Source organism: Trachinotus anak, unplaced genomic scaffold (genome assembly GCF_046630095.1).
Source record: "Trachinotus anak isolate AG129_WGS33_773 ecotype Australia unplaced genomic scaffold, CSIRO_AGI_Tana_v1 ptg000010l, whole genome shotgun sequence".
Lineage (NCBI taxonomy): Eukaryota > Metazoa > Chordata > Actinopteri > Carangiformes > Carangidae > Trachinotus > Trachinotus anak.
Window position 1 is genome coordinate 28,181,049 of NW_027273861.1, and position 69,774 is coordinate 28,250,822.

Genomic DNA, 69,774 nt, shown 5'->3' on the forward strand with positions numbered 1-69,774 from the left:
TTACCCAGTTAGCATTTTCTTTTCTACATACTCATGTGGGCGCTCTGTGACCATATTAAAATGAAAATTGAAAATCTGTTTGACAATTAGTTTTCACCTGCCCTACAGTGGAAATATTCAAATACAATCAGCAAACTGCAGCCTCAGTCCATTCACTTACATTCACACATCACTCCGCTCTTTAGGGGCAACATGAAAATGAAAATGCATCTGTCAGTCCTCTCATCAAGGCAGGTGATCAGAGAGGATGCGGCGTCGTCACTTGTCATTTTGTCTGTGTATGAAACTGTGTTTTATATCAGTGCAACTCAATGGAAAGAGCCAGAGGTCAGATTTAAAGAATTTTAAATGTGCCACAATAAGTGATAAGATGCTGAGAGACATGAGTCTGGTGGTTATTCTGACCCCAGTTCACAGCAGAGATGAAACCAGCTGTGGGGGGAGGACTGACCGTGCAAAAATGGGTTAGGGCTAGGGTCATAGGTTAGGGTTAGGGTCAGGCTGCCCTCTTGTGGCCGCAGGGGGCTATTACCTCTGGAAGCATTGTCAAGCAGAGGAGAGAGAGAGAGAGAGAGAGAGAGAGAGAGAGAGAGAGAGAGAGAGAGAGAGAGAGAGAGAGAGAGAGAGAGAGAGAGAGAGAGAGAGACGCTTTTTAAAAAAATGTTTGCGCATGTGCATTGTGGATTATCCTGTGATCAACTGTATTGTGATGTATTTTAGCTTCAGTGTGTTATTCTGTGTTACGGGGGGTGAGGGCAACAACGTGTAGCTGCTGTCAGGTGCTTGTGCTGAGGCTCCAGATATGTTTGTACTGAACATACAGACAACAGAGCAGCAGAGACTTACCTGGCGCTGCTGGTGTTAATCGTTTGGCCAAAGCTTGAGTGTAAAGGACCTTTATATAAATGTGAAAGTTACTGCATGCCACTGATTTGGTCTATGATTTTCTTCAGTGAAAACTGAAGTAGATCAAACACACATTAAACATAATTCATCATAAGTGGGTGAAAAACCCTGCACCTAATCTTTGACTTTAAGTAAAACTACTATGACAAAAATGTAATGAATGAGTGTAAAGTATTAGAGGTAAAAGCATCCATTATGCAGGAGAATGGCTCCTATCATTATATTTTGTCTTGTGCAACAGTTTTGTTTTGTTTTTTACCAAATGAAAGAAGCATTTTAAAGTTGTAGATAGCTGAGGTGGAGCTAATTATAACCAGGACTAGTACTGATATTATGTATGTTTATTCACTGGCAAGAATTAAAAGAGATGAAATTGCAACAAGTAAACTAATTGTAATGACATGTTAAGGTTGGTCAGTATTTTAGCCTACTGTGCTGTCTTATGTGCCATAAAATGTTTTCTTTTTAGACTGGTTTTTACATCAGTGCATTATCTTATTTTTGCAGGCCGGGGTTGTAACATTACTCTGACGGAAGTATAATTATCAGGCTCAGATTCGACTGTGACAGATTTTGTCGTTGTCTTTTAAACCACGTTTTAGTTTCAGGTCAGTCAGGTGTATCTAAAAGAAGATAAGCAAAGGATTGTTCTTTAGACAGAGCTGTGCTGGTGACGCTCTGTGGTGACACTGCCACACCTGTTGTTGTTGTTCAATTGATGCCAGCCACTCTTTATTTATACATTAATAATAGGCCTTTGAAAATCAAATGTACAGTATGTTGTTTATCAGGTAGGTTGTTTCTCATACACACACACGCACAAACATACCTTGCATATGTGACATTCTTTTTTTCTTGGTCAGTACTGTTTCTCATGGTGCATTGTCAAAGGTAAAACAATGGAGTCTGTGTTTCATAGATTATTTATTTTCAGTTTTGGTCACTGTACTCATTTCATGTGTCAACTGATTTTTGTATGTTCTATGTGTTTTCTCATGTTTAAATAATATTACAGCAGGTTAAACAACAATTTAGATTCCCAGTTTTACAGCATGACCATTCAGACTGTCAAAAGTTCAAAAATCATCACGTCAACACACATTAACCTCAAACATTCGCAGGATTGAAAACAAAGGCAGAAGATACAAATGTTTCATCTTGAACTTTAAATTTAAATGTGAATGATCACTCGTAAAATATCTCTTCTTTCATTTAATTTATGAAATATTATATTATTATATAGATCAATGTAATTTGTGATTTAGTTTGATGCATCAGTTCACCTAACAAAAAATTTAAAAAAACAGATTGTCACTGATGCAAAAGCCAATGATCACAGTATATTCAACAGTGAGGAAACAGTCTGACATTATTTTAAAAGGAGTGTCCTTACAATTATCACATGACATATTCTTCCTGTTCTTCCTCATCTGGAATGTTCTCTATTCAGTGACGGCATTAATTACTTCTTCCAGTATACCATCTGGTGTGGCAGCTCTGTCACCTTGAGTGACTTTAGGTTCAAGGTCAGAACTCACACTCACCAATGATGTAAAGTAATTGAATAGTTGCATTGAGTTTTCGTTTACATGTTGTCAACAGTTTTGTCTCACAGCGTATTAACTTTAAAAATGTAAAATATTCGTTAAAAATCAGAGAAAATTTGTTTTTGTTGACACAGACTCTTTATGTGCTTATACAAAAAAAGTGTCTTAATCAAAGATAAATTCAAACATATACCCTTGTTACATTTGTACAATTTTCTACAAACTTAACTATTATATAATGTTATAGCATTAAATCCACTAATCCCCAGTCAGTATGTACCAAGTGAATTACGTCTGTAAAAGAAGGTTGTTTTCTCTCTGTTGTGTGTTCATGTGTGTGTCTGTTGCATCTGTGCTTTCTTATCCCTCCTCAGCTTCACCCTTTTTTTCTTTTTCCTAAATTTGGATTTTCTAGCTCCTGTAACTTCCAACTAACAATGGCAATGAACAATAAACCCAAGTCCAGGCTTCAAAAGGTTCTTTCAGAGTCCGTCTGATGGCTTCAAAGGTGCTTCAACCCTTTTCTTCTGTGTTCTAATAGAGGGTAAAGACAAGGAGTCCAAGCAGCAGAGGGATCATACCCAGTCGGATACAACAGGTGTCACTGGCAGCAGTTGCAGAGGCTGTTGTTAACGGGGTAGTTGTGACAGTATTACACAAATTGGTCTCACAGCAGGTTGTTTTAACGGTGAGGTTACCAACATTTGACAGGAAGGGGAGGCTTCCCATGTTGTTAGCAGCTGCACACATGTTCCTAGATATGCAGCCGAAGTGTGAAGTCATGTTGGAGCCAATCATCACTGTAGATCAGGGATATTCAATAAAAATCAGTTAAATTAGAGTTAGTTCCAGGATGTTCATTTAATACTAAACTTGGGGGCAGCAGAAGAGATTAGGAGACAATTCATGTTAAACTGTATAACATAAAGACTCACCATTGTATTGAAAGCAGCGGTCCTCCACTCCCCTACACTGTATTGGAGTGGTGCATTCAGTGTCGACAGCTGAGTTGCAGGATAAACACTGTAGGCTGTTATTTGACTGAGGGCCCAGGACTGAAAGTGTCACAAAATGAAAACAGAAGATGTCAGAAAAAGGATTCCAATATTCTCTTATATATGTATGATCTTGTCTTCAATAAGATAGTCACCCATCTGTACTTACAAGCTAGAGTTTTTGAGTTGCAGTTATCTGTGTTGCAGCACTCAACAGATATAACTGTACTTGTAAAACCAAAGTTCATTGAAAATGTCTGAGAGCCTGTGGCTGGACACACAGAGGATGATGCACACGCCTTGAAGATTAACTGTGCTGCAGCTCCAGATGAAACAGCTGCAGAGACAAAGTGCAGTTAGTTCATGTTGATGGAAAACACACATAACTTTGCAGCACATGTATTTGACTGAAAAGTAATAGACAACATGAAGAAAAGATTACCGTTAATGGAGGCTGTTACACACGCCGTCTCTGAGGAACATGGAACTGGTGCTGTGCTTGAACATTGATCATCTGTGCAAGTTTGACACACAAGTGCTGCAGCTGCAATGAGGAGAAAAATAGGAAAAAAGGTCATATTAAATATTAGAGGTCTTTAGGGTTACAGGGTCAAAAATGTTCTCATAATTGTGGCTGTTGATCACAGATATTTAAAGACATAATGGTTCTGCTAGACTCTTGTTGTTTAGTTCTTTATATCTTTCCTGTTTAGACTCTTTCTTGTACTGCTGTACTGTAGCATGTGAATTTTCCCTCTGGGGATCAATATAATCTTATATTATATTTTCAATCATATGAAAGTAATTCTGGTTAATAAATATTACTTAGTTTACTTTTTTAATTTCTTCCTAAAATGTTTTTGGTAAGATTGAGAACTTCTTAACTGTTTTAAATTAGGTGGTGTATCACCTGCAGAAACTCTCATGTAAGAATCAGTGATGTTACCTGTGCTGCAGAGCGCCCAGATGAGAGTGAGAGAGAGGATCAGCTTCATCATGATGAACAGGTGAGTTCTGCAGATCAGTTTTCCTGGATGGTGACACTGCACCTTATCAGCACCGCTACACTTTATATACTCTACAGGTGTTGAATAACCCTATGACAGATCCATGTGTATAAACGTCAGGGAATGGGTGTTTTCCCATTTCTGGGATTTTAATCACAACATGTCACAACATGAAAAAAATGTCAACACACCTTTTCAGTTAAGTGTTAACTTGTCTTGGATTTAGAACCAACACCACATCATGACAACCATGTCAGATCAGCGGAGACAAACAGCCCCTGCATGTAGTTTGTGTGAAACCCTGAAAAAGTAGAATGAAGTCCAATGCACAGTCATGGTTACAGCCCCAATCAGTGACAGCCATGGCTGACGCTATATCATCTAATTTATACAGTCATTTACACTGTATTTAGCTGCGGCAATACGGATGTGGTGTGCACCCAAACACTTCAGACAGTTTGATAATCTTGTTTTGTGATGGACATTGTGTTACCGGGGAGGACACTGTCTGACTAACACTGCCCTTCTTCAATTCATCCCACAGCTTGCTTTACCTGTTCAGTTTACAAAACCAGGCAGGCTACACGACTGCTGCACCACCCAATATAGCAACAGTCTCACCTTGAGTGTCAGGTCAGTGGTGTTGTGACTTGACTACACTGTAATGTAGTGGATAAGAAATTTAAAACCATAGAGAGTAGGAAAAGGTAGTAAAGGGTTTTGTCTTTCTGATTGATCTCTTGGTAACGTCTTAGGGCTCCAGAAGGGGAACCGCGCTCCTTTTTCCTCACTCAATACAGACGAGTGAAGGCGAGAGCAGCAAGTTGATTCTCTTCATTCATCTCCCCTCACTATTTCCCTTGTTTAAGGGCACAACATTAACACATTAAACTGGAATTGAGTAAAATCAACTCATCTTTTCTTGTTAATTTAATGTAAATATGTTAATATGAACCTAACTTTAAATTAGAATTAATCTAGTTTTAATTTTCGGACTTTGGAACTTATAAACATGAGTTGAATTAATGAACTCCTGAAAATTCACTCAACTCATCTAATAAATGAATAATGCTTTCTTTGCGATGACAGCTTAGATTGGCTTCGTTCTAACAGCCAGAATCTAGGCGTAATGTGCTGTGGGTTTTTTGATGTTTGAGACGTTTCCAAATGTCTGTGAAGTTAAACTGGTTTGCAAGCACTTCTGAATAAATAACATGCTGGTTTTGGTGATGTAAATTTCTGAAGCTTGGGGCTCTTTTGGAACCAGCACTGGCGCCTTGCGTTGAGTTGATGGTGCCGCTGTGGGACTTTCAGGTGATCCACCTTGAGATGCTTCTTGTTGGACTGAGTATAGATCTTAAATATTGTTTCTGAGAAACCATCTCTTCATATTTTTTTTTTTGTGACCAATCCCAAACACATGTATATGCACACTTTGACTCTCAAAAACACATGTAAAAACCATTCTCCATTCCAAAAGATGTCATTTTATTTTTAATATACTGATTTCTTTTTTTCTTTACAACCATCAGACAACCCCTGGAAACCATCTTGCAACCTGCCTGGGGGTCTGGACCCCCAGGTTTAGAATCATTGATTTAGAGAATTAGACTGGTTCTTATCACGGCTGACACTTCGATACTTCCAGTTCATTTCACTCAGTAAGGAACCTTCCTAAGAAAAAAAGACTTTCGGACCATAGCCATAGTTTTTTTATGAAGTGGATGTGCAGGTGAGGTAAGAACCCAGTCGAAGGCTTATGTAAAAAACCTCACCTGAACTTAATGATTTAAAGAATAAAACATGACCAAAGAAAAAGAAATAATACATATACATGTACAGTTCGTCAACTCTATTTCCCATATGCTTGGTGCTTATTAATGCCTCTTTTAATGTAATCTTTTGAAAACAGGCAGTGAGGTTGAGGTGTCCTCCAGTGTAGGTTGGGGCTCCACAGTTGTACACCTCTATATTTAACTGAATACTGTCCCTGCTGGTGAGACACAGGGAGATGCAGATGATTTGATTGTCTTGTTTGATAAGAACATATGAAGGAATTTTTACAGGAATATGGTTGGAAACATTCTGGTAAATTTCTAAATAAAAATACACATTTGTAGAATGTTTATATCAGTTATTTAGACAAAAGATGGACGTTTTCATTCATTTCACTCTAAAGTATTATTAAGTATTATATTACTGTACTTGTAATGTTATAGCATTCAACCCACTAATCCCCAGCAAGCTTGTACCAAGTAATTAAATCTGAAAAAAAGGTTGTTTTTTCCCTCTGTCTCTCTATCTATGGCATCTGTGCCTTCTCATCCCACCTCAGCTTCACCCAGACTCCATCCCCTTTTTCCCTAAATTTGGATTTCCTGCGACCTCCAACTAACAATGGTAGTGAACAATAAACCCAAGTCCAGGCTTCAAAAGGTTCTTTCAGAGTCCGTCTGATGGCTTCAAATGTGCTTCGTCCATGTCTTTGTGTCCTAATAGAGGCTAAAGACAAGGAGTCCAAGCAGCAGATGGATCACACCAAGTCGGATACAACAGGCGTCACTGGCAGCAGTTGTAGTTGTTGTTGGGGCAGTGGTTGTTGTTGTTGTTGGGGCAGTGGTTGTTGTTGTTGTTGGGGCAGTTGTTGTTGTTGGTGGGGCAGTTGTTGTTGCTACAGTGTTACACAAACTGGTCCCACAGCAGTTTAGTCCACTGGTGATGTTCCCAATATTTTGCAGGAATGGGAGGCTTGCCAGGGCTCCAGCAGCTGAACACAGGTTTCTAGATGTGCAGCCAAAGGCCGCAATATTGCCGGACCCAATCATCACTGCAGATGAAAATTCACTGTGTTATTGTACAAATTCAATTCAATTATTGTCAGATAGTTAATTCCAGGGAGAAATCTTCAGATCTTTCCTTTTTCAAGTAACAACATCAAGTGGAAAATCTTGTTTTTGCTGACATCAAGTGGTTGAATGTCTCATTTTGTTGCAGTGATGTACAAGTGTTCTCCAGGACCTCGTGACTGTTAAGGGTGGTGCAACAGAGCTCGTCTGATCACATCCAGTCACACCCAACATGTTCTCTGAGAGTTTTCACAGGTGAAACAGGCTTGAAACTTTCAACCAGCACAGGGCAGCAAAACCCTGTTTTTCAGTCTGGTGTTAAATTACTCTCTAAATGACAGAAGCAGAACCACAATGTAGAAATACTCTGTTACAAGTTAAAGTCTTGCATTAGGCAACTTACTCAAGTAAAGGTACTATCTGAACTAATGTGGTTATCATGTCAAAAGAAAAAGTAGCGACTCTTTCTGAAGAAAGGTTCCTCTCAGTGTTACATGATTTACAACTGCACCAATTAGTCAATTACTTGATTAGTCTATCAAAAGTTTTAGTTTCTCAGTTTCTCAGATGTTTTTAACCTTCAATGTCTGTTCGTGGACAGATTTAGCCACCGTGATAGCGTCACAACTCTTTAAGATACAATCACGAAACTACAGGTGTGTGTTTGAGACATCAAGGCCAAAGATGGGTGTGTTCCAACCCATGAGTACTGGGTTCTGCGAGTATTCATGCAGTAATAACTACTGAGAACATCAACATGTTGATTGGTGTTACAGCTCGTGTCCCTTAACAGACAAAAGAACAACCAGATTAACTGATACTGAACATAATCGGTTACCTCAGCCCTCACAGAATCACTCACTTTGATTTGTAACTGGTTGAGATGAAGTTTTATTTATTTCTTTATTTTTAATTACTCTTACTCTTTAAACCTGTCACACTAAAACGATGTTATAATCTTAATCTGTAGTCACAATAGCTGTCATACAAATATTGTGTAGTAAAAAGTAAAATACTGACCTCTGAAAAGAAATGGATTAGAAGGAAGGTTAATAATTGATAAATGTATTTCATCACTTACATCCTAGTAGAAGAGATTAGGAGACAATCTTTGTCAGAGTAAACAACATGAAGACTCACAACTTGCTTGAAAGCACTGGTCCTCCGCTCCACTACACTGTAATGTATTGGTGCACTGAGAGGTGGCGGGGTCACAAGTCAAACACGACAGGGTGTTAGTTGACTGAGGAGCAGGGACTGAAACAGAACAGACACAACATCATTTATATGAGGACGACAGAACATTGAAGTATCACAAAATAAAAACAGAACATGTTGGAAGAAGGATTCCAATATTCTTCCCTTATGTATATCAGCTTGTCTGAGATAAGATCATAAAGAAGTCATTCATCTGTACTTACAAGGTAGAGTTGCAGAGTTGCAGTTATCTGCGGTGCAGCACTCAGCAGATGCAACTGCCTGTAGACCACCAAAGTTCACTGAAAATGTCCGAGAGCCTGGAGTTGGACACAAGGAGGGCGGTGCACATCCCTTGAAGATTAACTGTGCCGGATGGATGAATAGAAAAGCTACAGAGACAAAGTGCAGTTAGTTCATGTTGATGGAAAACACACATAACTTTGCAGCACATGTATTTGACTGAAAAGTAATAGACAACATGAAGAAAAGATTACCGTTAATGGACGCTGATATACACGCCGTCTCTGAGGAACAATTAACTGATGTTGTATTTGAACATTGCAGATCTGTGCAAGTTTGACACATAAGTGCTGCAGCTGCAATGAGGAGAAAACAGTGAAACATGTCACATTAAATGTGAGAGGTCTTTAGGGTTACAGGGTTTTGATGGTTTATAAAGGCTCAAAAATCTTGTGATAATTGTAGCTGTTGTTCACAAAGATTTTAAGTCATAACGGTTGTATTGGTTAAAAATGATTTAACCCATGAAGTTAGGAAGGTTCCTGGTTGAGTGAAATTCCCTGGAAGTATCTCAGCATCAGCCATGATAAGAGCATGTTAATCCTCTAAATAAATATGAAATACCTAAGGAAAGGAGCTTCAGTGCTTCCTATGTTATCTCCTTGAGCATAGGAAACACTGGAGCAAATACCATTGTAGTTTCACCCTGGTGTAAATGTAGAAACAGCACTTGTGTATTCCTGCTATGTTGTCTAATTTCAACATTTCAGTCCTGTTTGTTTTGTGGTTAGGAAATGAGGATTTATCCTCCATGTACTATTAATAAAAAAATAAACCATGACGTTTTTCATCGAGGCCGAGGAAAAGTGGTTAGGAAAAAGTTTTTTTTTTATTTTTTTTTTATATCATTTCGTCGGTGTTAAGACATGTGGCCGGTGAAGCGCATTTGTGATTCGCTGAAATTCCAGGAAGGCGAAATCCATTATGGGAAATGTATTTCGTTTGTTTTTTGGCCGCAAAAAAGTTTTTGAAGTCGCGACTCGGACACTGAAGCAGATTACGGCAGTTACCGGGGTAACGGCCAGCGTCACCGCTACTCAGAGGTAAAGATTCACCTGACGCAACACTTTCACTAAACCTTCATTCCTCAGCCTCTGAAGAAAATAGAAACATGAAATAAAAACCAGTTGAAACCTTATTGGCTTTTATTGTGGACTATTGTCTTCACTCTAATATTCATCATCATGATGAAAATATATAATAAACGTGATCAAGAGTTTGACTGAACTGAGGTGTTAACAAATGTGCTTGTTTTTCCAGCAGTAATTTACAATAAAAGTGAGAGGTGTAAGCTGTCAAATGGTTTTTATTTTATGTTTCTATTTGCCTCAGTCTGACTGATAAAGGTTCTAGTTAATGTAAAGTTTTTCCAAGTTAAGTAAAGTTTGAAGTTTTTTTGTTTGTTTGTTTGTTTGTTTTCAAACAAGGCTTAGGTTTTAGAAAGTTTTTTCGAGGTCACCTTATGTTTTAATGAGTTAAACTGTCTAATATACACTGATGGATTCTTATTATTTAGTTTTTCCTGTTCCACTTGTTTCGACTTTTTCTTGTACTGTTGTACTGTTTCAATGGTAATTTCCCCAGTGGGCATCAACATATATAATATTTGCAATTATATGAAACTAGTTCCTGTTCATTTAAATAAATAATCCATTAGTTCTGCATTAGTTTTTTTTTTTATCTGTTTCCTATTTAGACTGTTTGCACTGTAAAATGTGAATTTTCCCTCTGGGGATCCATGTAGTGCTATATAATATTTATAAGTTGTGAAATTAGTTCTGGTTAATTGACATAAATAATCCATTATTTAGTCTATTTTTGTAATTTCTTCTTTAAAAAATGTTTTTGGTAAGATTGAGAACTTGTTAACTGTTTTAAATTAGGTGGTGTATCACCTGCAGAAACTCTCATGTAAGAATCAGTGATGTTACCTGTGCTGCAGAGCGCCCAGATGAGAGTGAGAGAGAGGATCAGCTTCATCATGATGAACAGGTGAGTTCTGCAGATCAGTTTTCCTGGATGGTGACACTGCACCTTATCAGCACCGCTACACTTTATATACTCTACAGGTGTTGAATAAATCTATGACAGATGCATGCATACATACACATCAGGGAATAGGTGTGTTCTAATTTTTCCAGCATGAGTATTCAGACTGTCAACCACTGGGGAAAAAAAAAACATCACACCCCTTTCAGTTTCATTATTGTTCAGGATTGTGAGCCAAAACCAAAATTATAAAGTATGAATTCCACATTTAAATGGGGATGATTTAATTATTGTGGTTTGTTGATGCTTCTTTCTTTCTACTGCTAAATGCTTCATGTCACACATTGAATGCCTTTCTCCATTTTGCTCCTGATCCATAGTAACAGTGTCTGAGTCCAGTCCAGGTAAAATAAATGGTCAGTTTAGAGAGACGTGAAAGAAGAGATGAGATAACACTTTAAATGATGCATTTACTGGTTATTACTCAAAAAGGACAACTGCAGCAGTAGGAGTTCAGGAATACAGTCGCTTCATTGCAACCTCAACAGCCCACTACAAACAGCCAATCCCTGAATGTGGTTGTGCTACACCCTTAATTGACTTAGTGACGGCATTAATTACTTCTTCCAGTATACCATCTGGTGTGGCAGCTCTGTCACCTTGAGTGACTTTAGGTTCAAGGTCAGAACTCACACTCACCAGTGATGTAAAGTAATTGAATAGTTGCATTGAGTTTTCGTTTACATGTTGTCTACAGTTTTGTCTCACAGCGTATTAACTTTAAAAATGTAAAATATTCGTTAAAAATCGGAGAAAATTTGTTTTTGTCGACACAGACTCTTTATGTGCTTATACAAAAAAAGTGTCTTAATCAAAGTTAAAACCAAACATATACCCTTGTTACATTTGTACAATTTTCTACCAACTTAACTATTATATAATGTTACAGCATTAAATCCACTAATCCCCAGTCAGTATGTAACAAGTGAATTACGTCTGTAAAAGAAGGTTGTTTTCTCTCTGTTGTGTGTTCATGTGTGTGTCTGTTGCATCTGTGCTTTCTTATCCCTCCTCAGCTTCACCCTTTTTTTCTTTTTTCTAAATTTGGATTTTCTAGCTCCTGTAACTTCCAACTAACAATGGCAGTGAACAATAAACCCAAGTCCAGGCTTCAAAAGGTTCTTTCAGAGTCCGTCTGATGGCTTCAAAGGTGCTTCAACCCTTTTCTTCTGTGTTCTAATAGAGGGTAAAGACAAGGAGTCCAAGCAGCAGATCAGTTTTCCTGGATGGTGACACTACACCTCATCAGCACCGCTACACTTTATATACTCTACAGGTGTTGAATAACTCTATGACAGATACATGCATATAAACGTCAGGGAATGGGTGTGTTCCCATTTCTGAGATTTTACATAATCACAACATGTCACAACATGAAAAAATGTCAACAAACCTTTTCAGTTAAGTGTTAACTTGATTGAAAGGATTGAGAACCAACACCACATGTTAAAAGTTTGAATTATTGAATTCCACATTTAAAGGAGAACGATTTATTTTGATGGTTCTTTCTCTCTACTGCTTTCTGAGAAGATTTTCTGTGGCTTTATGTCCATACAGCTCAGTTTTCTGCTTCTCGAATTCTTTTTTTAATGTCTCTTAATGTCACACATTGAATCCCTGTCTGTTTTCCTCCTGATCCACAGGAACAGTTACTGTGTGAGTTCAATGCAGGTACAATACACTGCCAGTTTATGGAGATGAAGGTGACATGTTACATGATACATTTCCTGGTCATCAGAAAGGCTGAACTCCAGCAGTAGGAGTTTGTAAATATAGTAGCTTCATTACAACCATGTCAGATCACCAGAGACAAACAGCCCCTGCATGTAGTTTGTGTGAAACCCTGAAAAAGTAGAATGAAGTCCAATGCACAGTCATGGTTACAGCCCCAATCAGTGACAGCCATGGCTGACGCAAAATCATCAAATTTATACAGTCATTTACACTGTATTTAGCTGCGGCAATATGGATGTGGTGTGCACCCAAACACTTCAGACAGTTTGATAATCTTGTTTTGTGATGGACATTGTGTTACCGGGGAGGACACTGACTAACACTGCCCTTCTTCAATTCATCCCACAGCTTGCTTTACCTGTTAAATAACATGCTGGTTTTGGTGATGTAAATTTCTGAAGCTTGGGGCTCTTTTGGAACCAGCACTGGCGCCTTGCGTTGAGTTGATGGTGCCGCTGTGGGACTTTCAGGTGATCCACCTTGAGACGCTTCTTGTTGGACTGAGTATTGATCTTAAATATTGATTCTGAGAAACTATCTCCTCATATTTATTTATTCATTTTTTTGTGTTTTTGACCAAAACTGACTCTCAAAAATCACATGTAAAAACCATTCTCCATTCCAAAAGATGTTATTTTATTTTTAATACCTTGATTTATTTTTTTCTCAACAACCATCAAGCCACCCCTGGAAATCATCTTGCAACCCAGTCGAAGGCTTATGTAAAAAACCTCACCTGAACTTAAGGATTTAAAGAATAAAACATGACCAAAGAAAAAGAAATAATACATATACATGTACAGTTAGTCTACTCTATTTCCCATATGCTTGGTGCTTATTAATGCCTCTTTTAATGTAATCTTTTGAAAACAGGCAGTGAGGTTGAGGTGTCCTCCAGTGTAGGTTGGGGCTCCACAGTTGTACACCTCTATATTTAACTGAATACTGTCCCTGCTGGTGAGACACAGGGAGATGCAGATGATTTGATTGTCTTGTTTGATAAGAACATATGAAGGATTTTTTACAGGAATATTGTTGGAAACATTCTGGTAAATTTCTAAATAAAAATACACATTTGTAGAATGTTCATATCAGTTATTTAGACAAAAGATGGACGTTTTCATTCATTTCACTCTAAAGTATTATTAAGTATTATATTACTGTACTTGTAATGTTATAGCATTCAACCCACTAATCCCCAGCAAGCTTGTACCAAGTAATTAAATCTGAAAAAAAGGTTGTTTTTTCCCTCTGTCTCTCTATCTATGGCATCTGTGCCTTCTCATCCCACCTCAGCTTCACCCAGACTCCATCCCCTTTTTCCCTAAATTTGGATTTCCTGCGACCTCCAACTAACAATGGTAGTGAACAATAAACCCAAGTCCAGGCTTCAAAAGGTTCTTTCAGAGTCCGTCTGATGGCTTCAAATGTGCTTCGTCCATGTCTTTGTGTCCTAATAGAGGCTAAAGACAAGGAGTCCAAGCAGCAGATGGATCACACCCAATTGGATACAACGGGCGTCACTGGCAGCATTTGTTGTTGCTACAGTATTACACATACTGGTCCCACAGCAGGCTGGTCCACTGGTGATATTCCCAATATTTTGCAGGAATGGGAGGTCTGCCAGGCCAGCAGCAGCTGCACACAGGTTTCTAGATGCGCAGCCAAAGGCTGCAATATTGGTGGACCCACTCATCACTGCAGATGAAAAATTACAGTGTTATTGTAAAAATTCAATTCAATTGTTGTCAGATAGTTAATTCCAGGGAGAAATCTTCAGATCTTTCACTTTACAAGTAACAACATCAAGTGGAAAATCTTGTTTTTGCTGACATCAAGTGGTTGAATGTCTCATTTTGTTGCAGTGATGTACAAGTGTTCTCCAGGACCTCGTGACTGTTAAGGGTGGTGCAACAGAGCTCGTCTGATCACATCCAGTCACACCCAACATGTTCTCTGAGAGTTTTCACAGGTGAAACAGGCTTGAAACTTTCAACCAGCACAGGGCAGCAAAACCCTGTTTTTCAGTCTGGTGTTAAATTACTCTCTAAATGACAGAAGCAGAACCACAATGTAGAAATACTCTGTTACAAGTTAAAGTCTTGCATTAGGCAACTTACTCAAGTAAAGGTACTATCTGAACTAATGTGGTTATCATGTCAAAAGAAAAAGTAGCGACTCTTTCTGAAGAAAGGTTCCTCTCAGTGTTATATGATTTAGAACTGCACCAATTAGTCAATTACTTGATTAGTCTATCAAAAGGAAATGAATGCAATTAATAATCATTTAAGTCAATTTGTGACCAAAAAAAAAAAAAAATCACCTTCAATGTCTGTTTGTGGACAAATTTAGCCACTGTGATAGTGTTGCAACTCTTTAAGATACAATCACGAAAGTACAGGTGTGTGTTTGAGACATCAAGGCCAAAGATGGGTGTGTTCCAACCCATGAGTACTGGGTTTACAACAACATGAAAACTCACCACTTGCTTGAAAGCACTGGTCCTCCACTCCACTACACTGTAATCTATTTGTGCACTGAGAGGTGGCGGGGTCACAAGTCAAACACGACAGGGTGTTAGTTGACTGATCAGCAGGGACTGAAACAGAACAGACACAACATCATTTATATGAGAACGACAGAACATTGAAGTATCACAAAATAAAAACAGAACATGTTGGAAGAAGGATTCCAATATTCTTCCCTTATGTATATCAGCTTGTCTGAGATAAGATCATAAAGAAGTCATTCATCTGTACTTACAAGGTAGAGTTGCAGAGTTGCAGTTATCTGCGGTGCAGCACTCAGCAGATGCAACTGCCCGTAGACCACCAAAGTTCACTGAAAATGTCCGAGAGCCTGGAGTTGGACACAAGGAGCGCAGTGCACATCCCTTGAAGATTACTTGTCCTGGATTTTGGAATAAAACAGCTACAGAGACAAAGAACTGTTAGTTCATGTTGATGGAAAACACACATAACTTTGCAGCACATGTATTTGACTGAAAAGTAATAGACAACATGAAGAAAAGATTACCGTCAATGGACGCTGATATACACGCCGTCTCTGAGGAACATGTAACTGATGTTGTGCTTGAACATTGCAGATCTGTGCAAGTTTGACACATAAGTGCTGCAGCTGCAATGAGGAGAAAACAGTGAAACATGTCACGTTAAATGTGAGAGGTCTTTAGGGTTACAGGGTTTTGATGGTTTATAAAGGCTCAAAAATCTTGTGATAATTGTAGCTGTTGTTCACAAAGATTTTAAGTCATAACGGTTGTATTGGTTAAAAATGATTTAACCCATGAAGTTAGGAAGGTTCCTGGTTGAGTGAAATTCCCTGGAAGTATCTCAGCATCAGCCATGATAAGAGCATGTTAATCCTCTAAATAAATATGAAATACCTAAGGAAAGGAGCTTCAGTGCTTCCTATGTTATCTCCTTGAGCATAGGAAACACTGGAGCAAATACCATTGTAGTTTCACCCTGGTGTAAATGTAGAAACAGCACTTGTGTATTCCTGCTATGTTGTCTAATTTCAACATTTCAGTCCTGTTTGTTTTGTGGTTAGGAAATGAGGATTTATCCTCCATGTACTATTAATAAAAAAATAAACCATGACGTTTTTCATCGAGGCCGAGGAAAAGTGGTTAGGAAAAAGTTTTTTTTAAATTTTTTTTTTATATCATTTCGTCGGTGTTAAGACATGTGGCCGGTGAAGCGCATTTGTGATTCGCTGAAATTCCAGGAAGGCGAAATCCATTATGGGAAATGTATTTCGTTTGTTTTTCGGCCGCAAAAAAGTTTTTGAAGTCGCGACTCGGACACTGAAGCAGATTACGGCAGTTACCGGGGTAACGGCCAGCGTCACCGCTACTCAGAGGTAAAGATTCACCTGACGCAACACTTTCACTAAACCTTCATTCCTCAGCCTCAGAAGAAAATAGAAACATGAAATAAAAACCAGTTGAAACCTTATTGGTTTTTATTGTGGACTATTGTCTTCACTCTAATATTCATCATCATGATGAAAATATATAATAAACGTGATCAAGAGTTTGACTGAACTGAGGTGTTAACAAATGTGCTTGTTTTTCCAGCAGTAATTTACAATAAAAGTGAGAGGTGTAAGCTGTCAAATGGTTTTTATTTTATGTTTCTATTTGCCTCAGTCAAGTTAAGTAAAGTTTCAGGTTTTTTTTTTGTTTAGTTTTTTCTTTTAACAATGCTTAGGTTTTAGAAAGTTCCTATGTAGACTGTTTCCTGTACTGCTGCACTGTAAAATGTGACTTTTCCCTCTGGGGATCAATATAGTCTTATGTAATATTTATAAATTATGAAATTAGTTCTGGTTAATTGACATAAAAAAATCCATTGTTTGGTTTATTTTTTTAATTTCTTTTTTTTAATGGTTCTGGTGAGATTTAGAACTTGTTAACTGTTTTAAATTAGGTGGTGTATCACCTGCAGAAACTCTCATGTAAGAATCAGTGATGTTACCTGTGCTGCAGAGCGCCCAGATGAGAGTGAGAGAGAGGATCAGCTTCATCATGATGAACAGGTGAGTTCTGCAGATCAGTTTTCCTGGATGGTGACACTGCACCTTATCAGCACCGCTACACTTTATATACTCTACAGGTGTTGAACAAATCTATGACAGATCCATGCGTAAAAACATCAGGGAATAGGTGTGTTCTCATTTTTACAGCATAAGTATTCAGGTTTTCAACCCCTGGGGAAAAAAAAAACCTTTCAGTTTCATTATTGTTCAGGATTGTGAACCAAAACCAAAAGTATAAAATGTAAATTCCACATTTACATGAGGATGATTTAATATTTGTGGTTTGTTGATGCTTCTTTCTTTCTACTGCTAAAAGCTTCATGTCACACATTGAATGCCTTTCTCCATTTTGCTCCTGATCCATAGTAACAGTGTCTGAGTCCAGTCCAGGTAAAATAAATGGTCAGTTTAGAGAGACGTTGTGAAAGAAGAGATGAGCTAACACTTTAAATGATGCATTTACTGGTTATTACTCAAAAAGGACAACTGCAGCAGTAGGAGTTCAGGAATATCGTATCTTCATTACAACCTCAACAGCCCACTACAAACAGCCAATCCCTGAATGTGGTTGTGCTACACCCTTAAAAACTCTGATGTACTTCAACGTAGAGCAACAATCAGTGAGAGAAAAACAGCCGGCGTTATATCATCCCATTTCTACAGTCATGATCACAGCTACAGGCAGCAGCAGCCACTTACAGTGAAGCAAGCTAGTTTAACTGCATTAACTAGCTCTGTTTGTTATCTATTTAGCTGCAACTGTACAGATATGGCGTTTGGCTGAGAACAACCACTCATGCTGTTGTCATCCAGGGTCTGACTTACGCATAATACTAAATCAAAACACAGGTTAGAGTTCCTTTGAAGATTGAAGGGAATGTGACACTTATTTTTAGATTATGCCAAATGTATAATGTGGGAACGCAAAAGTAGATCACAAACAACTAGAATTACTGCCTGGTGGTTGTGTGTCTCCACCAACCAGCCAAGCTGCAGGAAGTGGAATCAGCCAATCTTTTCTCAGTAGTTTAATGTAAATATGTTAATAAGTTTGGTTATATTCAAGTTTGCTGTACTTAGAATGTCTAGTTTTAATTTTCAGACTTATAAACATGAGTTGTTCTTGAGTTCTTTTGACTTGATGATGATGAGTTCAATGAATGAACTGCTGAGAGTTCACTGAACTCATTAAGTTTAAGAGGAAACAAAACGAGAGGGGTCTGGCTGCAGCCTGCAACCTGTAGCTGAGAGCCCGAAGATCGGTGGTTCGACCCCCGGCTCCCGCGGTCCTCATCTCGAAATGGGAGCGTAGGTCTTTTACTTTCATTCATGTGATAATAATAATAATAATAATAATAATAATAATAATAATAATAATAATAATAATAATAATAATAATAATATACTTATAGTACACATTTTTGTGTATGTGGATCATTAATAATAATACAATTTTAAAAAATCACAAGAACTGATTAGTTAATTTTCAGCCTTCAGTTATATTGAATGTACACACCAGGCAGAAGATGGTGGGGAACGTACATTATATACAACTCTTGACTCTCCCAGCTGGTCTGAGAGCATCTGGGAATCAAGGAGGAACTTATCTGGGCTACTCTGGTTGCCTTTTTCCCTCCATGGATCTAATCAGGTTGAGTGACTAGAAAAAGGAAGCATGGATCTTATTATCCATCTTGATTATGACAATATAAACTATTTCCTTCATTAATCACAGACAATGATATTGTTTTGAGTCATAGTATTAGCATAAAAAATTAAATTAAAATTAAATTCTCAATTTGTTCTTGTTTCCACAAGCTAGAAATAGCAAGAGATCCAGGAAAGTAAAGAATTCAAATGTATAAATAACATGAAAAAGCACAAGTGCAGAAAATTTCTGCAATTAATACTACATACATGTAATGCTGTCACAAATTTCTGGAAACACTTTTAAATTCCTATCTTCATGAGTACAAATTTAGGGCATGCTGTTATTCATGTTTGCACAACAGTAACCTTATATTATAAAGCTTTATATGGAAATGGTTAACGATCTCAGGTTGTCCAAACATCGTCTGCAGGCACAAATGATGAACACAACAGCCAGGATATGTTTACTGATGAGATAATATTTTTGGACACATACAGTTTTATTTCAGTCCTCATTAAAAAAAAGGAACCAAAAAACGTGGTCCATAGTGAGTATACTCATACCTGGTCATACAGAACATGTTGAAAACATTGAATTATTATACAGTCTTAATTGCATTTATTGTTCTATTTGCATATGCATATATAGAAATGATTTAATTGCCTATTAATATTTTATATTCCTATCCATCCACTATATTATCCCAAAGTATATTTGTATTTATATCGATATATTACAGTATATTCATTTTTCTACAAATCCATTTTAATATATATTTCTAAATATTATATTTATATCCATCCATCCACAGTCTCATAATGAAGGTTGGGGACTCCACTGCAGACTTCATCATTTAGGCTTTGTCCTGCAGGTCTTTCTTTCTGAGGCTGAGGTTTCTTCTAAAAACAGAGAAAATGAAATGTGAAAGTAATGATCATACTAACCGACATAATGTTATCAAGCCATGGTTACTCAATCATATTCACACACAAAACACTGTTAACTGTTACACTCCTACAGAAAATAATTTCAATCTTGAACATAAAATCCATGTGCTGAATAAGGTTTACTGTTTGTACACGTCTCTCTCTCACACACACACACATCATGCAAGGAGGTCTGATTACCTGTTGCTTCCATGGATGTATTATAAGACTTATTATATTTCCTTACCTCTGAAGTATCAGGAACTGACAACTGTCTATTCATTAGAGCTGCCAGACCAGCAAAACCAGTGAAGCCATTTTAATTGCGTGTAGAGAATTTGTCTCACATGCTTTGGGTAAAGGTCAGCTTCACTGATCGGCCTTTATAGAGACCACTAATTACACTATTTATAATCAATAATGATCGGTGGCTGATGGATCTGAGCACCCTTAGTTTTCCTGGATGGTGAAACGACACCTTATCAGTGCTGCTACACTTTATATACTCTACAGGTGTTAACTGATGTGTGCGTGAAGACCTCAGAGATTTGGCGTGTTCCCAGTTTTACAGCATGACCATTCAGACTGTCAACAGTTTGAAAATCATCACGTCAACACACATTAACCTCAAACATTCGCAGGATTGGGCACCAAAACAAAGGCAGAAGATACAAATGTTTCATCTTGAACTTTAAATTTAAATGTGAATGATAAAATATCTCTTCTTTCATTTTATTTATGAAATATTATATTATTATATAGATCAATGTAATTTGTGATTTAGTTTGATGCATCAGTTCACCTAACAAAAAAAAAACAAAACAGATTGTCACTAATGCAAAAGCCAATGATCACAGTATATTCAACAGTGAGGAAACAGTCTGACATTATTTTAAAAGGAGTGTCCTTACAATTATCACATGACATGTTCTTCCTGTTCTTCCTCATCTGGAATGTTCTCTATTCAGTGACGGCATTAATTACTTCTTCCAGTATACCATCTGGTGTGGCAGCTCTGTCACCTTGAGTGACTTTAGGTTCAAGGTCAGAACTCACACTCACCAATGATGTAAAGTAATTGAATAGTTGCATTGAGTTTTCGTTTATATGTTGTCTACAGTTTTGTCTCACAGCGTATTAACTTTAAAAATGTAAAATATTTTTTGTCGACACAGACTCTTTATGTGCTTATGCAAAAAAAGGGTCTCTTCTTTTCTTCTGTGTTCTAATAGAGGGTAAAGACAAGGAGTCCAAGCAGCAGATCAGTTTTCCTGGATGGTGACACTACACCTTATCAGCACCGCTACACTTTATATACTCTACAGGTGTTGAATAACTCTATGACAGATACATGCATATAAACGTCAGGGAATGGGTGTGTTCCCATTTCTGAGATTTTACATAATCACAACATGTCACAACATGAAAAAATGTCAACAAACCTTTTCAGTTAAGTGTTAACTTGATTGAAAGGATTGAGAACCAACACCACATGTTAAAAGTTTGAATTATTGAATTCCACATTTAAAGGAGAACGATTTATTTTGATGGTTCTTTCTCTCTACTGCTTTCTGAGAAGATTTTCTGTGGCTTTATGTCCATACAGCTCAGTTTTCTGCTTCTCGAATTCTTTTTTTAATGTCTCTTAATGTCACACATTGAATCCCTGTCTGTTTTCCTCCTGATCCACAGGAACAGTTACTGTGTGAGTTCAATGCAGGTACAATACACTGCCAGTTTATGGAGATGGAGGTGACATGTTACATGATACATTTCCTGGTCATCAGAAAGGCTGAACTCCAGCAGTAGGAGTTTGTAAATATAGTAGCTTCATTACAACCATGTCAGATCAGCGGAGACAAACAGCCCCTGCATGTAGTTTGTGTGAAACCCTGAAAAAGTAGAATGAAGTCCAATGCACAGTCATGGTTACAGCCCCAATCAGTGACAGCCATGGCTGACGCTATATCATCTAATTTATACAGTCATTTACACTGTATTTAGCTGCGGCAATACGGATGTGGTGTGCACCCAAACACTTCAGACAGTTTGATAATCTTGTTTTGTGATGGACATTGTGTTACCGGGGAGGACACTGACTAACACTGCCCTTCTTCAATTCATCCCACAGCTTGCTTTACCTGTTCAGTTTACAAAACCAGGCAGGCTACACGACTGCTGCACCACCCAATATAGCAACAGTCTCACCTTGAGTGTCAGGTCAGTGGTGTTGTGACGTGACTACACTTTAACACATTAAACTGGAATTGAGTAAAATCAACTCATCTTTTCTTGTTAATTTAATGTAAATCAGTTTGGTTAAATTCAACAACTACTTAGAATTAATCTAGTTTTAATTTTCGGACTTTGGAACTTATAAACATGAGTTGAATTAATGAACTCCTGAAAATTCACTCAACTCATCTAATAAATGAATAATGCTTTCTTTGCGATGACAGCTTAGATTGGCTTCGTTCTAACAGCCAGAATCTAGGCGTAATGTGCTGTGGGTTTTTTGATGTTTGAGACGTTTTTTGTTTCCAAATGTCTGTGAAGTTAAACTGGTTTGCAAGCACTTCTGAATAAATAACATGCTGGTTTTGGTGATGTAAATTTCTGAAGCTTGGGGCTCTTTTGGAACCAGCACTGGCGCCTTGCGTTGAGTTGATGGTGCCGCTGTGGGACTTTCAGGTGATCCACCTTGAGACGCTTCTTGTTGGACTGAGTATTGATCTTACATATTGTTTCTGAGAAACCATCTCTTCATATTTTTTTTTTTGTGACCAATCCCAAACACGTGTATATGCACACTTTGACTCTCAAAAACACATGTAAAAACCATTCTCCATTCCAAAAGATGTCATTTTATTTTTAATATACTGATTTCTTTTTTTCTTTACAACCATCAGACAACCCCTGGAAACCATCTTGCAACCTGCCTGGGGGTCTGGACCCCCAGGTTTAGAATCATTGATTTAGAGAATTAGACTGGTTCTTATCACGGCTGACACTTCGATACTTCCAGTTCATTTCACTCAGTAAGGAACCTTCCTAAGAAAAAAAGACTTTCGGACCATAGCCATAGTTTTTTTATGAAGTGGATGTGCAGGTGAGGTAAGAACCCAGTCGAAGGCTTATGTAAAAAACCTCACCTGAACTTAATGATTTAAAGAATAAAACATGACCAAAGAAACAGAAATAATACATATACATGTACAGTTCGTCAACTCTATTTCCCATATGCTTGGTGCTTATTAATGCCTCTTTTAATGTAATCTTTTGAAAACAGGCAGTGAGGTTGAGGTGTCCTCCAGTGTAGGTTGGGGCTCCACAGTTGTACACCTCTATATTTAACTGAATACTGTCCCTGCTGGTGAGACAAAGGGAGATGCAGATGATTTGATTGTCTTGTTTGATAAGAACATATGTAGGATTTTTTACAAGAATATGGTTGGAAACATTCTGGTAAATTTCTAAATGAAAATACACATTTGTAGAATGTTCATATCAGTTATTTAGACAAAAGATGGACGTTTTCATTCATTTCACTCTAAAGTATTATTAAGTATTATATTACTGTACTTGTAATGTTATAGCATTCAACCCACTAATCCCCAGCAAGCTTGTACCAAGTAATTAAATCTGAAAAAAAGGTTGTTTTTTCCCTCTGTCTCTCTATCTATGGCATCTGTGCCTTCTCATCCCACCTCAGCTTCACCCAGACTCCATCCCCTTTTTCCCTAAATTTGGATTTCCTGCGACCTCCAACTAACAATGGCAGTGAACAATAAACCCAAGTCCAGGCTTCAAAAGTTTCTTTCAGAGTCCGTCTGATGGCTTCAAATGTGCTTTGTCCATGTCTTTGTGTTCTAATAGAGGCTAAAGACAAGGAGTCCAAGCAGCAGATGGATCACACCCAATTGGATACAACGGGCGTCACTGGCAGCAGTTGTAGTTGTTGTTGTTGTTGGGGCAGCAGTTGTTGTTGTTGGGGCAGTGGTTGTTGTTGTTGTTGTTGGGGCAGTGGTTGTTGTTGTTGGGGCAACAGTTGTTGTTGTTGTTGTTGTTGGGGCTACAGTTGTTGTCGTTGTTGTTGGGGCAACAGTTGTCGTAGTTGTTGTTGGGGCAACAGTTGTCGTAGTTGTTGTTGGGGCAGTTGTTGTTGTTGTTGTTGTTGGGGCAGCAGTTGTTGTTGTTGGGGCAGCAGTTGTTGTTGTTGTTGGTGGGGCAGTTGTTGTTGTTGTTGGAGCAATCGTTGTTGTTGTTGGTGGGGCAGTAGTTGTTGTTGTTGGTGGGGCAGTTGTTGTTGCTACAGTATTACACAAACTGGTCCCACAGCAGGCTGGTCCACTGGTGATATTCCCAACATTTTGCATGAATGGGAGGCTTCCCAGGCCAGCAGCAGCTGCACACAGGTTCGTAGATGCGCAGCCAAAGGCTGCAGAAGTGGTGGACCCACTCGTCACTGCAGATGAAAAATCACTGTGTTATTGTAAAAATTCAATTCAGTTATTGTCAGACAATTAATTCCAGGGAGAATTATTCAGATCTTTCCTTTTTCAAGTAACAACATCAAGTGGAAAATCTTGTTTTTGCTGACATCAAGTGGTTGAATGTCTCATTTTGTTGCAGTGATGTACAAGTGTTCTCCAGGACCTCGTGACTGTTAAGGGTGGTGCAACAGAGCTCGTCTGATCACATCCAGTCACACCCAACATGTTCTCTGAGAGTTTTTACAGGTGAAACAGGCTTGAAACTTTCAACCAGCACAGGGCAGCAAAACCCTGTTTTTCAGTCTGGTGTTAAATTACTCTCTAAATGACAGAAGCAGAACCACAATGTAGAAATACTCTGTTACAAGTTAAAGTCTTGCATTAGGCAACTTACTCAAGTAAAGGTACTATCTGAACTAATGTGGTTATCATGTCAAAAGAAAAAGTAGCGACTCTTTCTGAAGAAAGGTTCCTCTCAGTGTTACATGATTTAGAACTGCAACAATTAGTCAATTACTTGATTAGTCTATCAAAAGGAAATGAATGCAATTAATAATCATTTAAGTCAATTTATGAGCAAATTATGATTTTAAAAATGGTTTCATTTTCTTAGATGTCAGTTTCTCAGATGATTTTCATGTTTCCCATTATTGTAACTTGAACTGTAAGTTGAAAAACTCTCAAGTTATGAAGAAACAACTGAGTTGATATCATCACAACTCTATAAGATAAAATCAAGAAACTACAGGTGTGTATTTGAGATGTCAAAGCCAAAGATAGGTGTGTTCCAACCCATGAGTACTGTGTTTACAACAACATGAAGACTCACAACTTGCTTGAAAGCACTGGTCCTCCGCTCCACTACACTGTAATGTATTGGTGCACTGAGAGGTGGCGGGGTCACAAGTCAAACACGACAGGGTGTTAGTTGACTGAGGAGCAGGGACTGAAACAGAACAGACACAACATCATTTATATGAGGATGACAGAACATTGACGTATCACAAAATAAAAACAGAACATGTTGGAAGAAGGATTCCAATATTCTTCCCTTATGTATATCAGCTTGTCTGAGATAAGATCATAAAGAAGTCATTCATCTGTACTTACAAGGTAGAGTTGCAGAGTTGCAGTTATCTGTGTTGCAGCACTGAGCAGATGCAACTGCACTTTGAACACCCAAGTTCACTGAAAATGTCGCAGAGCCTGTAGCTGGACACAAGGAGGGTGATGCACACGCCTTGAAGATTAACTGTGCTGCAGCTCCAGATGAAACAGCTGCAGAGACAAAGTGCAGTTAGTTCATGTTGATGGAAAACACACATAACTTTGCAGCACATGTATTTGACTGAAAAGTAATAGACAACATGAAGAAAAGATTACCGTTAATGGACGCTGATATACACGCCGTCTCTGAGGAACAATTAACCGATGTTGTATTTGAACACTGCAGATCTGTGCAAGTTTGACACACAAGTGCTGCAGCTGCAATGAGGAGAAAACAGTGAAACATGTCACGTTAAATGTGAGAGGTCTTTAGGGTTACAGGGTTTTGATGGTTTATAAAGGCTCAAAAATCTTGTGATAATTGTAGCTGTTGTTCACAAAGATTTTAAGTCATAACGGTTGTATTGGTTAAAAATGATTTAACCCATGAAGTTAGGAAGGTTCCTGGTTGAGTGAAATTCCCTGGAAGTATCTCAGCATCAGCCATGATAAGAGCATGTTAATCCTCTAAATAAATATGAAATACCTAAGGAAAGGAGCTTCAGTGCTTCCTATGTTATCTCCTTGAGCATAGGAAACACTGGACTTGGACCTGGAGCAAATACCATTGTAGTTTCACCCCGGCGTAAATGTAGAAACAGCGGAGCATCTTTTTGACACGACCTGTAATTCTAAAAAGTGGCAATGTCAGGAAACTTTATAAACTTATGTCTAAATCTAATTTATTCTGATTCCTTGCTCAGTCCTTTATTTTTAATGGCTCAGATTCTCTACTTGTGTATTTCTGCGATGTTATCTAATTTCAACAGTTTTGTGGTTTTGTGCTATAAAAAAAAAATAAATAAACCATGACGTTTTTCATCGAGGCCGAGGAAAAGTGGTTAGGAAAAAGTTTTTTTTAAATTTTTTTTTTATATCATTTCGTCGGTGTTAAGACATGTGGCCGGTGAAGCGCATTTGTGATTCGCTGAAATTCCAGGAAGGCGAAATCCATTATGGGAAATGTATTTCGTTTGTTTTTCGGCCGCAAAAAAGTTTTTGAAGTCGCGACTCGGACAGTGTCTGACGGCCTGAGCCAGCGGAGCGACACTGAAGCAGATTACGGCAGTTACCGGGGTAACGGCCAGCGTCACCGCTACTCAGAGGTAAAGATTCACCTGACGCAACACTTTCACTAAACCTTCATTCCTCAGCCTCTGAAGAAAATAGAAACATGAAATAAAAACCAGTTGAAACCTTATTGGCTTTTATTGTGGACTATTGTCTTCACTCTAATATTCATCATCATGATGAAAATATATAATAAACGTGATCAAGAGTTTGACTGAACTGAGGTGTTAACAAATGTGCTTGTTTTTCCAGCAGTAATTTACAATAAAAGTGAGAGGTGTAAGCTGTCAAATGGTTTTTATTTTATGTTTCTATTTGCCTCAGTCTGACTGATAAAGGTTCTAGTTAATGTAAAGTTTTTCCAAGTTAAGTAAAGTTTGAAGTTTTTTTGTTTGTTTGTTTGTTTGTTTGTTTTCAAACAAGGCTTAGGTTTTAGAAAGTTTTTTCGAGGTCACCTTATGTTTTAATGAGTTAAACTGTCTAATATACACTGATGGATTCTTATTATTTAGTTTTTCCTGTTCCACTTGTTTCGACTTTTTCTTGTACTGTTGTACTGTTTCAATGGTAATTTCCCCAGTGGGCATCAACATATATAATATTTGCAATTATATGAAACTAGTTCCGGTTCATTTAAATAAATAATCCATTAGTTCTGCATTAGTTTTTTTTGTCTGTTTCCTATTTAGACTGTTTGCACTGTAAAATGGGAATTTTCCCTCTGGGGATCCATGTAGTGCTATATAATATTTATAAGTTGTGAAATTAGTTCTGGTCAATTTACATCAATAATCCATTGTTTAGTCTATTTTTGTAATTTCTTCTTTAAAAAATGTTTTTGGTAAGATTGAGAACTTGTTAACTGTTTTAAATTAGGTGGTGTATCACCTGCAGAAACTCTCATGTAAGAATCAGTGATGTTACCTGTGCTGCAGAGCGCCCAGATGAGAGTGAGAGAGAGGATCAGCTTCATCATGATGAACAGGTGAGTTCTGCAGATCAGTTTTCCTGGATGGTGACACTGCACCTTATCAGCACCGCTACACTTTATATACTCTACAGGTGTTGAATAAATCTATGACAGATGCATGCGTAAAAACATCAGGGAAGGGGTGTGTTCTAATTTTTCCAGCATGAGTATTCAGACTGTCAACCCCTCTTTTGTTAGGTGGAAAAAAAAACATCACACCCCTTTTAGTTTCATCATTGTCTACTTGTTCGGGATTGTGAGCCAAAACTGAAAGTATAAAGTATTAATTCCACATTTAAATGAGGATGATTTAATATTTTCGGTTTGTTGATACTTCTTTCTCTCTACCGCTAATTGTTCTTTTTTTAATGTGTCTTAATGTCACACATTAAACACCTGATCCATAGTAACAGTGTCTGAGTCCAGTCCAGGTAAAATAAATGGAGACGATTTTAGAGTTTAGAGAGATGTTGTGAAAGAAGAGATGAGATAACACTTTAATAAATGCATTTACTGGTTATTACTCAAAAAGGACAACTGCAGCAGTAGGAGTTCAGGAATATCGTATCTTAATTACAACCTCAACAGCCCACTACAAACAGCCAATCCCTGAATGTGGTTGTGCTACACCCTTAAAAACTCTGATGTACTTCAACGTAGAGCAACAATCAGTGAGAGAAAAACAGCCGGCGTTATATCATCCCATTTCTACAGTCATGATCACAGCTACAGGCAGCAGCAGCCACTTACAGTGAAGCAAGCTAGTTTAACTGCATTAACTAGCTCTGTTTGTTATCTATTTAGCTGCAACTGTACAGATATGGCGTTTGGCTGAGAACAACCACTCATGCTGTTGTCATCCAGGGTCTGACTTATGCATAATACTAAATCAAAACACAGGTTAGAGTTCCTTTGAAGATTGAAGGGAATGTGACACTTATTTTTAGATTATGCCAAATGTATAATGTGGGAACGCAAAAGTAGATCACAAACAACTAGAATTTTGTAAGGCAGTAGCCTGGTGGTTGTGTGTCTCCACCAACCAGCCAAGCTGCAGGAGGTTGTGATGATCTCCCCTTCCTGAGTTACAACATTGAATAATGGCCAGAAGTGAAGTTGACCTTTGACCATTTGGATTTAAAATGTCATCACTTAATCATTTTGTCCTATTAGACATTTGTGTAAAATTGTGTCATAATTATCATAACAATTTTTGAGTTATGGCCAAAAATGTGTTATATGAGGGCACAGTGATCTTGACCTATGACCTTTAACAGCCAAATTCTAATCAGCTCATCCAAGTGAATATTTATTCCAGATGTACTGAAATTCTGCCTGGGCATTGCTGATATATCACATTTACAAGAATCTGGTCAATGTGACCTTAAACTTTGACTTTTGCCTACAAAAGATCTGATCAGTTCATCTTTAAGTCCAAGTGAAGATTTGTGCCAAATGTGAAGAAATTCCTTCAAAGCGGTCTTGAGAAATCACATTCAAGAGTCCAAAACCTTTGACCTTTAACCACCAAAATCTCATCAGTTCGTCCTTGAGTTCAAATGAATTTACGGCATGGATTATGGATTTCTCACAGTAGAAAGCATGTGACACAGCAAGTTATTTCTAATTTGTTGTTTCATGTCAGTCAGTGTGCAGAAGACAAAGACAAACACCTCAGACATTCTTTGATGATCATGCTTTGTGTTGGACAATGTTGTGACAGGCATAAAACTGCCGTGCATACTCGCACCGCCCTTCCTCGCACTCTGTTATCATACAGCTCCATTCACCCATTCAGAGATGGTGTTTACCTAATCAGACTATAGTTTTACCACGACTGCACCACCCAGTGTGGCAGCTGCCTCACCCTGAGTGTCAGGTCAGTGTTCAAACTCACCAGTGTTGTGAAGAGACAGTGCTCAAAAACATTATGCAGGAATTTAGTGGAATCAGCCAATCTTTTCTCATTCGTTTAATGTAAATATGGTAATAAGTTTGGTTATATGCAAGTTTGTTCTACTTAGAATGTCTAGTTTTAATTTTCAGACTTATAAACATGAGTTGCTCTAACTTTAGTTCTTTTGACTTGATGATGATGAGTTCAATGAATGAACTGCTGAGAGTTCACTCAACTCATTAAATTAAGTTTAAGAGGTAACATTTCCTCCATGGAATTTTTAAAACTCATAAAACAACAAACTATTGAACCTGAGCTCAGGTTACACATTTTCAAGGTAGCAGGGGGACGTACAAGTTTGAGGTGCTTAAACTTCAGTTGAGTATTTCAATTGCATGGTTTAGGCCTATACAACTGGATAAGTACATTTTCATCCAGACACACTGATTTGACACCTCAAACACACAAAATGAAGAGAAAGTTATATACATTGGTGGTCCAAGTGTCAAATGTCAGTCATTCAGGTCAGGTTTAGCTGTGATTCTTTTTGTTATGTTTAAAGTGCAACAGGGTATTTTGACATTGACTTTATTATAGGTGTCCATTTATAATGCATGGTTTAGTTCCATGTCAAATCAGGTGACTTACTGAATTTGGCTAAAACACAATAAACACAGGGTCATTCTTTAGATGGTGCAGCTCCTGTTGTTGTTGAACTGATGCCACAGCCACTCTCTATGTATACCTTTGTAATAAGTCTCTGAAAATCAAATGTACGTCTTTACCAGGAAGGTAGGTGTCACACATACGCACATCTTCACTTGTGACATTCTGTTTTCTTTTGTCTGGGTCAGGGCATGTCTTTGTGTGTTATAAAAGGAAAAACAATGCAGGTTTGTTTTTCATTATTGAGTCATCCTGGTGACTGTAGTCACTTTATCTTTTCTTGATTTGTGTGATTTGATTTGCACACAAAACATTACATATACACTGTATGTCATTTTTTTAAGTGGATGAGCAGGTGAGGTAAGAACCTCATTTAGGGCTTATGTTAAAATCTCAGCTCAACATAACGATTTAAATCATACACAATGAGAGAAAAAAAATAAAAATAAGAATTGGAAAACAAAGTGATCAAAAGAAACAGCAAAGACAACATAATATATGCAGTGTATGCAGGAATACAATAATTTTAATGGTGACCAAGTACAAATGAAAATAAAGTTAAAAAATAAACATATACATTTCGTCTTAATTGTTTCTCATCTGGGTGCTTATTAATGTCTCTCTTAATTTAATCTTTCTAAACATCTGGTGAGGGTAAGGCATACACCAGGTGTAGGTTGATTGTTCCACAGTTGTACCCCTCTATATTTAATGGAATACTGCCCCCTGTTGGTGTAATAGAGAGAAAGACGCAGATGGTTTGATTGTCTTATTGAGTAAAAATGTATTTAGGAATTTTTACAGAAATATTGGTAAGGTCAATATTTTAAGTTTATGTAATAGAGAATCTGATGGTTCCCTGGACTGAAAATGAACAAACCTTTTCTGTATTAAATGGATTTTATGGACATTTGTGGGATACATATTGGGCCATACAATATTGTAGTAACTAAGGTAAAATTACATAATGAAAAGAGAGGTTGTGAAAGACAACCAACAGTCACCAAAAATCTAAATTAGTGAGGTCAAATGGCACTTACAGTGTTTAAAGTAAGAGCTATATGTCCACTTTAACTAGTTTGAACTCTTTCAATATTGTGTTGTCTATGGATTAGTCAAACCATTGTTTAAATTTGCTTACCTATTTTTGACCATGAACAAGTAAAAATCACTTCTTCTTTTTTTAAATAGCTCTTACTGAAAGAAAAATGACAAAAAAAATACTGAAAAATCCCACAGAGGAGGCTTTCAGCACTTATTTGTCTGTCTGCCTGTCGACATATTTTATCAGAGTGGTAGCATCACAACCTGCAGGTCAAGTCAGAGAACTGAGTTGAGAACAAAATGAAGGCAGAGTTCAAAGGTGGGTTTGGGCAATACTTATGGGTTTCAACACCAACATGCTTACATGTATGCAGTTGGTGTGATCCTATCTGGTGATTTATTTCATATGAAAAATGTTTTTAAGTGTCCTTTATTCTGTAGCCTCAAAATGGACAGATATTTCTATGTACAGTATATGCTGCTAGAACTATCTCTGCTCTTTCCATATTCTGCATGGACTGATGTTCATTGAATTCCAGCTGAAATAATAATTAGTATATCCAACAGCATATTTTTTCTAATACTCAACATTTCTTGCTTCCAGTGTTTTTATTTTTACCATATTCAGATTTTCTGTGTTTTATATTATTGTAGATGTTATTCAGACAAAACAAGACATTTCACACAACACGACAGACATTTTCAATGTTTTTATTCTTCCATTTATTTCAGACTTAAGTATTATTATGTATAATATTACGACAGTTTAAAAAAAAAAGTTTAAATATTTATAATATTGAATAATGTTACAGCATTCAATCCACTAATCCCCCATGTACCAAGTAAACTGTTCTAAAAGAGGGTAAAAACGAGGAGTCCAAGCAGCAAATGGGTCATGCCTACTCGGATACAACAGGCATCACTCTCAGTAGTTGAACTTGTGGCTGATTGTGTTGCAGAGGTGGAGGTTGTTGTTGTTGCATCAGTGGATGTTGTTGGGGCAGTGGTTGTTGTTGGGACAGAGGTTGTTGTTGTTGGGGCAGTGGTTGTTGTTGTCGGGGCAGTGGTTGTTGTTGGGACAGCAGTTGTTATTGTTGAGGCTGCAGTTGTTGTTGTTGTTGGGGCAGCAGTTGTTGTTGTTGGGGCAGCCGTTGTTGTTGTCTGGGCAGTCGTTGTGGTTGTTGGAGCAGTTGTTGTTGTTGGGGCAGCCGTTGTTGTTGTCTGGGCAGTCGTTGTGGTTGTTGGAGCAGTTGTTGTTGTTGGGGCAGCAGTTGTTGTGGTTGAGGCAGTGGTTGTTGTTGTCGGGGCAGAGGTTATTGTCGGGGCAGCGGTTGTGGTTGTTCGGGCAGCAGTGGTTGTTGTTGGGGCTGCAGTTGTTGTTGTTGGGGCAGTGGTTGTTGTTGGGACAGCGGTTGTTGTTGTTGGGGCAGTGGTTGTTGTTGTTGGGGCAGTGGTTGTGCTTGGGGCTGCAGTTGTTGTGGTTGGAGGAGTTGGTGTTGTTGTTGGGACAGTGGTTGTTGTTGTTGGGGCAGTGGTTGTTGTTGTTGGGGCAGTGGTTGTTGTCGGGGCAGTGGCTGTGCTTGGGGCAGCAGTTGTTGTTGTCGGGTCAGCCGTTGTTGTTGTCTGGGCAGTCGTTGTGGTTGTTGGAGCAGTGGTTGTTGTTGGGGCAGCAGTGGTTGTTGGGGCAGCAGTTGTTGTTGTTGGGGCAGCAGTTGTTGTGGTTATTGCTGGAGCGGCGGCTGTTGTAGTTGTTGTTGGGGCAGTGGTTGTCGTTGGGGCAGCAGTTGTGGTTGTTGGGCCAGCAGTTGTTGTGGTTGGAGAAGCTGTTGTCATTGGGGCGGTAGTTGTTGTGGTTGGAGCAGTTGTTGTTGTTGTTGGAGCAGTGGTTGTTGTTGTAGTTGGGGCAGCGGTTGTTGTCGGGACAGCAGTTTTTGTTGTTGTTGTGGAAGCAGTTGTTGTAGGGGCAGTGGTTGTCGTTGGGGCAGCAGTTGTGGTTGTTGGGCCAGCAGTTGTTGTGGTTGGAGAAGCTGTTGTCATTGGGGCGGTAGTTGTTGTGGTTGGAGCAGTTGTTGTTGTTGTTGGGGCAGTGGTTGTTGTTGTAGTTGGGGCAGCGGTTGTTGTCGGGACAGCAGTTGTTGTTGTTGTTGTGGAAGCAGTTGTTGTAGGGGCAGTGGTTGTCGTTGGGGCAGCAGTTGTGGTTGTTGTTGGGGCAGCAGTTGTTGTGGTTGGAGCAGTTGTTGTTGTTGCAGGGGCAGTGGTTATGCTTGGGGCTGCAGTGGTTGTTGTCGGATTAACCGTTGTTGTCTGGGCAGTCGTTATGGTTGTTGGAGCAGTGGTTATTGTTGGGGCAGCAGTGGCTGTTGGGGCAGCTGTTGTTGTTGTTGAGTCTTCAGTTGTTGTTGGGGCAGCAGTTGTTGTTGGGGTAGTGGTTGTCATTGGGGCAATTGTTGTTGTCAGGGCAGTGGTTGTTGTTGTTGTTGGGGCAGCAGTTGTTGTTGTTGTTGGGGCAGTGGTTGTTGTTGTCGGGGCAGTGGTTGTTGTTAGTGCTGCAGTTGTTGTCGTTGGGGCAGTGGTTGTTGTTGTTGTAGGGGCAGTGGTTATGCTTGGGGCTGCAGTGGTTGTTGTCGGATTAACCGTTGTTGTCTGGGCAGTCGTTATGGTTGTTGGAGCAGTGGTTATTGTTGGGGCAGCAGTGGCTGTTGGGGCAGCTGTTGTTGTTGTTGAGTCTTCAGTTGTTGTTGGGGCAGCAGTTGTTGTTGGGGTAGTGGTTGTCATTGGGGCAATTGTTGTTGTCAGGGCAGTGGTTGTTGTTGTTGTTGGGGCAGCAGTTGTTGTTGTTGTTGGGGCAGTGGTTGTTGTTGTCGGGGCAGTGGTTGTTGTTAGTGCTGCAGTTGTTGTCGTTGGGGCAGTGGTTGTTGTTGTTGTAGGGGCAGCAGTTGTTGAGGCTGCAGTTGTTGTTGGGGAAGCTGTTGTTGGTGGGGCAGCGGTTGTCGTTGGGGCAGCAGTTGTGGTTGTTGGGGCAGCAGTTGTTGTAGTTGGAACAGCTGTTGTCGTTGGGGCAGCAGTTGTTGTTTGAACAGCAGTTGTTGTTGTTGGGACAGTGGTTGTTGTTGTTGGGACAGTGGTTGTTGTCGGGGCAGCAGTGGTTGTAGTTGGAGCAGCTGTTGTCGTTGGGGCAGCAGTTGTTGTTCTTGGGGCGGTTGTTGTTGTTGTTGGAACAGCAGTTGTTGTTGTTGGGGCAGTGGTTGTTGTTGTGGGGGCAGCAGTTGTTGTTGGGGCAGCAGTGGTTGTTGGGGCAGCAGTTGTTGTTGAGGCTACAGCAGTTGTTGTTGGGGCAGTGGTTGTTGATGGGGCAGCAGTTCTTGTGGTCGGAGCAGCTGTTGTTGTTGGGGCAGGAGTTGTTGTTGGGGCAGCAGTTGTTGGGGCAGTGGTTGTGGTTGTTTGAGCAGCAGTTGTTGTTGGGGCAGCAGTTGTAGTTGGGGCAGTGGTTGTGGGGGCAGCAGTGGTTGTGGTTGTTGTTGGGGCAGTGGTTGTTGTTGGGGCAGCAGTTGTTAGGGCAGTGGTTGTGGTTGTTTGAGCAGCAGTTGTTGTTGGGGCAGCAGTTCTTGTTGTTGGGGCAGCAGTTGTTGTGGTTGGAGCAGCGGTTGTTGTTGTTGTTGGGGCAACAGTTGTTGTGGTTGGAGCAGCTGTTGTCGTTGGGGCAGGAGTTGTTGTTGTTGGGGCAGTTGTTGTTGTTGATGTTGGGACAACAGTTGTTGAGGCTGCAGTTGTTGTTGTTGTTGGGGAAGCTGTTGTTGTTGGGGCAGCGGTTGTTGTTGGGGAAACAGTTATTGTGGTTGAAGCAGCTGTTGTTGTTGGGGCAGCAGTTGTTGTTTGGACAGCAGTTGTTGTTGGGATAGTTGTTGTTGTGGTTGGAGCAGCTGTGGTCGTTGGGGCAGGAGTTGTTGTTGTTGGGGCAGCAGTGGTTATTGGGGCAGCAGTTGTTGTTGAGTCTGCAGTTGTTGTTGGGGCAGCAGTTGTTGTTGAGGCTGCAGTTGTCGTTGTCGCAGCAGCAGTTGTCGTTGGGGCAGCTGTTGTTGTGGTTGGAGCAGTTGTTGTTGGGGCAGTGGTTGTGGTTGGAGCAGCTGTTGTTGTTTGGGCGGTTGTTGTTGTGGTTGGAGCAGTTGTTGTTGTTGTTGTTGGGGCAGTGGTTGTTGTTGCCGGGGCAGTGGTTGTGCTTGGGGCTGCAGTTGTTGTTGTCGGGTTAACCGTTGTTGTTGTCTGGGTAGTCGTTGTGGTTGTTGGAGCAGTGGTTGTTGTTGGGGCAGCAGTGGTTGTTGGGGCAGCCGTTGTTGTTGAGGCTGCAGTTGTCGTTGTTGGGGAAGCCGTTGTTGTTGGGGTAGTGGTTGTCTTTGGGGCAGCAGTTGTTGTGATTGGAGCAGTTGTTGTTGTTGTTGGGGCTGTGGTTGTTGTTGGGGCAGTTGTTGTTGTTGTCGGGGCTGGGGTTGTTGTTAGTGCTGCAGTTGTTGTCGTTGGGGCAGTGGTTGTTGTTGTTGTCTGGGCAGCAGTTGTTGAGGCTGCAGTTCTTGTTGTTGGGGAAGCTGTTGTTGGTGGGGCAGCGGTTGTCATTGGGGCAGCAGTTGTGGTTGTTGGGGCAGCAGTTGTTGTGGTTGGAGCAGCTGTTGTCATTGGGGCAGCAGCAGTTGTTGTTGTTTGGACAGTGGTAGTTGTTGTTGTTAGGGCAGCAGTTGTTGTTGTTGGGGCTGTGGTTGTGGTTGTTGGAGCAGTGGTCGTTGTTTGGGCAGCAGTTGTTGTTGGGGCAGCAGTTGTTGTTGGGGCAGTTGTTGTTGGGACAGCAGTTGTAGTTGGGGCAGTGGTTGTGGTTGTGGGGGCAGCAGTTGTTGTTGTTGTTGGGGCAGTGGTTGTTGTTGGGGCTGCAGTTTTTGGGGCAGTGGTTGTGGTTGTTTGAGCAGTGGTTGTTGTTGGGGCAGCAGTTGTTGTTGTTGGGGCAGCAGTTGTTGTGGTTGGAGCAGCGGTTGTTGTTGTTGTCGGGGCAACAGTGGTTGGGGCTGTAGTTGTTGTGGTTGGAGCAGCTGTTGTCGTTGGGTCAGGAGTCGTTGTTGTTATTGTTTGGACAGCAGTTGTTGAGACTGCAGTTGTTGTTGTTTGGGAAGCTGTTGTTGTTGGGGCAGCGGTTGTTGTTGTGGCAGCAGTTGTTGTGGTTGGAGCAGCTGTTGTCGTTGGGGCAGCAGCGGTTGTTCGGACAGCAGTTGTTGTGGTTGGAGCAGTGGTTGTTGTTGTTGTTGGGGCAACAGTTGTTGTGGCTGCAGTTGTTGTGGTTGGAGCAGCTGTTGTCGTTGGGGCAGGAGTTGTTGTTGTTGGGGCAGCAGTTGTTGTTGAGGCTGCAGTTTTGGTTGTTGCGGCAGCAGTTGTTGTGGTTGGTGCAGCTGTTGTCGTTGGGGCAGCAGTTGTTGTAGTTGGAGCAGTTGTTGTTGGGGCAGTGGTTGTTGTTGTTGGAGCAGCGGTTGTTGTTTGGGTGATTGTTGTTGTGGTTGGAGCAGTTGTTGTTGTTGTTGTTGGGGCAGTGGTTGTTGTTTTTGGGGCAGTGGTTGTTGTGGTTGGAGCAGCTGTTGTTGTTTGGGTGATTGTTGTTGTGGTTGGAGCAGTTGTTGTTGTTGTTGTTGGGGCAGTGGTTGTTGTTGCCGGGGCAGTGGTTGTGCTTGGGGCTGTTGTTGTTGTTGTCGGGTTAACCGTTGTTGTTGTCTGGGCAGTCGTTGTGGTTGTTGGAGCAGTGGTTGATGTTGGGGCAGCAGTGGTTGTTGAGGCTGCAGTTGTCGTTTGGGCCGGAGTTGTTGTTGTTGGGGCGGTTGTTGTTGTTGTTGTTGTTGGGGCTGCAGTTGTTGTGGTTGGAGCAGCGGTTTTTGTTGTCGGGGCAACAGTTGTTGGGGCAGCAGTTGTTGTGGTTGGAGCAGATGTTGTCGTTGGGGCAGGAGTTGTTGTTGAGGCTGCAGTTGTTGTTGTTGTTTTTGTTGGGGCAGCAGTTGTTGTTGTGGGGGCAGTGGTTGTTGTTGTGGGGGCAGTGGTTGTTGTTGTTGGGGCAGCGGTTGTTGTTGGGGCAGCGGTTGTTGTTGTTCGGGCAGTGGTTGTTGTTAGTGCTGCAGTTGTTGTCGTTGGAGCAGTGGTTGTTGTTGTTGTAGGGGCAGCAGTTGTTGAGACTGCAGTTGTTGTTGTGGGGGAAGCTGTTGTTGTCGGGGCAGTGGTTGTCGTTGGGGCAGCAGTTGTGGTTGTTGGGGCAGCAGTTGTTGTGGTTGGAGCAGCTGTTGTCGTTGGGGCAGCAGTTGTTTGGACAGCAGTTGTTGTTGTTGGGGCTGTGGTTGTGATTGTGGTTGTTGGAGCAGTGGTTGTTGTTTGGGCAGCAGTGGTTGTTGGGGCAGCAGTTGTTGTGGTTGGAGCAGCTGTTGTCGTTGGGGCAGGAGTTGTTGTTGTTGGGGCAGTTGTTGTTGTTGTTGTTGGGACAGCAGTTGTTGTTGGGGCAGTTGTTGTGGTTGTGGGGGCAGCAGTTGTTGTTGAGGCTGCAGCTGTTGTTGTTGTTGGGGCAGCAGTTGTTGTGGTTGGAGCAGCTGTTGTCGTTGGGGCAGGAGTTGTTGTTGTTTGGGCGGTTGTTGTTGTTGGGGCAGTGGTTGTGGTTGTGGGGGCAGTTGTTGTTGTTGTGGCTGCAGTTGTTGTTGTTGTTGTTGGGGCTGCAGTTGTTCTGGTTGGAGCAGCAGTTGTTGTTGTCGGGGCAACAGTTGTTGGGGCAGCAGTTGTTGTGGTTGGAGCAGCTGTTGTGGTTGGGGCAGTTGTTGTTGTTGGGGCAGCAGTTGTTGTGGTTGGAGCAGTTGTTGTTGTTGGGGCAGTTGTTGTTGTTGTTGTTGGGGCAGTGGTTGTTGTTGTTGGGGCAGTGGTTGTTGTTGTAGGGGCAGCAGTTGTTGAGACTGCAGTTGTCGTTGTTGGGGAAGCTGTTGTTGTCGGGGCAGTGGTTGTCGTTGGGGCAGCAGTTGTGGTTGTTGGGGCAGCAGTTGTTGTAGTTGGAGCAGCTGTTATCGTTAGGGCAGCAGTTGTTGTTCGGACAGCAGTTGTTGTTGTTGGGGTTGTGGTTGTGATTGTGGTTGCTGGAGCAGTGGTCGTTGTTTGGGCAGCAGTGGTTGTTGAGGCAGCAGTTGTTGTTGAGGCTGCAGCTGTTGTTGTTGTTGTTGGGGCAGTGGTTGTTGATGGGGCAGCAGTTGTTGTGGTTGCAACAGCTGTTGTCGTTGGGGCAGGAGTTGTTGTTGGGACAGCAGTTGTAGTTGGGGCAGTGGTTGTGGTTGTTGGGGCAGCAGTTGTTGAGGTTGGAGCAGCTGTTGTCGTTGGGGCAGCAGTTGTTGTTGAGACAGCAGTTGTTGTTGTTGGGGCTGTGGTTGAGGTTGTTGGAGCATTGGTCGTTGTTGGGGCAGCGGTTGATTTTGAGGCTGCAGCTGTTGTTGTTGTTGGGGCAGTGGTTGTTGATGGGGCAGCAGTTGTTGTGGTTGGAGCAGCTGTTGTCGTTTGGGCCGGAGTTGTTGTTGTTGGGGCGGTTGTTGTTGTTGTTGGGACAGCAGTTGTTGTTGGGGCAGTGGTTGTGGTTGTGGGGGCAGCAGTTGTTGTTGTGGCTGCAGTTGTTGTTGTTGTTGTTGTTGGGGCAGCAGTTGTTGTGGTTGGAGCAGCGGTTTTTGTTGTCGGGGCAACAGTTGTTGGGGCAGCAGTTGTTGTGGTTGGAGCAGATGTTGTCGTTGGGGCAGGAGTTGTTGTTGTTGGGGCAGTTGTTGTTGTTTTTGTTGGGACAGCAGTTGTTGTTGTGGGGGCAGTGGTTGTTGTTGTGGGGGCAGTGGTTGTTGTTGTTGGGGCAGTGGTTGTTGTTGGGGCAGTGGTTGTTGTTTTTCGGGCAGTGGTTGTTGTTAGTGCTGCAGTTGTTGTCGTTGGGGCAGTGGTTGTTGTTGTTGTAGGGGCAGCTGTTGTTGAGACTGCAGTTGTTGTTGTGGGGGAAGCTGTAGTTGTCGGGGCAGTGGTTGTCGTTGGGGCAGCAGTTGTTTGGACAGCAGTTGTTGTGGTTGGAGCTGTGGTTGTGATTGTGGTTGTTGGAGCAGTGGTTGTTGTTTGGGCAGCAGTTGTTGTTGAGGCTGCAGCTGTTGTTGTTGGGGCAGTGGTTGTTGATGGGGCAGCAGTGGTTGTTGGGGCAGCAGTTGTTGTTGAGGCTGCAGCTGTTGTTGTTGGGGCAGTGGTTGTTGATGGGGCAGCAGTTGTTGTGGTTGGAGCAGCTGTTGTCGTTGGGGCAGGAGTTGTTGTTGTTGGGGCAGATGTTGTTGTTGTTATTGGGACAACAGTTGTTGTTGGGGCAGTTGTTGTGGTTGTGGGGGCAGCAGTGGTTGTTGGGGCCGCAGTTGTTGTTGAGGCTGCAGCTGTTGTTGTTGTTGGGGCAGCAGTTGTTGTGGTTGGAGCAGCTGTTGTCGTTGGGGCAGGAGTTGTTGTTGTTGGGGCGGTTGTTGTTGTTGGGGCAGTGGTTGTGGTTGTGGGGGCAGCAGTTGTTGTTGTGGCTGCAGTTGTTGTTGTTGGGACAGCGGTTGTTGTTGTGGGGGTAGCGGATGTTGTTGTGGGGGCAGTAGTTGATGTTGTGGCTGCAGTTGTTGTTGTTGTTGGGGCAGTTGTTGTTGTTGGGGCAGTGGTTGTTGTTGTTTGGGCGGTTGTTGTTGTTGGGGCAGTGGTTGTGGTTGTGGGGGCAGCAGTTGTTGTTGTGGCTGCAGTTGTTGTTGTTGGGGCTGCAGTTGTTGTGGTTGGAGCAGCAGTTGTTGTTGTCGGGGCAACAGTTGTTGGGGCAGCAGTTGTTGTGGTTGGAGCAGCTGTTGTGGTTGGGGCAGTTGTTGTTGTTGGGGCAGCAGTTGTTGTGGTTGGAGCAGTTGTTCTTGTTGGGGCAGTTGTTGTTGTTGTTGTTGGGGCAGCGGTTGTTGTTGTTGGGGCAGCAGTTGTTGAGACTGCAGTTGTTGTTGTTGGGGAAGCTGTTGTTGTCGGGGCAGTGGTTGTCGTTGGGGCAGCAGTTGTGGTTGTTGGGGCAGTAGTTGTTGTGGTTGGAGCAGCTGTTATAGTTAGGGCAGCAGTTGTTGTTCGGACAGCAGTTGTTGTTGTTGGGGTTGTGGTTGTGATTGTGGTTGTTGGAGCAGTGGTCGTTGTTTGGGCAGCAATGGTTGTTGAGGCAGCAGTTGTTGTTGAGGCTGCAGCTGTTGTTGTTGTTGTTGGGGCAGTGGTTGTTGATGGGGCAGCAGTTGTTGTGGTTGCAACAGCTGTTGTCGTTGGGGCAGGAGTTGTTGTTGAGACAGCAGTTATTGTTGGGACAGCAGTTGTTGTTGGGGCAGTGGTTGTGGTTGTTGGGGCAGCAGTTGTTGAGGTTGGAGCAGCTGTTGTCGTTGGGGCAGCAGTTGTTGTTGAGACAGCAGTTGTTGTTGTTGGGGCTGTGGTTGAGGTTGTTGGAGCAGTGGTCGTTGTTGGGGCAGCGGTTGTTGTTGAGGCTGCAGCTGTTGTTGTTGTTGGGGCAGTGGTTGTTGATGGGGCAGCAGTTGTTGTGGTTGGAGCAGCTGTTGTCGTTTGGGCCGGAGTTGTTGTTGTTGGGGCGGTTGTTGTTGTTGTTGGGACAGCAGTTGTTGTTGGGGCAGTGGTTGTGGTTGTGGGGGCAGCAGTTGTTGTTGTGGCTGCAGTTGTTGTTGTTGTTGTTGTTGGGGCAGCAGTTGTTGTGGTTGGAGCAGCGGTTTTTGTTGTCGGGGCAACAGTTGTTGGGGCAGCAGTTGTTGTGGTTGGAGCAGATGTTGTCGTTGGGGCAGGAGTTGTTGTTGTTGGGGCAGTTGTTGTTGTTTTTGTTGGGACAGCAGTTGTTGTTGTGGGGGCAGTGGTTGTTGTTGTTGGGGCAGTGGTTGTTGTTGTTCGGGCAGTGGTTGTTGAGACTGCAGTTGTTGTTGTGGGGGCAGCAGTTGTTTGGACAGCAGTTGTTGTTGTTGGGGCTGTGGTTGTGATTGTGGTTGTTGGAGCAGTGGTTGTTGTTTGGGCAGCAGTGGTTGTTGGGGCAGCAGTTGTTGTTGTTGGTGGGGCAGTTGTTGTTGTTACAGTGTTACACAAACTGGTCCCACAGCAGGCTGGTCCACTGGTGATGTTCCCAACATTTTGCAGGAATGGGAGGCTTCCCAGGCCAGCAGCAGCTGCACACAGGTTTGAAGAGGCACAGCCAAAGGCTGCAGAAGTGGTGGACCCACTCGTCACTGTCGATGAAAAATTGCTGTTATTATATAAATTCAATTCAGTTATTGTCTGTCAGTTATTATTGTTTAATTAAATCCAGGGAGAATTCTCCAGATCTTTCACTTTACAAGTAACAACATCAAGTGGAAAATCTTGTTTTTGCTGACATCAAGTGGTTTAATGTCTCATTTTGTTGCAGTGATGTACAAGTGTTCTCCAGGACCTAGTGACTGTTAAGGGTGGTGCAAGTGTGATGTAAGTGTGCATTTTCACAGGTGAAACAGGCTTGAAACTTTCAACCAGCGCAGGGCAGCAAAATACTTTTTTTCAGTCTGGTGTTAATGGGGAAATGAAACGTGCATGTTTTGGCACTACCAGTGCCTTGGAGAAAAAAAACACCTTGGCAAAAAAAAAAAAATTCAAAAGTTGTTAAAACCACAGATATGTTAAATTTATTTGCATAATTTCTACCTCGCTATTTAGCTAGCCAGTCGCCATTTTGGAATAATGCGATTGCCTACATCAGGGGTTGGTTGGTTCCGTTGGTCTGCTTAGACAGTAAAGTGTTACTGAACCTGGTAAAAACTAAAAAAGCTAAAAAAGGCGCAGTACCAAGCAGGTAGACCTGGCATCGGCCAATCAAAAACGCCTTTATTGCAAGCCAATGGTGGAGTGGTATAAAAAAGGTAAGCAAAGTCAGGTCTCCAGCGGTCTCCTAGATACATGGTTATTACTTAATTAAAAAGCTTGCTAAAAACTTTACTGCACACACTGCATATGGGAGAAACAAGATGATGGTGAGGATCATAACGGAATTTGGGATAACGTCTGTGGATTATTTAACGTTTGGAAAACGTGAAGTCAAGGTAAGAAATATTTAGGATATTGAGGAGATTTGCACAAGCTCTGACCTCTGGCTGAGGAATCAGATGTTTGGTCAGGAGCGACATGAGTTTTAGGTGAATACTTGCAGATCTGGGTTTCAGTTGTGGTTCATTTTTAATTGTTGACAGATGCTGTGGAAATCTTTAGTCCAGAGACATAACTGTGTGAGGATGGGAGCGGGAGCAATAGGTGTTGTTTGGAGTGAAAAATGTGTTCAGTGAGACACTCATGATGACCTTTATTGAAGTCAGTGTTGTGGTGGTGTTGTTCATATCAAGCAGCTACTGTACGTTTCTGAGACATATTGGAGAATACCGATTGTTTTGATGTGGACATAGCTGATGTCTTTGGTGACTTCTGTAGGTTGCTAAATGCCCTACCTGTCTCTTCCCTGTCTGGCTGGCGCAGTCAAAGTCAAAAAAGTCATTTTTACGGCCAGGAGCAATACAGTAGGGCCCTCCCTTTGTCCTCTGGTGTCTTGCGGCTCGTCAGTCTCCATTTTTAGCTGTCACTGTCTGTCTCCTCACCTCTGTCTCTCACTGTCACTGTCTTCCACATCTGTAGCTTTCAATGTCTCTATCCTCCACGTCTCTGTCTTTCACAGTTTTTATCTTTCACTATCTATCTTTAACTGTGTCTGTCTTCCAACTCTGTCTTTCACTGTATTTATCTTTCACCATCTATCTTTAACTGTCTGCCTTTCAATCTCTGTCTCTCACTGTCTCCACCGATCTATCTGTTCCAGAGAGCACAGAAACAACCCTGTGACGTCACAGGTTATAGTGCAGCAAGATGGCAGCGCCCTTGAAACAAAACATAAAACGGAGCTTCTTTTTTCTTTCATATGTTTACATTTGTCATGCTTATTATATAATTGTTGAGTAGAGTGGATATCCATTTAGTGAATAATGTTAATTTGATTTACTGTTTCATATCCACTTTAAATTACTCTCTAAATGACAGTAGCAGTTCCACAATGCAGAAATACTCTGTTAAAAGTAAAAGTCTTGCATGAAGAAAGTTACTTAAGTAAATGTACGTATCTGAAATGATGTGGTTATCATGTCAAAAGTAAAAATAGCTACTCTTTCTGAAGAAAGGTTCCTCTCATTTTTATACAATTTAGATCTGAGATAGTTAATTAATTACTTGATCAATTAAAAGAAAATTAACACAAAACTCTTAATAATCATTTAAGTCAGTTCGGGGGCAAAACCTCAAAAACTCAGCAAAAATCTTAATCTGTAGTCACAAAAGATGTCACATAAATATAGTGCAGTAAAAGAAGACTCACCACTTGCTTGAAAGCACTGGTCCTCCGCTCCACTACACTGTAATGTATTGGTGCACTGAGAGGTGGCGGGGTCACAAGTCAAACACGACAGGGTGTTAGTTGACTGAGGAGCAGGGACTGAAACAGAACAGACACAACATCATTTATATGAGAACGACAGAACATTGAAGTATCACAAAATAAAAACAGAACATGTTGGAAGAAGAATTCCAATATTCTTCCCTTATGTATATCAGCTTGTCTGAGATAAGATCATAAAGAAGTCATTCATCTGTACTTACAAGGTAGAGTTGCAGAGTTGCAGTTATCTGTGTTGCAGCACTGAGCAGATGCAACTGCACTTTGAACACCCAAGTCCACTGAAAATGTCTGAGAGCATGGAGCTGGACACAAGGAGGGTGATGCACACGCCTTGAAGATTTGCTGAAATGGAGTTCCAGATGAAACAGCTGCAGAGACAAAGTGCAGTTAGTTCATGTTGATGGAAAACACACATAACTTTGCAGCACATGTATTTGACTGAAAAGTAATAGACAACATGAAGAAAAGATTACCGTTAATGGAGGCTGTTACACACGCCGTCTCTGAGGAACATGGAACTGGTGCTGTGCTTGAACATTGATCATCTGTGCAAGTTTGACACACAAGTGCTGCAGCTGCAATGAGGAGAAAAATAGGGAAAAAAGGTCATATTAAATATTAGAGGTCTTTAGGGTTACAGGGTCAAAAATCTTCTATTAATTGTAGCTGTTGATCACAGATATTTTAAGACATAATGGTTGTAATGTTTAAAAATGATTTAAAGTGTGTAATATACACTGTTAGACTCTGATTGTTTAGTTCTTTATCTGTTTCTTATCTATTTAGATTTTTTCTTGCACTGCTGTAGCATGTGAATTTTCCCTCTGGGGATCAATAAAGTCTTATATCATATTTTCAATGATATGAAAGTAGTTCAGGTTAATTAAAAGTAATAATCCGCTTTTATTTAGTTTACTATTTCTTCATAAAAAATAGCTCATCAGACGATGAGGACACAACTTTTTTTAGGACTTGTTAACTGTTTTAAATTAGGTGGTGTATCACCTGCAGAAACTCTCATGTAAGAATCAGTGATGTTACCTGTGCTGCAGAGCGCCCAGATGAGAGTGAGAGAGAGGATCAGCTTCATCATGATGAACAGGTGAGTTCTGCAGATCAGTTTTCCTGGATGGTGACACTGCACCTTATCAGCACCGCTACACTTTATATACTCTACAGGTGTTGAACAAATCTATGACTTGTGCGACAGATGCATGTGTATTAACGTCAGGGATTGGGTGTGTGTTACCATTTTTACATCATGAGCTTTCAGACTGTCATCTCCTCCTTTGTTAGGTGGAAAAACATCACACCTTTTCACACCCTTTTAGTTTCATCAGTGTTTATTTGTTCAGGATTGTGAACCAAAAGTATGAAGTTAGAAATTTTAAATTCCACATTTAAATGAGAATGAATTCATTTGTTCTCTCTCTCTACTTTTTGTGAGGTCACATTGACCTATGACCTGCAGCAGCCAAACTCTAATTTGTTCACCCAAGTGAATGTTTATTCCAGATGTACTGAAATTCCTTCTGGGCATTCCTGATACAGTGTGTTCACTGTGACCTTGAACGTTCATTTTTTAGTCCAAGTGAAGATTTGCGCCAAATGTGAAGAAATTCCCTCAGGGCGTTACTGAGATATTACGTCCTTGAGGATGGGACGTACAAATGGACAACCTGAAAAGAAAATGTCTCGGGTCCTGGCTGTTGCCGGTGTAGAGGCATTAAAATCCCATCCTGACCCCTGCTGCCTCAGTATTGGAAATAAGTCCAGAATTTACAGACAAAAACTGTTGTGCTTTATTTTTTTTAAGTTTTGTCAATAAACCAGAGGATTTGTTTCAGAAAAACGTTATAAAAAATAGTCAGGTGTTCAATCATTTATATGGTACCCACCGATCTACATTTTCATTGAATAAAAATCCTGCGTATGATCTTTATTCTTTAATTATATTTGTGGAACATCATATAAAATCGCTTAGGTGACTTTTAATAATTCTCACAGTAGAAACCATTTGACACAACAAGTTGTTTCTCATTTCTCATTTTGTTGTTTCGTGTCATGTCAGTGAACAGAAGACAAACACAAACACCTCACAAGTTCTTTGATGATCATGATGTGTTGGACAAGGTTGTGACAGGGAGAAAACTGTCGTGCATATTCGCACCGCCCTTCCTCGCACCCTATTATGGTACAAATCCATTCACCCATTCAGAGATGGTGTTTATTTAACCAGACTATAGTTTTACCACTACTGCACCATCCAGTGTGGCAGCTGCCTCACCCTGAGTGTCAGGTCAGTGCTCAAACTCACCAGTGTTATGTAGCAACAGCACTGAAAAACATTATACACATTATACAAGAATTTAGTGGAATCAGCCAATCTTTTCTGATTCGTTTAATGTAAATATGTTCATAAGTTTGGTTATATGCAAGTTTGCGCTACATAAAATGTCTAGTGTTAATTTGCAGACTTAAATAATACTAAATCATAATACAGCTGCAAGTTCCTTTGTAGATTGATGGGAATGTGGCACCTATTTCTAGGTGATGTAAAATGCAGACTTATAAACATGAGTTATTCTATCTTGAACAACTCATGTTGAAGTTCAATGGGTGAACTGCTGAGAGTTCACTCATTAAATGAGGTTTTTGTTGGGACAAAAGTAGCAGATTAACAGACTTCCCAGCATGTATTGTTTGAGAGTTAAAACTCTCCAGAGATTTGTCTTTTAGTTCAAAGAAAACATTCACAATGTGAACTTGCTGTGTCTTTCATACATGAGAACGTAAGTCATGGTTGTTTCTTTTGATAATAATGAAAAAATGACCCTGATGAAGGTTACTATTGAATTCAGTCACAGGGAGCAGTCTCACATGTTGTCTCTGCAGCTGTAAGGTCTTCATATGAAGAACTGACTCTGACTCTAAACAAACTGATGAACTGTATGTAATGACTGTGTACGTGACTAAACAGGTAACTAAATATCTTAACTTTATTGAATTTATTTTCTCAAATTCAGTTCTCTAACTTAGATTTCCATCTTTAAAACTCAGAAAAAAAAACAAACCAAACCATTTAACCTGAGTTCAGTTAACTCACACTTTTAAAGTGACAGTTCAGGTTATCTGATGTGAGGTTGTGTGAGGTGGTCATGCATTGTCAGTGTGTTGCCTGCAGTAGACTCAGATCAGCATGTTGCCAGTTTAGAGAAGTGGCCCGGAGCAACGGCACCGAAGCTGAGCGATGTCCTGCTGTGCACGGGGTCAGCAGAAAAAAAGTGTTTTAGATGCTTTTGAAAGATGCCCACTGAAACAATCCAATATCTGTTGAAATGTACGCTTCATTCAGATTATTATCAGCACTTTATTTTCCTGTCAAAGCAAAGTGAAATGGTCTAGTTCAATGTCACTTCAGGTGACTTACTGAATTTGGTTTTAAGACAGTAAACACAAGATCATTCTTTAGATGGTGCTGCTCCTGTTGTTGTTGAACTGATGCCACAGCCTGTCTCTATTTATACCCACAAACCACAAGTCTGACTCAAATCTGCGATTTGAATTAAGCTGTGATGTCATGTGCTGTACCAGGTGAGCCACTGGGATGCCACACTGGTGTTTTTACTGGCAGAAGCTAATCACTGACGCCAACATTATATAACATGTATTTTCTCACAGCGCTCAGAACCTGTCAGCTGTCTGCTCAGTAATAAACTTCTCCAGTCCACTTGTAGGCTATAGCTGGTTTGGTTTTACATTACATTATTTGAGGACATAGTTTATAAATGAAATGTACAAAAATCCGGGACGAATTGCGTCATTTTATTTTCAAGTACGGAACTGTCCCATATTACACGGTGGAAACCCTAGTGTGACCATCTATCATAAATGATAGGTAGGAGGTGCAGCATTTTTTGTTACCAGTCTTTTCCCGGAGGTTGTCTGATATCGCTCCTGTGAACTGGGTACAGGCCATGTCGTTGGTGCATGTTGGATTCACAGTCAAGCTGTTCTTTTTCATCAGTGTGATCGGGGATTCTTCGAACAGGAGTTCCTCCTTCGCCATGTTATAGGCTGCAATGACCTCGTAACAAGTTTAGAGCTGCCTGCAATGGATGGGCGACATTGCTTACACAACACACACAAAAAGCCACAGGTACTGAGTTTGCTCTGTCTCTCTCCCTGTCTGCAGCTGCTCTCTCATCATTGGTTGTGACTGAGTCAGGATCGTCGGCTTTCCCTCCTCACCTGCCTCCTCCACTTTGTTTTCATTTTGTTTTTTAAAAATAAATTCATTTTCAATAATTTCATCCTTCGAACACGGTAACTGGATTGCCAAATGGATTGTTTCACATGCTTCATTAGTGCATGTAGATGTATGAAAAGCACTGGTAGTGAGACCGGCTGAGCCAGTGAAGAAAAATAAAACTACTTTCAACTACAAAGCAGTAAACACGAGACACCAAAACAGCCTCATGAATAATGATCATGCACTCACATCAATGCAACCATGTATATTTTTACCTTTCACCTTTCACCTTTTACCTGTGTGTGATAAAAGGAAAATAATGTAATAATTAGTATTGATTAGATTGATCAATCAAAACACACAGCAAAGTCAACAGAATATATGCAGTGGCAGAAACACAAGCATTTAAATAAATCCATTAAACAGAAATATAAAAGAAAGTAAAATAAAAACACATCTTTTTGTACTGACTTTCAACTCTGGTTGAGTACGTTACTTTGGTTTTATTATTTTATTTTATTTTTGTTTGTTTTTTTCATATTGATCTTTTAAATAAACGTTTAAATGTTTTATTGTTTTACTATTTTCTTGCTGCTTTAAATTTATTTAGATTATACACATACTATATATTATATTTGGTGTGATGGGAAAAATGTATATCAGAATTCTTAGATTAATATTGTTGGAAACATTGTGGTAAATTTCTGTCTTGAAATCTTGCTTTGTAAATAAAAATAAAACATTTGATACAGCTCAAAAAACTAAAAACAGCATATACAGTGACTGAAGCCAAAAATGAAGAATTTGAGGTAAAAAAAATAAAAAATCAATAATTATCATTTAATTATTCATAAAAATGTGAAATATTTGATGGCAAACTACATAGTACATTGCCTCCATAAGTGTGCGAGACAGGAAGTAGAAAACAACCTCTTGCTGCATGTCGTATTTGTATTTAAGTTGTGCCCTTTACGACGATATAAAACAATTACGGTACAGGACACTTGGGATTTTAGACAATTTAATATTTTCTTATAAACAAAACAAAGAAATAACCATCTTGTCCCTCACTAATGCATAAACTTGGGGTTATATCTACACGTTTGTAGACTGTTAATATCATAAATGGTTAATATTTTAAATTTATGTAATAGAGATGTTGATGGTTCCCTGGACTTTGAAAATGTAGCTAGTCTAACAAACCTTTTCTGGATTATATGGATGTTATAGACAAATGTGGCAAACATATTGGTCCATACAATATTGCAACACCTCAGGTAAAAAGACCATCTCCATAAAAAAAGAGAGGCAAACAACAACAGTCTCCAAAAAAACATTGAAAGGCATTTCAAAAACCTTAATTAGCGAGGACAAATGACATGTATAGGGTTTAAATAAAGAGCTATGTGGCCACGTTAAATAGTTTGAACTCTGTCAATAGCAGAAGAATATAGAGGAACTGATAGATCTATGATTAAGAATATATATAGACAATGTCAGAAAAAAAAGAAATTAATTGTCAAATCTGATTGTTACCAGTTTGCTCTATAACAATGAAGGGGCTCTGACACTGTGAGGCCATATAATGTTTTCTTCTCATACCAATTTAAATATTTGTATTTTAAAATGAAAGTCAAATAACCACTTGGGTTTTTTTTTGTTTTGTTTTTACCCGTTTCTGAAAGAAAACACAGACCCAGGATCTACCACAGCAGTGATTTTGAGTCCTTCAGTAGATGTTTATATGTCTGTCCATGAACAGATTTTATCAGCATGACAGCGTCACAACCTACATGATGCAGTCACATACCTTTACAGGTGTGTAGCTGAGACTGAAATAAAACGTTTGCAGAGGGGTGTGGTCCACACTCATGGGTTTCACATCAACATGTTGCTCAACTTTTTCTGCAGCATCTTTATTGTAAGCTATACTGAATATCTGTGTATTTTTATGTGTGTATTTATATCATTAATGATCATTAATGACAAAACTAAACATTTAAAACAACACAACAAGACAAGAGCTCAGCATTTTCATTCTTTCATTTATTTCAGTCTTATTACTACAGTTTGAAACAATACTTAACTATTAAATGATGTTACAGCATTCGATAGATTAATCCCCAGCTAGTATGTACCAAATAAATAAAATCTGTAAATAAAATCTTTTTCACTCTGTTTTGTGGTTATGTGTGTGTCTATTGCACCTGTGCCTTCTCATCCCACCTCAGCTTCGCCCACATTCTTTTCTCTTTTTCCTAAATGTGGATTTCCTGTGACCTCCTTTCCTGTGGCTCCAAGATTTCAAGATATTCAAGATTTCTTTATTTGTCATTTTTTGGTGTACAGAAAAGCAAAATTGAGTTTCACACATCCACCAGTCAGAATTCAGTGCGAAGAAGCCTGTAAAATTATAAGTTAATAAATAAGATCAATAACAAATAAACTAAGATTATGCGAAAATAGAATAAAATAAATAGTTTAATAAAATATTTTAAATAAAATATTTCGTCCATGTCTTTGTGTCCTAATAGAGGCTAAAGACAAGGAGTCCAAGCAGCAGATGGATCACACCCAGTCGGATACAACAGGCATCACTGGCAACAGTTGTATTTGTGGCTGATTGTGTTGCAGAGGTGGAGGTTGTTGTTGCTGGGGCAGTTGTTGTAGTTGTTGTTGGAGCAGCGGTTGTTGTTGTTGTTGTTGGGGCTGCAGTTGTTGTTGTTGTTTTTGGAGCAGTGGTTGTTGTTGGTGGGGCAGCAGTTGTGGTTAGAGCAGTTGTTGTTGGGGCATTGGTTGTGGTTATTGGGGCAGCAGTTGTTGTTGTTGGGGCTGCAGTTGTTGTTGTTGTTGGAGCAGCTGTTGTTGTTGGGGCAGTTGTTGTTGTTGGGGCAGTTGTTGTTGTTGGAGCAGCTGTTGTTGTTGTTGGGGCAGTTGTTGTTGTTGGGGCTGCAGTTGTTGTTGGAGCAGCAGTTGTTGTTGAAGCAGCGGTTGTTGTCGTTTTTGTTGGGGCAGCAATTGTTGTTGTTGTTGTTGGAGCAGCGGTTGTTGTTGTCGGGGCAGCAGTTGTTGTTGTTGGGGCTGCAGTTGTTGTGGTTGGAGCAGTTGTTGTTGTTGGGGCAGTTGTTGTGGTTGTTGGGGCAGCAGTTGTTGTTGTTGTTGGAGAAGCTGTTGTTGTTGTTGTTGGGGCAGTTGTTGTTGTTGGGGCTGCAGTTGTTGTTGGAGCAGCAGTTGTTGTTGGAGCAGCGGTTGTTGTAGTTGTTGGGGCAGCAGTTGTTGTTGTTGTTGGAGCAGCGGTTGTTGTAGTTGTTGTTGGGGCAGCAGTTGTTGGGGCAGTTGTTGTGGTTGGTGGGGCAGCAGTTGTTGTTGGAGCAGCAGTTGTTGTTGGGGCAGCTGTTGTTGTTGTTGTTGGGGCAGTTGTTGTTGTTGGGGCTGCAGTTGTTGTTGTTGTTGTTGGAGCAGCTGTTGTTGTTGTTGGGGCAGTAGTTGTTGTTGGGGCTGCAGTTGTTGTGGTTGGAGCAGCTGTTGTTGTTGGGGCAGTTGTTGTAGTTGTTGGGGCAGCAGTTGTTGTTGTTGGGGCAGCGGTTGTTGTAGTTGTTGTTGGGGCAGCAGTTGTTGTTGGGGCAGCAGTTGTTGTTGGGGCAGCTGTTGTTGTTGGGGCTGCAGTTGTTGTTGTTGTTGTTGGAGCAGCAGTTGTTGTTGTTGGGGCAGTAGTTGTTGTTGGGGCTGCAGTTGTTGTTGTTGGAGCAGCTGTTGTTGTTGGGGCAGTTGTTGTGGTTGTTGGGGCAGTTGTTGTAGTTGTTGGGGCAGCAGTTGTTGTTGTTGGGGCAGCGGTTGTTGTAGTTGTTGTTGGGGCAGCAGTTGTTGTTGGGGCTGCAGTTGTTGTGGTTGGAGCAGCTGTTGTTGTTGGGGCAGTTGTTGTGGTTGTTGGGGCAGTTGTTCTAGTTGTTGGGGCAGCAGTTGTTGTTGTTGGGGCTGCAGTTGTTGTTGTTGTTGGAGCAGCTGTTGTTGTTGGGGCAGTTGTTGTTGTTGGGGCAGTTGTTGTTGTTGGAGCAGCTGTTGTTGTTGTTGGGGCAGTTGTTGTTGTTGGGGCTGCAGTTGTTGTTGGAGCAGCAGTTGTTGTTGAAGCAGCGGTTGTTGTCGTTTTTGTTGGGGCAGCAATTGTTGTTGTTGTTGTTGGAGCAGCGGCAGTTGTTGTCGGGGCAGCAGTTGTTGTTGTTGGGGCTGCAGTTGTTGTGGTTGGAGCAGTTGTTGTTGTTGGGGCAGTTGTTGTGGTTGTTGGGGCAGCAGTTGTTGTTGTTGGGGCTGTAGTTGTTGTTGTTGTTGGAAAAGCTGTTGTTGTTGTTGTTGGGGCAGTTGTTGTTGTTGGGGCTGCAGTTGTTGTTGGAGCAGCAGTTGTTGTTGGAGCAGCGGTTGTTGTAGTTGTTGGGGCAGCAGTTGTTGTTGTTGTTGGAGCAGCGGTTGTAGTTGTTGTTGGGGCAGCAGTTGTTGGGGCAGTTGTTGTGGTTGTTGGGGCAGCAGTTGTTGTTGGAGCAGCAGTTGTTGTTGGGGCAGCTGTTGTTGTTGTTGGGGCAGTTGTTGTTGTTGGGGCTGCAGTTGTTGTTGTTGTTGTTGGAGCAGCTGTTGTTGTTGTTGGGGCAGTAGTTGTTGTTGGGGCTGCAGTTGTTGTGGTTGGAGCAGCTGTTGTTGTTGGGGCAGTTGTTGTGGTTGTTGGGGCAGTTGTTGTAGTTGTTGGGGCAGCAGTTGTTGTTGTTGGGGCAGCGGTTGTTGTAGTTGTTGTTGGGGCAGCAGTTGTTGTTGGGGCAGCAGTTGTTGTTGGGGCAGCTGTTGTTGTTGGGGCTGCAGTTGTTGTTGTTGTTGTTGGAGCAGCAGTTGTTGTTGTTGGGGCAGTAGTTGTTGTTGGGGCTGCAGTTGTTGTGGTTGGAGCAGCTGTAGTTGTTGGGGCAGTTGTTGTGGTTGTTGGGGCAGTTGTTGTAGTTGTTGGGGCAGCAGTTGTTGTTGTTGGGGCAGCGGTTGTTGTAGTTGTTGTTGGGGCAGCAGTTGTTGTTGGGGCTGCAGTTGTTGTGGTTGGAGCAGCTGTTGTTGTTGGGGCAGTTGTTGTGGTTGTTGGGGCAGTTGTTGTAGTTGTTGGGGCAGCAGTTGTTGTTGTTGGGGCAGCGGTTGTTGTAGTTGTTGTTGGGGCAGCAGTTGTTGTTGGGGCAGCAGTTGTTGTTGGGGCAGCTGTTGTTGTTGGGGCTGCAGTTGTTGTGGTTGGAGCAGCTGTTGTTGTTGGGGCAGTTGTTGTGGTTGTTGGGGCAGTTGTTGTAGTTGTTGGGGCAGCAGTTGTTGTTGTTGTTGGGGCAGCAGTTGTTGTTGGGGCAGCAGTTGTTGTTGTTGTTGGGGCAGCAGTTGTTGTTGTTGGAGCAGCAGTTGTTGGGGCAGTTGTTGTGGTTGTTGGGGCAGCAGTTGTTGTTGGAGCAGCTGTTGTTGTTGTTGGGGCAGTTGTTGTTGTTGTTGGGGCAGCTGTTGTTGTTGTTGGGGCAGTTGTTGTTGTTGTTGGGGCTGCAGTTGTTGGTGTTGTTGTTGTTGGAGCAGCTGTTGTTGTTGTTGGGGCAGTAGTTGTTGTTGTTGTTGGAGCAGCGGTTGTTGTAGTTGTTGTTGGGGCAGCAGTTGTTGTTGGGGCTGCAGTTGTTGTGGTTGGAGCAGCTGTTGTTGTTGGGGCAGTTGTTGTGGTTGTTGGGGCAGTTGTTGTAGTTTTTGGGGCAGCAGTTGTTGTTGTTGGGGCAGCGGTTGTTGTAGTTGTTGTTGGGGCAGCAATTGTTGTTGGGGCAGCTGTTGTTGTTGTTGGGGCAGCTGTTGTTGTTGCTGGGGCAGTTGTTGTTGTTGGGGCAGCAGTTGTTGTTGTTGCTGGAGCAGCGGTTGTTGTTGTTGTTGTTGTTGGGGCAGTTGTTGTTGTTGTTTGAGCAGCTGCTGTTGTTGTTGGGGCAGCAGTTGTTGTTGTCGTTGGAGCAGCAGTTATTGTTGTTGGGGCAGCAGTTGTTGTTGTTGGGGCAGCCGTTGTTGTTGTTGTTGTTGTTGGGGCAGTAGTTGTTGTTGTTGTTGGGGCAGTAGTTGTTGTTGTTGGTGGGGCAGTTGTTGTTGCTACAGTATTACACAAACTGGTCCCACAGCAGGCTGGTCCACTGGTGATGTTCCCAACATTTTGCAGGAATGGGAGGCTTCCCAGGCCAGCAGCAGCTGCACACAGGTTCGTAGATGCGCAGCCAAAGGCTGCAGAAGTGGTGGACCCACTCGTCACTGCAGATGAAAATTCACTGTGTTATTGTACAAATTCAATTCAGTTATTGTCAGATAATTAATTTCAGGGAGAATTGTTCAGATCTTTCACTTTACAAGTAACAACATCATGTGGAAAATCTTGTTTTTGCTGACATCAAGTGGTTGAATGTCTCATTTTGTTGCAGTGATGTACAAGTGTTCTCCAGGACCTAGTGACTGTCAGTGGTGGTGCAGGTGTGGTGTAAGTGTGCATTTTCACAATAATTCACATAACTTGAACTGTAACTTGGATACTTCTCAAGTTTGGACAAAACAACTGAGTTGATATCATCACCTTCAATGTCTGTTCGTGGACAGATTTAGCCACCGTGATAGCGTCACAACTCTTTAAGATACAATCACGAAACTACAGGTGTGTGTTTGAGACATCAAGGCCAAAGATGGGTGTGTTCCAACCCATGAGTACTGGGTTCTGCGAGTATTCATGCAGTAATAACTACTGAGAACATCAACATGTTGATTGGTGTTACAGCTCGTGTCCCTTAACTGACAAAATAACAACCAGATTAACTGATACTGAAAATAATCGGTTACCTCAGCCCTCACAGAATCACTCACTTTGATTTGTAACTGGTTGAGATGAAGTTTTATTTATTTATTTATTTTTAATTACTCTTACTCTTTAAACCTGTCACACTAAAACGATGTTATAATCTTAATCTGTAGTCACAATAGCTGTCATACAAATATAGTGTAGTAAAAAGTAAAATGCTGACCTCTGAAAGGTTATGGATTAGAAGGACAAAAATAACATAGAATAGACCAAGAGATGTGAGAAAAAGTGCATTAAATTGCCCTCAAGGTCAGAACTTGATAAATGTATCTCATCACTTACATCCTAGTAGAAGAGATTAGGAGACAATCTTTGTCAGAGTAAACAACATGAAGACTCACAACTTGCTTGAAAGCACTGGTCCTCCACTCCACTACACTGTAATGTATTGGTGCACTGAGAGGTGGCGGGGTCACAAGTCAAACACGACAGGGTGTTAGTTGACTGAGGAGCAGGGACTGAAACAGAACAGACACAACATCATTTATATGAGGATGACAGAACATTGACGTATCACAAAATAAAAACAGAACATGTTGGAAGAAGGATTCCAATATTCTTCCCTTATGTATATCAGCTTGTCTGAGATAAGATCATAAAGAAGTCATTCATCTGTACTTACAAGGTAGAGTTGCAGAGTTGCAGTTATCTGTGTTGCAGCACTGAGCAGATGCAACTGCACTTTGAACACCCAAGTTCACTGAAAATGTCTGAGAGCCTGGAGCTGGACACAAGGAGGGTGATGCACACGCCTTGAAGATTTGCTGAAATGGAGTTCCAGATGAAACAGCTGCAGAGACAAAGTGCAGTTAGTTCATGTTGATGGAAAACACACATAACTTTGCAGCACATGTATTTGACTGAAAAGTAATAGACAACATGAAGAAAAGATTACCGTTAATGGAGGCTGTTACACACGCCGTCTCTGAGGAACATGGAACTGGTGCTGTGCTTGAACATTGATCATCTGTGCAAGTTTGACACACAAGTGCTGCAGCTGCAATGAGGAGAAAAATAGGAAAAAAGGTCATATTAAATATTAGAGGTCTTTAGGGTTACAGGGTCAAAAATGTTCTCATAATTGTAGCTGTTGATCACAGATATTTTAAGACATAATGGTTGTAATGTTTAAAAATGATTTAAAGTGTGTAATATACACTGTTAGACTCTGATTGTTTAGTTCTTTATCTGTTTCTTATCTATTTAGATTTTTTCTTGCACTGCTGTAGCATGTGAATTTTCCCTCTGGGGATCAATAAAGTCTTATATCATATTTTCAATGATATGAAAGTAGTTCAGGTTAATTAAAAGTAATAATCCGCTATTATTTAGTTTACTATTTCTTCATAAAAAATGGCTCATCAGACGATGAGGTCACAACTTTTTTTAGAACTGTTTTAAATTAGGTGGTGTATCACCTGCAGAAACTCTCATGTAAGAATCAGTGATGTTACCTGTGCTGCAGAGCGCCCAGATGAGAGTGAGAGAGAGGATCAGCTTCATCATGATGAACAGGTGAGTTCTGCAGATCAGTTTTCCTGGATGGTGACACTGCACCTTATCAGCACTGCTACACTTTATATACTCTACAGGTGTTGAACAAATCTATGACTTGTGCGACAGATGCATGTGTATGAACGTCAGGGATTGGGTGTGTGTTACCATTTTTACATCATGAGCTTTCAGACTGTCATCTCCTCCTTTGTTAGGTGGAAAAACATCACACCTTTTCACACCCTTTTAGTTTCATCAGTGTTTATTTGTTCAGGATTGTGAACCAGAAGTATGAAGTTAGACATTTTAAATTCCACATTTAAATGAGAATGAATTTATTTGTTCTCTCTCTCTACTGCTTTCTGGCAAGTTAATGAATTAATTAATTTATTGATTTGGCTTTTTGTCCATAATTCACTTTTCTACTTCTCTAGGTCTCATTTGTTTGCCTCTTAATATCACACACTGAGTGCCTCTCTGTTGTTTTCACACTGACTGCATCTCTTCTGCATTGCTGCTACTGCCAGTTCTATCTTTGTACATAGAGTTTGCAGGATACTTGAATGTTGGATTCCTCTTCATTTATATTAAAGTCTTATTTATTTTTGACAGAAAATGTCAGTAAGATTTCAGTGTCTCCACAAGCAGCTGCTAAAATTCTTCTTTTAAAAAAAAAATATATTTTTTTTTCACGTCTGTGTCATATTCAGATTCAGCCTAGACATAGACAACAATAGTGAAAAGTGTGAATTCCATGTATTGTTGCTGGCATGATGTCAATATGACATCAACAGATCTTTTCCCTGTCTATTTTTGCTGGGAGCCATGTGTCACGCCTCAAAAATAGCAGAGACACTGAACAACTATACAGGTATGGCGTTCGCCTGAGCCAGCCCCTCATGCTGTCGTCATCCAGGGGCGGTGTCATGCATAATACTAAATCATAATACAGCTGCAAGTTCCTTTGTAGATTGATGGGAATGTGGCACCTATTTCTAGGTGATGTAAAATGCAGACTTATAAACATGAGTTATTCTATCTTGAACAACTCATGTTGAAGTTCAATGGGTGAACTGCTGAGAGTTCACTCATTAAATGAGGTTTTTGTTCGGACAAAAGTAGCAGATTAACAGACTTCCCAGCATGTATTGTTTGAGAGTTAAAACTCTCCAGAGATTTGTCTTTTAGTTCAAAGAAAACATTCACAATGTGAACTTGCTGTGTCTTTCATACAGGAGAAGGTAAGTCATGGTTGTTTCTTTAGATAATAATGAAAAAATGACCCTGATGAAGGTTACTATTGAATTCAGTCACAGGGAGCAGTCTCACATGTTGTCTCTGCAGCTGTAAGGTCTTCATATGAAGAACTGACTCTGACTCTAAACAAACTGATGAACTGTATGTAATGACTGTGTACGTGACTAAACAGGTAACTAAATATCTTAATTTTATTGAATTTGTTTTCTCAAATTCAGTTCTCTAACTTAGATTTCCATCTTTAAAACTCGAAAAAAAAACAAACCAAACCATTTAACCTGAGTTCAGTTAACTCACACTTTTAAAGTGACAGTTCAGGTTATCTGATGTGAGGTTGTGTGAGGTGGTCATGCATTGTCAGTGTGTTGCCTGCAGTAGACTCAGATCAGCATGTTGCCAGTTTAGAGAAGTGGCCCGGAGCAACGGCACCGAAGCTGAGCGATGTCCTGCTGTGCACGGGGTCAGCAGAAAAAAAGTGTTTTAGATGCTTTTGAAAGATGCCCACTGAAACAATCCAATATCTGTTGAAATGTACACTTCATTCAGAATGAATAAATAAATAGAAAATAGAAATAGATTAAAAAAAAGAAAGAAATAATAAAATGCCACTTTAAATTTTCTTTTGAAAACAGGTCTTGAGGGTGAGATGTCTCCCTAGTGTAGGTTGGTGTTCCACAGTTGTACACCTCTATATTTCATTGAATACTACCCTCTGTTGGTGTGATGGGAAAAATGTATTTTAGAATCCTTATATTATAATTGTTGGAAACATTATGGTAAATTTCTGTCTTGAAATCTCGCTTTGTCAATCAAATACATTTACATTTTTTTCTTTTCATTTTTTATGTATTTGGGTCCCCATCAGCCACCACCAAAGTAACAACTACTCTTCCTGGAGTCCATTCAAGTAAATCGTAATGTAAAACAATCATGTAAATTAAAATCCAAGACAAAATGGAACAATAAAATAATGACAAAAACAAACAACAGCAAAACTACAAGTAACAATAATAACAATGACAAGTGTCCACGCTATATTGATACAATCAGTAAAACATTTGATACAGCTCAAAAAACTAAAAGCAGCATATACAGTGGCTGAAGCCAAACATGAATAAATTGAGGTTAAAAAATGAAAAACAAAATCATTAATTATCATTTAATCATGAATAAAAATGTGAAATATTTGATGGCAAACTATTCCATATTTTCATTCCTCTGTACATAAAAGTACATTGCCTCCGTAAGTGTGCGAGACAGGAAGTAGAAAACAACCTCTTGCTGCATGTCGTATTTGTATTTAAGTTGTGCCCTTTACTACGATATGAAACAATTACGGTACAGGACACTTGGGATTTTAGATAATTTAATATTTTCTTATAAAACAAAACAAAGAAATAACCATCTTGTCCCTCACTAATGCATAAACTTGGGGTTATATCTACACGTTTGTAGACTGTTAATATCATAAATGGTTAATATTTTAAATTTATGTAATAGAGATGTTGATGGTTCCCTGGACTTTGAAAATGTAGCTAGTCTAACAAACCTTTTCTGGATTATATGGATGTTATAGACAAATGTGGCAAACATATTGGCCCATACAATATTGCTACACCTCAGGTAAAAAGACCATCTCCATAAAAAAAGAGAGGCAAACAACAACAGTCTCCAAAAAAACATTGAAAGGCATTTCAAAAACCTTAATTAGCGAGGACAAATGACATGTATAGGGTTTAAATAAAGAGCTATGTGGCCACGTTAAATAGTTTGAACTCTGTCAATAGCAGAAAAATATAGAGGAACTGATAGATCTATGATTAAGAATATATATAGACAATGTCAGAAAAAAAAAGAAATTAATTGTCAAATCTGATTGTTACCAGTTTGCTCAATAACAATGAAGGGGCTCTGACACTGTGAGGCCATGAAATGTTTTCTTCTTATACCAATTTAAATATTTGTATTTTAAAATGAAAGTCAAATAACCACTTGGGTTTTTTTTTGTTTTGTTTTTACCCGTTTCTGAAAGAAAACACAGACCCAGGATCTACCACAGCAGTGATTTTGAGTCCTTCAGTAGATGTTTATATGTCTGTCCATGAACAGATTTTATCAGCATGACAGTGTCACAACCTACATGATGCAGTCACATACCTTTACAGGTGTGTAGCTGAGACTGAAATAAAACGTTTGCAGAGGGGTGTGGTCCACACTCATGGGTTTCACATCAACATGTTGCTCAACATTTTCTGCAGCATCTTTATTGTAAGCTATACTGAATATCTGTGTATTTTTATGTGTGTATTTATATCATTAATGATCATTAATGACAAAACTAAACATTTAAAACAACACAACAAGACAAGAGCTCAGCATTTTCATTCTTTCATTTATTTCAGTCTTATTACTACAGTTTGAAACAATACTTAACTATTAAATGATGTTATAGCATTCGATAGATTAATCCCCAGCTAGTATGTACCAAATAAATAAAATCTGTAAATAAAATCTTTTTCACTCTGTTTTGTGGTTATGTGTGTGTCTATTGCACCTGTGCCTTCTCATCCCACCTCAGCTTCGCCCACATTCTTTTCTCTTTTTCCTAAATGTGGATTTCCTGTGACCTCCTTTCCTGTGGCTCCAAGATTTCAAGATATTCAAGATTTCTTTATTTGTCATTTTTTGGTGTACAGAAAAGCAAAATTGAGTTTCACACATCCACCAGTCAGAATTCAGTGTGAAGACGCCTGTAAAATTATAAGTTAATAAATAAGATCAATAATAAATAAACTAAGATTATACGAAAATAGAATAAAATAAATAGTTTAATAAAAATGTTTTAAATAAAATATTTAAATGTGCTTCGTCCATGTCTTTGTGTTCTAATAGAGGCTAAAGACAAGGAGTCCAAGCAGCAGATGGATCACACCCAGTCGGATACAACAGGCATCACTGGCAGCAGTTGTAGTTGTGGCTGATTGTGTTGCAGAGGTGGAGGTTGTTGTTGCTGGGGCAGTTGTTGTAGTTGTTGTTGGAGCAGCGGTTGTTGTTGTTAGGGCAGTAGTTGTTGTTGTTCGGGCTGCAGTTGTTGTTGTTTTTGGAGCAGTGGTTGTTGTTGTCAGGACAGCAGTTGTGGTTAGAGCAGTTGTTGTTGGGGCATTGGTAGTGGTTATTGGGGCAGCAGTTGTTGTTGTTGGGGCTGCAGTTGTTGTTGTTGGGGCTGCAGTTGTTGTTGTTGTTGGAGCAGCTGTTGTTGTTGGGGCAGCTGTTGTTGTTGTTGTTGGGGCAGTTGTTGTTGTTGTTGGGGCAGCAGTTGTTGTTGTTGGAGCAGCTGTTGTTGTTGTTGGGGCTGCAGTTGTTGTTGGAGCAGCAGTTGTTGTTGGAGCAGCGATTGTTGTCGTTTTTGTTGGGGCAGCAATTGTTGTTGTTGTTGTTGGAGCAGCGGTTGTTGTTGTCGGGGCAGCAGTTGTTGTTGTTGGGGCTGCAGTTGTTGTGGTTGGAGCAGTTGTTGTTGTTGGGGCAGTTGTTGTGGTTGTTGGGGCAGCAGTTGTTGTTGTTGGGGCTGTAGTTGTTGTTGGAGAAGCTGTTGTTGTTGTTGTTGGGGCAGTTGTTGTTGTTGGGGCTGCAGTTGTTGTTGGAGCAGCAGTTGTTGTTGGAGCAGCGGTTGTTGTAGTTGTTGGGGCAGCAGTTGTTGTTGTTGTTGGAGCAGCGGTTGTTGTAGTTGTTGTTGGGGCAGCAGTTGTTGGGGCAGTTGTTGTGGTTGTTGGGGCAGCAGTTGTTGTTGGAGCAGCAGTTGTTGTTGGGGCAGCTGTTGTTGTTGTTGGGGCAGTTGTTGTTGTTGGGGCTGCAGTTGTTGTTGTTGTTGTTGGAGTAGCGGTTGTTGTAGTTGTTGTTGGGGCAGCAGTTGTTGTTGGGGCTGCAGTTGTTGTGGTTGGAGCAGCTGTTGTTGGGGCAGTTGTTGTGGTTGTTGTTGGGGCAGCTGTTGTTGTTGTTGGGGCAGTTGTTGTTGTTGGGGCTGCAGTTGTTGTTGTTGTTGTTGGGGCTGCAGTTGTTGTTGTTGTTGTTGGAGCAGCTGTTGTTGTTGTTGGGGCAGTAGTTGTTGTTGTTGTTGTTGGAGTAGCGGTTGTTGTAGTTGTTGTTGGGGCAGCAGTTGTTGTTGGGGCTGCAGTTGTTGTGGTTGGAGCAGCTGTTGTTGTTGGGGCAGTTGTTGTAGTTGTTGGGGCAGTTGTTGTAGTTGTTGGGGCAGCAGTTGTTGTTGTTGGGGCAGTTGTTGTGGTTGTTGTTGGGGCAGCAGTTGTTGTTGTTGGGGCAGCGGTTGTTGTAGTTGTTGTTGGGGCAGCAGTTGTTGTTGGGGCAGCAGTTGTTGTTGGGGCAGCAGTTGTTGTTGGGGCAGCTGTTGTTGTTGTTGGGGCAGTTGTTGTTGTTGTTGGGGCTGCAGTTGTTGGTGTTGTTGTTGTTGGAGCAGCTGTTGTTGTTGTTGGGGCAGTAGTTGTTGTTGTTGGAGCAGCGGTTGTTGTAGTTGTTGTTGGGGCAGCAGTTGTTGTTGGGGCAGTTGTTGAGGTTGTTGGGGCAGTTGTTGTAGTTGTTGGGGCAGCAGTTGTTGTTGTTGGGGCAGCGGTTGTTGTAGTTGTTGTTGGGGCAACTGTTGTTGTTGTTGGGGCAGCTGTTGTTGTTGTTGGGGCAGCTGTTGTTGTTGTTGGGGCAGTTGTTGTTGTTGGGGCAGCAGTTGTTGTTGTTGCTGGAGCAGCGGTTGTTGTTGTTGTTGTTGGGGCAGCAGTTGTTGTTGTTTGAGCAGCTGCTGTTGTTGTTGGGGCAGCAGCTGTTGTTGTCGTTGGGGCAGCAGTTGTTGTTGTTGGGGCAGCAGTTGTTGTTGTTGTTGGGGCAGCAGTTGTTGTTGTTGTTGTTGTTGGGGCAGTAGTTGTTGTTGTTGTTGGGGCAGTAGTTGTTGTTGTTGGTGGGGCAGTTGTTGTTGCTACAGTATTACACAAACTGGTCCCACAGCAGGCTGGTCCACTGGTGATGTTCCCAACATTTTGCAGGAATGGGAGGCTTCCCAGGCCAGCAGCAGCTGCACACAGGTTCGTAGATGCGCAGCCAAAGGCTGCAGAAGTGGTGGATCCACTCGTCACTGCAGATGAAAAATCACTGTGTTATTGTACAAATTCAATTCAGTTATTGTCAGATAATTAATTTCAGGGAGAATTGTTCAGATCTTTCACTTTACAAGTAACAACATCATGTGGAAAATCTTGTTTTTGCTGACATCAAGTGGTTGAATGTCTCATTTTGTTGCAGTGATGTACAAGTGTTCTCCAGGACCTAGTGACTGTCAGTGGTGGTGCAGGTGTGGTGTAAGTGTGCATTTTCACAATAATTCACATAACTTGAACTGTAACTTGAATACTTCTCAAGTTTGGACAAAACAACTGAGTTGATATCATCACCTTCAATGTCTGTTCGTGGACAGATTTAGCCACCGTGATAGCGTCACAACTCTTTAAGATACAATCACGAAACTACAGGTGTGTGTTTGAGACATCAAGGCCAAAGATGGGTGTGTTCCAACCCCTGAGTACTGGGTTCTGCGAGTATTCATGCAGTAATAACTACTGAGAACATCAACATGTTGATTGGTGTTACAGCTCGTGTCCCTTAACTGACAAAATAACAACCAGATTAACTGATACTGAAAATAATCGGTTACCTCAGCCCTCACAGAATCACTCACTTTGATTTGTAACTGGTTGAGATGAAGTTTTATTTATTTATTTATTTTTAATTACTCTTACTCTTTAAACCTGTCACACTAAAACGATGTTATAATCTTAATCTGTAGTCACAATAGCTGTCATACAAATATAGTGTAGTAAAAAGTAAAATGCTGACCTCTGAAAGGTTATGGATTAGAAGGACAAAAATAACATAGAATAGACCAAGAGATGTGAGAAAAAGTGCATTAAATTGCCCTCAAGGTCAGAACTTGATAAATGTATCTCATCACTTACATCCTAGTAGAAGAGATTAGGAGACAATCTTTGTCAGAGTAAACAACATGAAGACTCACAACTTGCTTGAAAGCACTGGTCCTCCACTCCACTACACTGTAATGTATTGGTGCACTGAGAGGTGGCGGGGTCACAAGTCAAACACGACAGGGTGTTAGTTGACTGAGGAGCAGGGACTGAAACAGAACAGACACAACATCATTTATATGAGGATGACAGAACATTGACGTATCACAAAATAAAAACAGAACATGTTGGAAGAAGGATTCCAATATTCTTCCCTTATGTATATCAGCTTGTCTGAGATAAGATCATAAAGAAGTCATTCATCTGCACTTACAAGGTAGAGTTGCAGAGTTGCAGTTATCTGTGTTGCAGCACTGAGCAGATGCAACTGCACTTTGAACACCCAAGTTCACTGAAAATGTCTGAGAGCCTGGAGCTGGACACAAGGAGGGCGATGCACACGCCTTGAAGATTTGCTGAAATGGAGTTCCAGATGAAACAGCTGCAGAGACAAAGTGCAGTTAGTTCATGTTGATGGAAAACACACATAACTTTGCAGCACATGTATTTGACTGAAAAGTAATAGACAACATGAAGAAAAGATTACCGTTAATGGAGGCTGTTACACACGCTGTCTCTGAGGAACATGGAACTGGTGCTGTGCTTGAACATTGATCATCTGTGCAAGTTTGACACACAAGTGCTGCAGCTGCAATGAGGAGAAAAATAGGGAAAAAAGGTCATATTAAATATTAGAGGTCTTTAGGGTTACAGGGTCAAAAATGTTCTCATAATTGTAGCTGTTGATCACAGATATTTTAAGACATAATGGTTGTAATGTTTAAAAATGATTTAAAGTGTGTAATATACACTGTTAGACTCTGATTGTTTAGTTCTTTATCTGTTTCTTATCTATTTAGATTTTTTCTTGCACTGCTGTAGCATGTGAATTTTCCCTCTGGGGATCAATAAAGTCTTATATCATATTTTCAATGATATGAAAGTAGTTCAGGTTAATTAAAAGTAATAATCCGCTATTATTTAGTTTACTATTTCTTCATAAAAAATAGCTCATCAGATGATGAGGACACAACTTTTTTTAGAACTGTTTTAAATTAGGTGGTGTATCACCTGCAGAAACTCTCATGTAAGAATCAGTGATGTTACCTGTGCTGCAGAGCGCCCAGATGAGAGTGAGAGAGAGGATCAGCTTCATCATGATGAACAGGTGAGTTCTGCAGATCAGTTTTCCTGGATGGTGACACTGCACCTTATCAGCACCGCTACACTTTATATACTCTACAGGTGTTGAACAAATCTATGACTTGTGCGACAGATGCATGTGTATGAACGTCAGGGATTGGGTGTGTGTTACCATTTTTACATCATGAGCTCAGATAGTCATCTCCTCCTTTGTTAGGTGGAAAAACATCACACCTTTTCACACCCTTTTAGTTTCATCAGTGTTTATTTGTTCAGGATTGTGAACCAGAAGTATGAAGTTAGACATTTTAAATTCCACATTTAAATGAGAATGAATTTATTTGTTCTCTCTCTCTACTGCTTTCTGGCAAGTTAATGAATTAATTAATTTATTGATTTGGCTTTTTGTCCATAGTTCACTTTTCTACTTCTCTAGGTCTCATTTGTTTGCCTCTTAATATCACACACTGAGTGCCTCTCTGTTGTTTTCACACTGACTGCATCTCTTCTGCATTGCTGCTACTGCCAGCTCAGTAAGATTTCAATGTCTCCACAAGCAGCTGCTAAAATTGTCAAAAAAAAACAAAAAACAAACTATATATTTTTTCACGTCTGTGTCATATTCAGATTCAGCCTAGACATAGACAACAATAGTGAAAGGTGTGAATTCCATGTATTGTTGCTGGCATGATGTCAATATGACATCAACAGATCTTTTCCCTGTCTATTTTTGCTGGGAGCCATGGGTCACGCCTCAAAAATAGCAGAGACACTGAACAACTATACAGGTATGGCGTTCGCCTGAGCCAGCCCCTCATGCTTTCGTCATCCAGGGGCGGTGTCATGCATAATACTAAATCATAATACAGCTGCAAGTACCTTTGTAGATTGACGGGAATGTGGCACCTATTTCTAGGTGATGTAAAATGTACTATGAGGGAACGTAAAAGTAGATCACAAACAACTAGAATTACTGCCTGTTGGTTGTTGGCCTCCACCAACCTGTCAATTCCCTCAGGGCGTTAATGAGATATTACGTTCTCGAGGATGGGACGTACAAACGGACAACCTGAAAAGAAAATGTCTCAGGTGTAGAGGCATTAAAATCCCATCCTGACCCCTGCTGCCTCAGTATTGGAAATAAGTCCAGAATTTACAGACAAAGACTGTTGTGCTGTATTTTTGTAAATAAATATCTTAGATGGAAATAGATTTAGAAAAAGAAAGAAAAAATAATGCCACTTTAAATTTTCTTTTGAAAACAGGTCTTGAGGGTGAGATGTCTCCCAAGTGTATGTTGGTGTTCCACAGTTGTACACCTCTATATTTCATTGAATACTACCCTCTGTTGGTGTGATGGGAAAAATGTATTTTGGAATCCTTATATTATAATTGTTGGAAACATTATGGTAAATTTCTGTCTTGAAATCTTGCTTTGTCAATCAAATACATTTACATTTTTTTCTTTTCATTTTTTATGTATTTGGGTCCCCATCAGCCACCACCAAAGTAACAACTACTCTTCCTGGAGTCCATTCAAGTAAATCGTAATGTAAAACAATCATGTAAATTAAAATCCAAGACAAAATGGAACAATAAAATAATGACAAAAACAAACAACAGCAAAACTACAAGTAACAATAATAACAATGACAAGTGTCCACGCTATATTGATACAATCAGTAAAACATTTGATACAGCTCAAAAAACTAAAAGCAGCATATACAGTGGCTGAAGCCAAACATGAATAAATTGAGGTTAAAAAATGAAAAACAAAATCATTAATTATCATTTAATCATGAATAAAAATGTGAAATATTTGATGGCAAAGTATTCCATATTTTCATTCCTCTGTACATAAAAGTACATTGCCTCCATAAGTGTGCGAGACAGGAAGTAGAAAACAACCTCTTGCTGCATGTCGTATTTGTATTTAAGTTGTGCCCTTTACTACGATATGAAACAATTACGGTACAGGACACTTGGGATTTTAGACAATTTAATATTTTCTTATAAAACAAAACAAAGAAATAACCATCTTGTCCCTCACTAATGCATAAACTTGGGGTTATATCTACACGTTTGTAGACTGTTAATATCATAAATGGTTAATATTTTAAATTTATGTAATAGAGATGTTGATGGTTCCCTGGACTTTGAAAATGTAGCTAGTCTAACAAACCTTTTCTGGATTATATGGATGTTATAGACAAATGTGGCAAACATATTGGTCCATATAATATTGCTACACCTCAGGTAAAAAGACCATCTCCATAAAAAAAGAGAGGCAAACAACAACAGTCTCCAAAAAAACATTGAAAGGCATTTCAAAAACCTTAATTAGCGAGGACAAATGACATGTATAGGGTTTAAATAAAGAGCTATGTGGCCACGTTAAATAGTTTGAACTCTGTCAATAGCAGAAAAATATAGAGGAACTGATAGATCTATGATTAAGAATATATATAGACAATGTCAGAAAAAAAAAGAAATTAATTGTCAAATCTGATTGTTACCAGTTTGCTCAATAACAATGAAGGGGCTCTGACACTGTGAGGCCATGAAATGTTTTCTTCTTATACCAATTTAAATATTTGTATTTTAAAATGAAAGTCAAATAACCACTTGGGTTTTTTTTTGTTTTGTTTTTACCCGTTTCTGAAAGAAAACACAGACCCAGGATCTACCACAGCAGTGATTTTGAGTCCTTCAGTAGATGTTTATATGTCTGTCCATGAACAGATTTTATCAGCATGACAGCATCACAACCTACATGATGCAGTCACATACCTTTACAGGTGTGTAGCTGAGACTGAAATAAAACGTTTGCAGAGGGGTGTGGTCCACACTCATGGGTTTCACATCAACATGTTGCTCAACATTTTCTGCAGCATCTTTATTGTAAGCTATACTGAATATCTGTGTATTTTTATGTGTGTATTTATATCATTAATGATCATTAATGACAAAACTAAACATTTAAAACAACACAACAAGACAAGAGCTCAGCATTTTCATTCTTTCATTTATTTCAGTCTTATTACTACAGTTTGAAACAATACTTAACTATTAAATGATGTTATAGCATTCGATAGATTAATCCCCAGCTAGTATGTACCAAATAAATAAAATCTGTAAATAAAATCTTTTTCACTCTGTTTTGTGGTTATGTGTGTGTCTATTGCACCTGTGCCTTCTCATCCCACCTCAGCTTCGCCCACATTCTTTTCTCTTTTTCCTAAATGTGGATTTCCTGTGACCTCCTTTCCTGTGGCTCCAAGATTTCAAGATATTCAAGATTTCTTTATTTGTCATTTTTTGGTGTACAGAAAAGCAAAATTGAGTTTCACACATCCACCAGTCAGAATTCAGTGCGAAGAAGCCTGTAAAATTATAAGTTAATAAATAAGATCAATAACAAATAAACTAAGATTATACGAAAATAGAATAAAATAAATAGTTTAATAAAATATTTTAAATAAAATATTTAAATGTGCTTCGTCCATGTCTTTGTGTTCTAATAGAGGCTAAAGACAAGGAGTCCAAGCAGCAGATGGATCACACCCAGTCGGATACAACAGGCATCACTGGCAGCAGTTGTAGTTGTTGTTGTTGTTGTTGGGGCAGCAGTTGTTGTTGTTGTTGTTGTTGGGGCAGTTGTTGTTGTTGTTGGAGCAATCGTTGTTGTTGTTGGTGGGGCAGTTGTTGTTGCTACAGTATTACACAAACTGGTCCCACAGCAGGCTGGTCCACTGGTGATGTTCCCAACATTTTGCAGGAATGGGAGGCTTCCCAGGCCAGCAGCAGCTGCACACAGGTTCGTAGATGCGCAGCCAAAGGCTGCAGAAGTGGTGGATCCACTCGTCACTGCAGATGAAAAATCACTGTGTTATTGTACAAATTCAATTCAGTTATTGTCAGATAATTAATTTCAGGGAGAATTGTTCAGATCTTTCACTTTACAAGTAACAACATCATGTGGAAAATCTTGTTTTTGCTGACATCAAGTGGTTGAATGTCTCATTTTGTTGCAGTGATGTACAAGTGTTCTCCAGGACCTAGTGACTGTCAGTGGTGGTGCAGGTGTGGTGTAAGTGTGCATTTTCACAATAATTCACATAACTTGAACTGTAACTTGAATACTTCTCAAGTTTGGACAAAACAACTGAGTTGATATCATCACCTTCAATGTCTGTTCGTGGACAGATTTAGCCACCGTGATAGCGTCACAACTCTTTAAGATACAATCACGAAACTACAGGTGTGTGTTTGAGACATCAAGGCCAAAGATGGGTGTGTTCCAACCCCTGAGTACTGGGTTCTGCGAGTATTCATGCAGTAATAACTACTGAGAACATCAACATGTTGATTGGTGTTACAGCTCGTGTCCCTTAACTGACAAAATAACAACCAGATTAACTGATACTGAAAATAATCGGTTACCTCAGCCCTCACAGAATCACTCACTTTGATTTGTAACTGGTTGAGATGAAGTTTTATTTATTTATTTATTTTTAATTACTCTTACTCTTTAAACCTGTCACACTAAAACAATGTTATAATCTTAATCTGTAGTCACAATAGCTGTCATACAAATATAGTGCAGTAAAAAGTAAAATACTGACCTCTGAAAGGTTATGGATTAGAAGGACAAAAATAACATAGAATAGACCAAGAGATGTGAGTAAAAGTGCATTAAATTGCCCTCAAGGTCAGAACTTGATAAATGTATCTCATCACTTACATCCTAGTAGAAGAGATTAGGAGACAATCTTTGTCAGAGTAAACAACATGAAGACTCACCACTTGCTTGAAAGCACTGGTCCTCCACTCCACTACACTGTAATGTATTGGTGCACTGAGAGGTGGCGGGGTCACAAGTCAAACACGACAGGGTGTTAGTTGACTGAGGAGCAGGGACTGAAACAGAACAGACACAACATCATTTATATGAGGATGACAGAACATTGACGTATCACAAAATAAAAACAGAACATGTTGGAAGAAGGATTCCAATATTCTTCCCTTATGTATATCA

The 69,774-nt window shown here is 40.3% G+C and overlaps 3 protein-coding genes and 5 long non-coding RNA genes across 8 annotated transcripts in view; all 8 read right to left on the reverse strand.

The window, feature by feature from the left end:
- Positions 1 to 5,919: 5,919 nt before the first annotated feature.
- Positions 5,920 to 10,852, reverse strand: LOC139626286 (uncharacterized). Its single transcript, XR_011692190.1, has 5 exons — positions 10,733 to 10,852; positions 8,996 to 9,097; positions 8,723 to 8,890; positions 8,442 to 8,558; positions 5,920 to 7,282 (listed from the first exon to the last, which is right to left on the reverse strand). It is a non-coding gene; the product is annotated as an uncharacterized lncRNA (long non-coding RNA).
- A 2,519-nt stretch (positions 10,853 to 13,371) lies between these two features.
- On the reverse strand, positions 13,372 to 17,392 carry LOC139626290 (phospholipase A2 inhibitor and Ly6/PLAUR domain-containing protein-like). Its single transcript, XM_071486571.1, has 5 exons — positions 17,087 to 17,392; positions 15,621 to 15,722; positions 15,348 to 15,515; positions 15,067 to 15,183; positions 13,372 to 14,282 (listed from the first exon to the last, which is right to left on the reverse strand). Exons 1-5 carry the CDS (start codon positions 17,136 to 17,138, stop codon positions 14,038 to 14,040), a joined length of 684 nt encoding a protein of 227 aa, XP_071342672.1. The 5' UTR covers positions 17,139 to 17,392; the 3' UTR covers positions 13,372 to 14,037.
- A 5,173-nt stretch (positions 17,393 to 22,565) lies between these two features.
- LOC139626288 (integumentary mucin C.1-like) lies at positions 22,566 to 28,401 on the reverse strand. Its single transcript, XM_071486570.1, has 5 exons — positions 27,479 to 28,401; positions 25,601 to 25,702; positions 25,328 to 25,495; positions 25,047 to 25,163; positions 22,566 to 24,189 (listed from the first exon to the last, which is right to left on the reverse strand). The coding sequence occupies exons 1-5, from the start codon at positions 27,528 to 27,530 to the stop codon at positions 23,594 to 23,596; spliced, it is 1,035 nt and encodes a 344-aa protein (XP_071342671.1). The 5' UTR covers positions 27,531 to 28,401; the 3' UTR covers positions 22,566 to 23,593.
- Positions 28,402 to 31,983: 3,582 nt separating this feature from the next.
- LOC139626287 (integumentary mucin C.1-like) lies at positions 31,984 to 33,644 on the reverse strand. Its single transcript, XM_071486569.1, has one exon. It carries the CDS (start codon positions 33,565 to 33,567, stop codon positions 31,984 to 31,986), a length of 1,584 nt encoding a protein of 527 aa, XP_071342670.1. The 5' UTR covers positions 33,568 to 33,644.
- Positions 33,645 to 41,281: 7,637 nt separating this feature from the next.
- On the reverse strand, positions 41,282 to 46,100 carry LOC139626291 (uncharacterized). Its single transcript, XR_011692191.1, has 5 exons — positions 44,687 to 46,100; positions 44,119 to 44,220; positions 43,846 to 44,013; positions 43,565 to 43,681; positions 41,282 to 41,405 (listed from the first exon to the last, which is right to left on the reverse strand). It is a non-coding gene; the product is annotated as an uncharacterized lncRNA (long non-coding RNA).
- A 7,668-nt stretch (positions 46,101 to 53,768) lies between these two features.
- On the reverse strand, positions 53,769 to 56,333 carry LOC139626589 (uncharacterized). The gene is made up of 5 exons (XR_011692347.1): positions 56,223 to 56,333; positions 55,664 to 55,765; positions 55,391 to 55,558; positions 55,110 to 55,226; positions 53,769 to 54,173 (listed from the first exon to the last, which is right to left on the reverse strand). It is a non-coding gene; the product is annotated as an uncharacterized lncRNA (long non-coding RNA).
- Positions 56,334 to 62,254: 5,921 nt separating this feature from the next.
- LOC139626921 (uncharacterized) lies at positions 62,255 to 64,030 on the reverse strand. Its single transcript, XR_011692461.1, has 3 exons — positions 63,868 to 64,030; positions 63,587 to 63,703; positions 62,255 to 62,650 (listed from the first exon to the last, which is right to left on the reverse strand). It is a non-coding gene; the product is annotated as an uncharacterized lncRNA (long non-coding RNA).
- A 2,116-nt stretch (positions 64,031 to 66,146) lies between these two features.
- LOC139626421 (uncharacterized) overlaps positions 66,147 to 69,774 on the reverse strand; it is a 4,613-nt gene continuing 985 nt past the window's right edge. The window contains exons 4-5 of the long non-coding RNA XR_011692261.1: positions 69,540 to 69,656; positions 66,147 to 68,603 (exon numbers count right to left, since the gene is read on the reverse strand). This is a non-coding gene — a long non-coding RNA (uncharacterized lncRNA). The remainder of the gene's footprint in view (positions 68,604 to 69,539; positions 69,657 to 69,774) is intronic.

Bases quoted from the DNA above. Each gene is read 5' to 3' on its own strand.
- LOC139626290 (XM_071486571.1), bottom strand. From the start codon at position 17,138: ATGATGAAGCTGATCCTCTCTCTCACTCTCATCTGGGCGCTCTGCAGC. The intron at 15,723-17,086 runs GTAACATCACTG...TCCTCATTGCAG, and splicing joins CTGGGCGCTCTGCAGCACAG to CTGCAGCACTTATGTGTCAA. The intron at 15,184-15,347 runs GTAAGTACAGAT...GTTCTGTTTCAG, and splicing joins CAACTCTGCAACTCTACCTT to TCCCTGCTGATCAGTCAACT.
- LOC139626288 (XM_071486570.1), bottom strand. From the start codon at position 27,530: ATGATGAAGCTGATCCTCTCTCTCACTCTCATCTGGGCGCTCTGCAGC. The intron at 25,164-25,327 runs GTAAGTACAGAT...GTTCTGTTTCAG, and splicing joins CAACTCTGCAACTCTACCTT to TCCCTGCTCCTCAGTCAACT. The intron at 24,190-25,046 runs GTGAGTCTTCAT...TTTCATCTGCAG, and splicing joins CCAGTGCTTTCAAGCAAGTT to TGACGAGTGGGTCCACCACT.
- LOC139626287 (XM_071486569.1), bottom strand. From the start codon at position 33,567: ATGACAACCACTACCCCAACAACAACTGCTGCCCCAACAACAACTGAA.